Below are 69694 nucleotides of genomic sequence, written 5' to 3'. Positions count from 1 at the left end.
TTGGAGGACACCATCCTTCAAACCCAGCCCCGTCCACTGCCATCACAGCCCAGGGTGGCAGTAGAGTGTCTTGCTACCTCTTCCACTGGTTCTCCAGCCACTGCAGCACAGGACAGAGGTCTGGGTCAGCCTCCTGGTGCCTCCTCCACTCCGTCCTCTCCATTGGCACCAATTGAAGCGTTCTGCCCACGTGGATTCACTTATACTTTACATTACTTACATTACTAAGGCCCTACCTACTTCATGGTCGTGAAAAATGTGACACGGACAGTGAAATTCATTCGTTACCATGAAAACTTTATTTTTGTGTAGTTTTACCGTGCACTTAAATCCAATTAAGTGATATGTATCGGTCCAGGTTAATGATGTGATTATAAGCTTGTTTCAATTTCAAAAAGAGAACTGGACAGGATTCATTGATTGACACTTAATAGCAGCCAATAACCACTCTGGGCTCTCCTCACTGATTGGTAGATATGGGCATCCGGGGCGGGTTTAGTATAGGAGCTCTCAACTAATATTGTTAAGCAAATGAACATTTTGCGAGTGTCCAGACAGAATTAAAAAAATCTACAATAATTACTGCAGTGGATAGTGTGCAATAATTTTACATTCTACATTACAATCTGCAATGTTTCATTGGATCACATACATCGAGCTAGGGTCCAGTGGCATTTAGACTCAAACAGCAATCAAAAACGAAAAAGGTTGAGAATAGTGCATTGCTGCAAAACGAAAAGGTTATAAAAATTAATCTGAAACAGCGGCACATGACAACGTAGTAATGTTAAATATTATTAGTTTTGCTCAAGACAGACAGCTACAGTTGGGACTGATTTCGATTTCATTAAAATATTATTGATTTGTTATCGTGGGTTCCCAATCGATAAATAACTTTGATTATTATCATTATCATTACAAGCATAAGAGCCAGCTGCCGACCTTTCAATATGTTGTAGATATCTTTCTCAAGGGAGCATAATTCTTTCGCTGGATGTCGGGCTACATGATTAACATCAGCACTGATGAGTGTGTTGTCCTTAGGCCGGGTTTGAAATGCATCCTCGAGGCCACACATCGGGTAGAGCAGAAACCATTTCCTTCAGGAGATTGACCATGGCGCACACTTCTTTTATGCGTTGGACAAGTAGATAAGAGACCAGAAGAACATTACTTGTCTTCTGGTAGAGGATGGCTCCCTTCTGACAGCTCTGGAGAGCATGAACTTGAGGGCAGGGTCTTATACTCAGCTTTCTTCTTTCTGGATCCCGTCAATTTTAGAGGGTGGAGGGGTTCTAGAGGAAGGGCTTCCTACAGTCAGCCAGGGTGACAGGGATGAGCTAGAAGACAAGATGATCCTGGCCGAGCTCTCTGAAGCCCTGTAACAAATCAACGGACGTCATGCCAACTAAGGAGTTCTATAAGAATTTTTGGGACTTGCTACAAGGGTAGTTCTCTTAGTCTATACTTACGACGTGCTCCTAATGGCCTCCAATCCAGTTGATCTGCAGAGGATGCAGAGATGCAAGAGTATTTACTCTGCCACCTCTTCTGCCAGAATCAACTGGAACAAGGCTACTAGAATGGCCCTGGCAGATGGACTCTTCTGTTGTGCTCCTGCATTTCCAGTGGAGCACAAGCAGCATTCATTACCTTGGAGTCCACCTGGTCCCAGTGAGTCCTCAGTCGCAAATTGGTTGTTGGAGGATCAAGTTGCTGAAAGGCTAAGGCCCTGGTCAGGTTTGCTAAAAACTGCTTTCCTTCAGGGGCAGGGCTCTGGTGATCAGTTACCTCATCACCTCAATGCTTTGTTTTGGGTGGTTTTGGGGAGCTCATGGAGTAGTAAAGGGGGTCAGGAGGGGGCTATTATTGAGTTGTGCAGACCTGTGTGGCATGTTTGTACATGAAGAATGAAAATATCTCAATTTTTAAAAGCAACATGTTTTAATTTTATTTTAAACAACACAATTGCATGATGTTTTGGGTAATTTTTGGAGGATTATGATACTGTGTGTGTGGGTGTTAAAATTAGGTTTTATTTAAAAAAAAATACAATGTCTCGTCCTCATTGCTTGAAATATTTTTAGTTTTTTACTCAGCTTTGTGTCTTCTGTATAAAAAGAGTTTTCCCTTCCCGCTGGCATTTACTGTTTGTTGCTTGGCAACCAAAAGCAGTGCCGGTTTTACAATGGTGCCACGGCGCCGGGCCCACACTTGGAAGGGGCCCATAAAGACCTAAAAAGAAATGTTAAATGTACACATTGCAATACATTTCCATAGAGAATATGTATATTTAAAAAATGTGATTTTTTTTGAGTATGTATTATATGAAAGGTGTATACTTTTTTTTAAGTGTCTGTGGCAAAGTGGTTGGTAAGGGGAACAGGTGGAGCGGTGATGCAGTGCAGGAGTGATGAACAGACAACGGTATTTCAGTGAACAAGGTGCTTTAATTGGTAATCCAGGTCTGTTGACTGTTAAATAATAAATCTCCGGCTATACACAACAATGTGTAAAGCACAGGGATAACAAAAACTGGGCACAGTCCAGAACAAAAAACACACAACGCGGTCACCAGTCCTGGGTGCGTGCAGACATGCAGGTGCTCCGTGCAGACATAGGTTTATGTGGAGTGTAGTGGCGCTCCGGATCATGCTGACCCTGCCAACAGCTCAGGAGGTGTGCTTAACTGTCTAATAGTGAACACAAAAACAGACAGTTACACGGAAAGACACAACAATACAAAACATGAACACAATTCACTCTGAAAGCTCCTCTCTGCAAGCGTTAATCCAAACGAAGGAAAAGATCAGCGTTACCCTGGCCCCTATATGTAATCCCGCATGACATCTAGGTAAATGGTTGCAGCTGCCTTATTGCTTGCTGCTGCCTCTCGTTTACCTTTCAGGTCAATACGGTCTTACAACAGAGTCTTGTTCTTTCCAGGCTGACCCACTTCCCGGTCCCGGAAACGAACTGTCAGGCCAGCCCTTCCAGATACTTCTCCTCCCATTCTTTAGCGCCCTCACAGGTCGGGAGGAAGATTTAACACCAGAATTCATTGTATTTCTGTCACAGTGTAAGAGAAACATTCTGTTTTCATAACGTACGTTTTTCTTACACACTCTAGGCATTTACAGGCGCATGGTGTCACTGTTGGAGTTGTCAGTGCCTGACTCACGTGCATGCGCGAGGTGAGAGCAAGCGAACAGTCGCTGTCGATAAGCAATTTGCACGAAATCATGAAAAATCATTTAAGTGGTGCAGTTACAAAACAGCAACTTGCCAATTAATAATAATATACCTTCCTGCGATGCTCTAGCATTTACTCTAGCAGTATTATCCACGTTTTACAAATGTTTAGAAGCATATATATATATATATATATATATATATATATATATATATATATATATATATATATGATATATATATAATATATATATGATATATTAATTTTGATAACTGTTTTACAAAATTGAAATAATAAAACACATTGACAAAATAGGCTAAATGTATTAATTGTAGCTGTTTTTATTGGTTAGAAAATATGGTATCTGTACATATTAGTGTTAAACTTTATTGATATGATTGTGTTACAGGGGGGTGTTTTCAGGCGTACCTAGCTATAGTGTTTTGGTCTTGAAAGGGAGTGTTTTGAACATTAATTTAAAGTGCAGAACAGTGTTTTGAACATACCCTCATTAAACTCTAGTTTAGAGTGTTATCAACTTACATTCAAAATGGAGTGTTTTGGGTGCCCTGATAGTTCATATGAGAAATGTGAAGGGGGAGAAAGTGTAAAGTTTCCCTTTTAGTAGGCGCAGCACACAGCTGGTGTTTTGGCCAGCTTTTGGCTTGTGTTAGCTATTTTTACCGAGTGTTTTGTTTTGTATTTTTGTCTTAATAATTTATGGTATGTAAAGTTGTGTGTATGTCCTTCTGTATTAAGACTACCATTGCTGCAACTCAAACTTGTAAATTTAGTAAATAATATCTGCACGCCTGTGTGCATGTCAAAGACAACTTCTGTCTCAATCTTCAGTCTTTTACAGCGCATCCCCCAAACCACCTATTACACGGGGAACAAATGGGGGCCCACAAATCTGTTTAGTGCCAGGCCCGCAAAAAGTTAATCTGGCCCTGACCAAACATCACCGTACATGCAGCCATGACGTAACAACAGCCCACTGACATTCCCCTGTCCCTTCCCGGCCGCGTTCGGTGTGAACAGTGGTCTGCGGCGACTGCAGAGCATCACTAAAGGAGGCGGCACTCTTCACTTTTCACGTTTTTACGAAGGAGGGTACGGGCAACATGCCCCACATGTTGACCTGTTCCTATCCAGTCTAGGAGCTTTTAAAATAAACAAATCCCATGAACCGGATGAGGTCCTCCCAATAGTACTCAAATAAATAAAATAAATTATTTACAAACTGCTTAACCAAGATCATGCAACAGTCTCTTGAGACAGGGGTTGTATCAACAGACTGGAGAATTGCAAACGTAATACCGGTCCACAAAAAGGGAGACAAAACCGAACCAGGTAACTACAGACCAATAAGCCTAACTTCTATTATATGTAAACTATAATAAGATCCAAAATGGAAAATTACCTATATGGTAACAGTTTCCTGGGAGACAGTCAGCATGGGTTTAGGAAAAGGAGATCATGTCTAACTAACCTGCTTGATTTTTTTGAGGATGCAGCATTGATAATGGATAATTGCAAAGCATATGACATGGTTTGTTTAGATTTCCAGCAACATTTTGACAAAGTCCCACATAAAAGATTAATTCTCAAATTGAACGCAGTAGGGATTCAAGGAAATGCATGCACATTGATTTGGGAGCGGTTAACATGTAGAAAACAAAAAGTACTGATTAGAGGAGAAACCTCAAAATGGAGCGAGGTAACCAGTGGAGTACCACAGAGATCAGTATTAGGTCATCTGCTATTCCTAGTCTACATTATTGACTTAGATGCGGTTATAGTAAGCAAACTTATTAAATTTGCAGACGACACAAAAATAGGAGGAGTGGCAAACACTTTTGCAGCATCAAAGGTCATTCAAAATTATCTAGACAGCATTCAGAACTGGGCAGACACATCAAATAACATATAATAGAGAAAAGTGTAAGGTACTGCACGCAGGCAATACAAATGTGCATTATAAATACCATATGGGAGATACTGAAATTGAAGAAGGAATCTATGAAAAAGACTTAGGAGTTTATGTTGATGTCTTCATGTGGGGAAGCTATAAAAAAAGCCAATAAGATACTCAGATATGTAGTGAAAAGTGTTGAATTGAAATCAAGGGAATTAATGTTAAAACTTTACAATGCATTAGTAAGAGCTCATCTAGAATATTGTGTACAGTTCTGGTCACCTCGCTACAAAAAGGACATTGCTGCTCTGGAAAGAGTGCAAAGAAGAGCGACCAGAATTATTCCGGGTTTAAAAGGCATGTCATATGCAGACAGGCTAAAAGAATTGAATCTATTCAGTCTTGAACAAAGAAGACAGCAATCTAATTCAAGCATTCAAAAATTCTAAAAGGCATTGACAATGTCGACATAGGGGACTTTTTCGACCTAAAAAAGAAACAAGAACCAGGGGTCACAAACGGAGATTAGATAAAGGGGCATTCAAAACAGAAAACAGGAGGCCCTTTTTTACACAGAGAATTGAGTCTGACACCCTGGGATCCTTCAAGAAGCTGCTTGATGAGATTATATTAACAACCAAACGAGCAAGATGGGCCGAATGACCTCCTCTCATTTTTAAACTTCATGTTATTATGTTCTTATTATGTTTTGTTGGTGATATTAAGAGTGACATGAGGTGCTACAGGACTGTTGTTTTTTTATAGATTGAAAGCTGGAGTGGGAAATAGCAAGCATATGTGACAGTGACTTGCTCATTTTTGTTTTGTTCACTTGTCTTTTTTTAGATTGCAAAAAAACTCAAAATAAAAAATGATGCAGTCAGTAAGTGTTCAACAGCTTCAAGTGGTCCTTGCATTTCAAGGGAGGTCACAGGTGGGGTAGGGTGTTTAGGGCTATGAGTTAGGACTATATTTGTATTAATGTACACCAGAATAAAAGTACTTTAAAATGTTAAGTGGTTCTCTGGTATTCAACTGCTTAACAAAGAAAACAAAATAAACTATAAAGTCCAAATCAGACAGCTTCCAGACACTGGGCTGAGTTGAGTGGGGGGCAGAGGGGGGCGCAAGAATCACTGTCGAGACCTCTTGAGGTGTCGTGGGCTAGTCGACGAAACACAGAGGATGGAAGGTGCCCACTTGAAGACCCCAGAGATGTATTCTACTTAGCTCAATCCAGACGGTTGTCATGCTGATGTGCTGGGGAGGCCGCGCTCTGGTTGATCCCTGGAGCCAGCATCGCAGCCGTTGTGTGGGCTGATGCGCTGGGGAGGCAAAATAAGCTGATCCCTGGAGCCAGCATTACACTTCAGCCATCAACACCAGGCAGAAGGATATCTACATCATCAGATGGAAAGCAACGCAAATGGATGGAGATGCAGATGGATCACATTAGTTTACTGTAAAGCTACGTCTTAGTTGGTGCTAATCTTGGCGAGAGCCGAGTTCAAATCAGCATGAGGTTTTAACATCTACTCTCATGTAATGGAAATCATATTTTGGTATCAAAGTAGATAGAAGGCTTGACTAATCAACTTTCATGTTTAAAGCTTGAAAGCAGAACAGAGACAGAACAATTACAGTATCCATTTAGCAGCTAGCAAATGCTTCAAGTGTTCGATAAAGAGCTACCCGAAGTTCTCTGTTCATTCAATGTGAAAGTGTATGCTAGTTTGTCCAACCCCTGTATATGTATTTTATATACCCTTAATCAAGCTCCTTTTCCAAAGTACAATTTACATAATTTGTATGAAAATTAAATAATAGTGATAACTGTCAAAAACAAGTAAAGGCAGCTGAGAAAGACTTTTGCCACAGTTATCATCTGAGATCATCTCTTTTACAGCTATATTAATTATATTTGTATCTGTTTGTTATCCAGTGATATGTGTTTCTTAATAATTATTGTTCACTGTTTCTACATTCATAGATCTTTGGCATGTTGCATAAAGTCACCAGAATTATTTAATCTTTGGGATAGCCTCAGAGCAAATCTGAACAAAATGGAGTTTCCGTATTCAGCCCAGTAAAAAACTGGCCACTAAACACAGAGCTTGTTAAAGATCGGCAATACAAAAATGATCTTACTAACTTGTATGTAATTTCACGTGTTACCTAGGTAAGGTAACACGTGATTGGATTGCAGCTAGCTGTTTCAGAGGGAAAGAAATGACCTGCATTCCCCCCTAGTTCTGATTATTATACAGCCTCATTGAAATTCCACCTGCTTCTGGTTAAGGTAAAATAACTTTATTGAAGTATATGTCAAGTATCCATGAGTGTCAAAACAGTGATAAGTCATAATTAAGAACACATTTCAAGGGATAAAAACAGACACATATATGCCAATTCAGAGGGTATAAAAGTCTTTCCACAAAGTACTGTAACACAGTATTTACAAAACAGTGTGATACACTGCTAGTGTGAGAAACTTTCCAAACTCTACTAAAACATTGATAACAATACTATATGCTAAGGTAACCAGATGATTTAAAAAAAACAAACAACAAAAAAAACAAACTACTAAATATTAGAAAAGTATTTTTGAAAATATTTACAAGAGCCAGGTTTTGCCAAAGGCTGTTATACTTTGCTTACAGAGTTGGCGCACACATCATCTTTCTAGGTCTTAAACTTAAAAGCTTAAAACTAGGGATGCAACAATTAACCGCTGCATCAATTATTGATCATCTGTCTTTAAATTTCCTGAGCTTCGACTACATATTGGTGAATCAATGCATCAAATTATAACCCAGTTTGAAGTCTTCTGTTGGCAGTTCGCATTAAAAACTTGTGTGTGTGCTTCTTTTAGTGCAGGGGTCTCCAACTCTGGTCCTGGAGAGCTATTGCAGCTGCTAGTTTTCGTTTCAACCAATCTCTGTTACTTAATTAAACCAATTATTGGTTTAATTAGTCAAGATTAACAGGTGTTCCAGATCTTTAGCCCCTGATGTTGTAAAGACACCTATAAAAACTGCTGGATAGGGGATCTCCAGGATCAGGGTTGGAGACCTTTGTTTTAGTACCTGTATGGTAGATTAGTGCGTTGGCAGGATACAAACTTTAGGCCTCTACATTTGCGTTCGACAAGCTAAATCAGAAGTAGGCCTATTGTATTCATGTTTTCTTGATTTAAAAATTAAAGGCAATACTTTTTTTTTTGTTTGTTTGTTTTAAATCTATTAAACCTACCTATTAAAAGCATGCTGTTTTTGGATTATATGGCAATATTATATAAAAAGGTTAGGATTTATGAGAATAATTTAAATGTTTTGCTTTGCTTTCGGACATAAAAATGTTAACAATAATTAACAACCATAGTTCAGATAGAAATGACTTTTGTTTAAATATAGTATATTTGATTATTATTATTATTATAATGTTAAAAGGATATATGATGCGGAAGGATGCATAATCTTTCCTGTTGTTAAAAACTCAAGCCTTTTGCATTTTTATTTTTATTTTTTATATAATCAGAATTGTTCTAATTTGAATATAAAGTTGTGACTTTTTGTTTAACTTATCCAAAACTGTATTTTTTGTTATTGGATCTTCTGTTAAAAAAAATAAAAATAAAAAAAATAACGTTTGTTATTTTGAAAAATAAAACGCCAATGCAGCGATTATTGTTGATAAATGCCTCCACAATAATCAAATAAGAAATTAGGGTGCCAATTGCACCACTGTTTAAAACAAATGTACATGATAAGTGAGAAGGAGCAGGATGTAAGCAATCGATAGTTTCCCAAGTGTATGAGCTGTTAACAAGAGAAGAGGGTGTTATTTGGGTTGAGGCAGCCAGGCATCATTTTATTTGGCACATGTCACGGTTTCAAGATTTGTAAATCATTTATATTTTATTCATATGGTAACATTTGGTTACCGTCAATTTTAGATTTACATATTTAAAATCATTATTAAATGGATGAAAGGCATGTAAACTCATTAAATAAAATGTAAATAGCTTACAATACATAACTACTGTGATAACTGGACTTAATTTAGAAAAAATAAATACATGAATAAATAAATATGCATTAACAATAACACTAGTAATTGATCTATACTACAGAAAAAGTGGAACAAATCCAAAGTATCACATTGCCAGTACTAACCATTATTGAAACATGGCCAATTACAATTTAGCTGAGGTACTGGCTGTCCAGCTGTTTTTCAACTACATTCTGCTGTAAAGTTGCTCCTGGTTAAACTGGCGATTCAAGTGAAAGCTTGTTTAAATGGGAGAATCTTTAAAGATTACAATGGCTTCAGCTCCCTGCTGCCCCCTGCTGCCTGATTAGGTCACTAATACCCATTATTCCACAATAATCACACTTCCTGTAATTACACTGGTTTCCTATTACATTACATTTAACTTGTTATTTCACATGCCTTGTGGATATTCAGCATGTTTAATAAGGGCATGCGGAAAATCAAAGTCAACTTCACTAGTACTTTAATATATTCCATTCATAAGTAGGGTTAGTGGATGTCTCGGGAAAACTAAGATTGTCCCAGTTTTTAGCCGTCCCAGTTTGGCTGTTTTTTATTCATATTTTTTAGAAGCACAAAACTGTAGCAGTGTACTCAGCAAGTTGACAACACGGTAATGTATTGTAACGTTGAGCAAAAATAAGGAGCAGACGACCGCAGCAAGATCTCGTTCGCTAAACAGCACAATTTATTAAGCAAGGTCAGCACACAACAACACAGCCCACAGAAACATAAAGGACAAACAAACGGGACAGTCAACAAATCCTTTTGCTGTGCAAATGCCTGAGTCTTTACACAGCTCCCCCCTTTATTCATCATCCTTGCGGGACTGACAAAGTCTAGAAAATGACCCCGGAGTTGTGCTGTCATCTGGGCCGCTGTCTCGTTGATGGCCCTGGGGTCCCAGCTACTGCAGGTGGCAGACTGCTGTCAGGGGCAAGTGGGGGGAGGGACTCCCAGGCAAAGGGGATTCAGGAACGGAGCTGAGGAAGGGGGTCGTCGGGCAAAGAAGCATCACGGGGAGGGGAAGGTGGAATTGGGCTGTATGGTACGGAGGGGTCAGGTACCGCTGTAGGGGGGCAAGTCGATCCCTGTGGAGAACCACCCGGCATCCTCGAGATGGTAGCTGGGCCCGGTATACCACCTCTGCGATGCGTTCCAGGACCCAACGTTGTCCAAGCCAGTGGGGGTCGAGCTTCAAGCCATGGCCCAGCTTCCTCTTGGGACTGTAGACCCAGACAAGCTCTCCACTCTCCAAGTGTCACCCCCAGGCTCGGATGTCATAATTGCACTTTTACAGTGAGCCCGCTGTCTTCAACTGGTTCCAGGCAAAGCAATGGGCCTTCTCCATGGAGCCTCCAGGCATATTAAGGGCCATGGTGAACAGTAGGTGTGTCCTGCAGCCACCATCTGAACATCTGAACACCATCTCTGCTGGGGTGTGCAACTCACGTCCCAGCATTAGCAGGGCAGGGGTACAGGAGGTGGATTCCTGTACTGCAGGCCAGCAGAACCAGTGGCAGGAGGGTGTCCCAGTCCTTCTGGAGAATTGCAGTGGTGATGGCTAGTTGAAGGGCCAAGGTGCAGCTGAACCACTCAACCAGCCTATCACTTTGCTGGTGAAGAGGGGTGGTCCTGGTTTTGCAGATCCCCAATTGCCGGCACATCTCCACGAAGATCCTGATGGACCCCGAACCGGCTGAAGAACCCGTCCAGCAGTACTTCATTGATGGTCTCTGCCTCTTGCGACTTGGTAAAGTAGTCCCTCACTAACAAAACAATCCGGTTCCTGTTCTTGGATCACGGAAACGACCCCAAGATGTCAACTTCGACTCACTTCCAGGGGTCCAACAGAAAACTGCTGGAGGGGGGTGGGCGACCGGTCCATGGGTCCTTTACGAGTGGTGCAGTCATCACAGCGCCAGCAGAAGTCCTTCACATCTCACAGGCACTGTCCCCAGTAGAAGCTCTGTCGAAGGCATCACATGGTCTTTGTTACGTCGAAGTGGCCAGTGCCTAGAGTGCCATGGTGCGCCTTCAGCACCTCTGTCCTCAAGGTGTGTGGGACTGCAACCTGCCACCTCACTTCCCTGGTCGCTAGATCTCTCCACTGTCTCTGTAGGGCTACATGCCTCACGTCCAGGCTGGTCTATCATGCCCACAGCCCTCTTGTGGCGGCCGACTCCAGGTCCACCTCTTCTCAAGGGGGGCTGTGCTGTTCTGCTAGCCACTGCATCACCGGTCCCATTTTGCAGTCCTCTTCCTGGCTCTGCCTCTAGCCTGTCACATCCACCAGCATTAGCTCCCTGCACTGCTAAAAAAAATTAGGAGCAGACGACATCAGCAAGATATCTTTTGCCAAACAGGACAATTTATTCAGCAAGGTCAGCACACCACAGCACAGCCCACAGCAGCGTGCAAACTGCCCTTTTATACAGAAAAACCCTGTGAAAACATGTAACATTTAGACATAACCAGACATACAATGTAGACATAACAAGACAAGCTATTGTACCCCACAAATCGAATGAGGGTGAAACACAACATGATTGGACAATACTCATAAGCACACTGGGGTCACGACTCGATGACGCTCCCCCCCACCCCACAGGTGCACTTGCTCACATGCACAGGCATTCAAGACATAGACAAAAAACAGAACAGTGACACAAAACAATACAGTACAGATCGGTATAGTATTATATAAAAAAAAATAAAGCTAAGAAACATATAGTATTTGTTTAATAATTCTGATTATGTGTTCAATAATTTATATTCTGTTTAACTTCCTGGACTATGGCTACTTTATGTTGGAAGTGCCACCAGACACATTAGCTTTTTTCACTTGTGCTTCATTAACAGAGCCATTTTTATAAGTAATATATATATATATATATATATATATATATATATATATATATATATATATATATATATATATATATATATATATATACACACACACACACATACAGTACCAGTCAAAAGTTTGAGTACACCTGCTTGAAACCAGGTTTTTCATGATTATCTATGCTTTTAACTGTATAAACTTGTCTATAAACACTTAATATTTCATTATATGATACGTGTACTTATATAAGCTGATAATCATAAGTGAATTGCATTCAAAAATTAAATTTTTAAATGAAAATTTAAATCTTGTCAATTTCAATTAAATGGTCACCCAAAGCAAGGGGATTTCAGTCTGAAGCCCAAGTCAGTTAAAAGTCTGAAATGTGTAGAACACGATGTTAGAACACTGGCCTAAGTTTAAAAGTGTATTTGTTAGATGTTCTCAGAGTTAACTAGCATGTTACCTAATTAACCTTTTGTCACCAATTATTGTTAACAGGTGAGGGTCCATGATTACTATAAATATAGGTAGCATAGGCACAAGTTTGTCATTCCTGAATGTAAGGGAGCAGAAAATGGCAAAATATGCTCAGTTATGCAAAGAAAAAAAAAGACTGTAATTATTTTAAGAAATGAAGGTCAATCTTTAAGACAAATCACAAGAACTTTGCAAGTGTCTGTAACTGCTGTTGCCAAGACCATCAAATGATTTGAAGAAACTGGCACTCATGAGGACCGAACAAGGTCAGGCAGGCCAAGGGTGACCTCAGAATCAGAGAACAAGTTAATTCGAGTCACAAGTCTGCGAAACCAGCGATTAACTGCCCCTGAAATACAAGCTCAACTAAATGCTGCTAGAAGTACAGATGTTTCAACATCAACTGTTCAGAGGAGATTGCGTGAAGTTGGCCTAACTGAAAGAATTTCTGCAAAGAAATCACTGTTAAGGGTGCAGAATAAGAGGAAGAGACTTGCCTGGGCCAAAAAACACAGAAACTGGACATTTGAGGAGTGGAAGTCAGTCTTATGGACCGATGAGTCAAAATTTGAAATATTTGGGTCCAACCGCCGAGTATTTGTAAGACGCAGAGAGGGTGAGCGCATGAGTTCTGCATGTGTGGTTCCCACTGTCAAGCATGGAGGAGGCAGTGTTATGGTCTGGGGTTGCTTTGCTGGTGACAGAGTTGGTGATCTTTACCAAGTCCATGGCAAGCTCAACCAGTATGGCTATCATAGCATACTTCAGGGGCATGCCATTCCATCAGGATTACGGCTAGTTGGGCAGTCCTTCATTCAGCAAGATAATGACCCGAAACACACCTCAAAGTTGTGCAAGAACTATCTGGCGAAGAAGGAAAGGACAACTCAATCTAATGACCTGGCCTCCCCAGTCTCCAGACCTCAATCCCATAGAACTTGTATGGAATAAACTGGACAGAAGAGTCAAAGCAAAGCTACCCAAAAGTGCCCTACATCTCTGGGAATTGCTGCAGAAGAGCTGGAAAGACATGTAAGGTTATTTCCTGCTGAAACTTGTTAACCAAATCCCTTGTGTTTGTGAGGCTGTTATTAAGGCAAAAGGTGGCTATTTTGAGGAATCCAAGATTTGGAGTTGTTTGTTTTGTATATTGTAACATGTTTTCATTTTCAAGTATTTACAGAAACATATAGGACGTAGAACACTGTCAATTATGAAAAAAACCTAGTTTCCAGCAAGTGTACTCAAACTTTTGACTAGTACTGTGTGATGTATATATATATATATATATAGATATATATATATATATATATATATATATATATATATATATATATATATATATATATACAGCTCTGGGAAAAAATTGAGACCACTGCAAAATTATCAGTTTCTCTGGTTTTACTATTTATAGGTATGTGTTTGGGTAAAATGAACATTTTTGTTTTATTCTATAAACTACTGACAACATTTCTCCCAAATAAAAATATTGTCATTTAGAGCATTTATTTGCAGAAAATGACAACTGGTCAAAATAACAAAAAAGATGCAGCGTTGTCACACCTCGAATAATGCAAGGAAAATAAGTTCCGATTCATTTTTAAACAACACAATACTAATGTTTTAACTTAGGAAGAGTTCAGAAATCAATATTTGGTGGAATAACCCTGATTTTCAAGCACAGCTTTCATGCGTCTTGGCATGCTCTCCACCAGTCTTTCACATTGATGTTGGGTGACTTTATGCCACTCCTGGTGCAAAAATTCAAGCAGCTCGGCTTTGTTTGATGGCTTGTGACCATCCATCTTCCTCTTGATCACATTCCAGAGGTTTTCAATGGGGTTCAGGTCTGAAGATTGGGCTGGCCATGACAGGGTCTTGATCTGGTGGTCCTCCATCCACACCTTGATTGACCTGGCTGTGTGGCATGGAGCATTGTCCTGCTGGAAAAACCAATCCTCAGAGTTGGGGAACATTGTCAGAGCAGAAGGAAGCAAGTTTTCTTCCAGGACAATCTTGTACTTGGCTTGATTCATGTCAAAGCTGCCCGATTCCAGCTTTGCTGAAGCACCCCCAGATCATCACCGATCTTCCACCACATTTCACAGTGGGTGCGAGACACTGTGGCTTGTAGGCCTCTCCAGGTCTCCGTCTAACCATTAGACGACCAGGTGCTGGGCAAAGCTGTAAATTGGACTCATCTGGGGGTGCTTCAGCAAGGCTGGAATCAAGCAGATTTGTCTTTGTGAAGGGTGCATGAATCAAGCCAAGTACAAGGTTGTCCTGGAAGAAAACTTGCTTCCTTCTGCTCTGACAATGTTCCCCAACTCTGAGGATTGTTTTTTTCCAGCAGGACAATGCTCCATGCCGCACAACCAGGTCAATCAAGGTGTGGATGGGGACCACCAGATCAAGACTCTGTCATGGCCAGCCCAATCTTCAGACCTGAACCCCATTGAAAACCTCTGGAATGTGATCAAGAGGAAGATGGATGGTCACAAGCCATCAAACAAAGCCGAGCTGCTTGAATTTTTGCACCAGGAGTGGCATAAAGTCACCCAACATCAATGTGAAAGACTGGTGGAGAGCATGCCAAGACGCATGAAAGCTGTGCTTGAAAATCAGGGTTATTCCACCAAATATTGATTTCTGAACTCTTCCTAAGTTAAAACATTAGTATTGTGTTGTTTAAAAATGAATCGGAACTTATTTTCCTTGCATTAATCGAGGTGTGACAACACTGCATCTTTTTTGTTATTTTGACCAGTTATCATTTTCTGCAAATAAATGCTCTAAATGACAATATTTTTATTTGGGAGAAATGTTGTCAGTAGTTTATAGAATAAAACAAAAATGTTCATTTTACCCAAACACATACCTATAAATAGTAAAACCAGAGAAACTGGTAATTTTGCAGTGGTCTCTTAATTTTTTCCAGAGCTGTGTATGTATGTGTGTGTGTGTGTGTGTGTGTCACACACACAGTATCATACACATATATATATAAATATATATATATATATATATATATATATATATATATATATTATATTTTTAAATCTAATATTACCTCAAACCTACCAGGCCCTAGAGCAAGAGGTTATCAGACAAAAGACTACTGGTCCCCCTGCCTCTCTCCCTTATTTTGTTTTGGAAAACATGGTACATACAACAGCAGAGATGAGGGAGGCAGTGGGTTTTGCAAAGTACCACTAAAGCCATAAGCTTAAGCCACAACTTGACTTTCTATAATATTTTGATTCTGTGTTAGAAGTTATGGAGGAAATACCATGACTACAAGGAAAAAAGTAATATTTTGTTACCATCAATTTCAAATTTAAAAAGGAACTTTTAAACCTATTTCGAATAATCAGAGTAAATAAAAGACTAAACTCATTAAATAAAATTGTCAGAAAGCATTTCTAAACAGTAAATAATGTGTTTTTGTTAAGATTTTTACAGGAAAAAGCTGTTATGTTTTAAATGTGTACTCTGTCCAGCTGATCTTCAGCTCCATTCAGCTACCACATGCATTATGTATATTTCACATGCTTAATAAGGGCAAGTGGAAAACTAAAGTTAACTTCACCAGCACTTGAATATTCTCCATTTATGACAGGCGAGTATCTTCAGTATACTATGTTCTGTCAAGAATAGTTGGTTGACGCTACTGTTGTACTGAAAGTGAAAATTACCAATAAATTGGTATATATTTGATGATATACAAACAAATAGGGATATAACAAAGGTGGTGTATCAGTCAGCATGCCAATGGATTGCAAACACAATTAGCATGCACAAAATTTAATCCACTGAATAATAAATTATGCAAGTCATCACAGCTTCATAATTGTTTGACAATAAAGAATTTTCCATGCAAGGGGAAATTGCCTAACATTTGTAAATGCTCTTTCGGTTCTTATGAATTTACCCCTGCAGCACCTCAGATTTAACAATGGCTATTCTTTAGAAACCTAGGGAAATTAAAATAGGTTGTCTCTTTATGGGAAAGATATTTCCAAATTGGAAAGCCCTTCGTTCTAAACATATCATACTGCTTTTCTTTTTGACAGAAGAAATGTCAAGGTCAGAGGCATGAGTATGTTCCCAGACCTGAAATGTACCTGTAAAAATACTGTATCTGAATTAAACAAACTGACATCCCAATTAAACATACATAGCATTGGGAAGAACCATCTCCCAGAGTTCTGTCCCATTTAAGCAGAAATTCAGGGAATCAGTGGCACCGACTGTATTGCTTAATGATAGCACATCTATTTTCTTTTAAAGTTGGAGCAAATGAATATCTCAGAAAACAGAATTAAAATGGAATTGTAACATTTGTCAGTCTTTTTTTTTTAATTTTCAAATTTCAAAAACTAAAAAGTTTTACAACCTAAATTAAACACCACAGCAGTCTAAAAATGTACAATTTATATTTTTTATTAAATCAGTTACTCAGGTTTATCTTACAGAATGTAAGCAGCCACTTACCAAGAAATGTTACAAATCAAAAAAAGCCTACAACTGCAGTAAGAATGAGCTATGATCACCAAGCACTTTATATTATCCAATAGACAAGTATCTATGATCTGCAGTAAAAGTAAAAAGTCAGAAATAACCTTTTGCTTAGTAGTTAAAACTAAAAAAAAGTTGCTTTATACCAATGAATAGTTTAAACATACATTCCCGTGTCGTGACAAGGACCTTGCTAACGGGTTTCAGTAAAGATTTTTTTAGAAGCAAATATATAAGCTATACATGATACTTTACATATAAAAGAGTGTTCAGGATTTTTACATTTCAGTTAGTCTTTGCCTCTTATGTGGCAGGGATCTGTGGTAGGCCAAACTCATCCACCAGGACACCCTCCTGCAAAATACAAAAATGCAAAGTTAGTTAATGAAATGTAATCTACCATGATTTACATTGACTGAATCACGTAGTTAAAAGATGACAGCAGCACTGTTCAAAGCACCATCCTGGCAAACAGATTACAGGCTTGCATGTACAAGCTGGCACAAACCAAGCTTCCCCACACTGCTCTGGACATCCACTTTACAGGGGCTGGGGGACAGTTTACCTTCTATGACTATCCTAAACTGTATATTACTGTGTAAATGCTAACAAAAACATGACCCTGAAAACCATCTTATATAGACACATGTCTGCTAGAAGCACTCTTAGCAATGGCCAGGAAGCAAAAGCCCTGCCACAACATCGAAATTGTACCCTGTTCGTTTTTGTGTCACTGGGAACCCCCTCAGGAATGGTTGGTGCAGATGATGCATCATCCAAGTATGAAGTGTCCTCATCGAGTAACAACTCATCGCCCAGGGCATCCAGTTCTGAAGAAAAGAAAACTATATATTAATCATGGTCACTCCACTTGACAATTTGTTTAATTTAATTTTATTTATAAATGTATCTGATGTGTGAAGAGATAAAATAAATTGGGGGGGGGGGGGGGGGGGGGGGGGGGGGGGGGGGGGGTACAACAACAAACAACAAAAACTGAACAAAACTGCACTAACTTAACTAATTACCTTGCACCAGGAATCAAAATAAAAAAGGTCTATTTTTGACATCAATTATTTTATTTTTGACATAAAAAAATAATATTGAGAATTGTCAATATATAAAATGCATTTACTGACATCAACAAAACATTATTGCTATCAGTAAAGTAATTGTTTTTCACAGAAATTGAAGATTACATGTTAACATGGATTGCCAAGTTCATCAGCCGACCTACCACCAGGACTCTAATTATTATTTTTTTGAACTCTAAATGCAGGCTGAGCTTGCAGTGCCAACCTGCTTCCAGATCATCCTCATCGATTTCTGGGGTTCCGTAGCTGCGGCTCAGGGCCTCCTGGACTTCATTTGCATCCTCCATCATGTCTTCAAGCTGGTCTTGCAGGTCCTTTGAGAATAAAGCCATTATTAAAAGGGTACCCTGAAATCTACCAATCTGACGATAATCCCAAGAAAATGTGTTTACACAGACCAAGAACTACAAAGCCTAACTCATTTATTTGCATGATGTATTTAGGTTAAAAAAAAGCATAGCATTTAATAATTGTTGCATATTCAAATATCTTTTAATTTTTTTTTTTACCAGTTATATTTTGAATATATCTTTGGTTGCATTAAAATTCAAATTACGGCATGTTTGAAATCAGGATAATAAATAGGGCCTTGGCTACACACTGTGACTGTGTGTGTGTGTGTGTGTGTTTTTGTGTGTGTAAAGACAAACAGATTGAACTCTACTGTACATCTATCCAGTTTCTCCATCAGTGACATGTGGTACGTCGAAGGAATGCAGTTTAACCTAACAGATAAGCTGGGTGAAGTGCCATCATTCACCTTCATCAAGAGTAATACACTGTATTATGACATCGCTGAGAGAAGCAAGACCATAACTCATATTTACTTCCCCAGCAGAAGTCTCATTAGACAACTGCCCATGCCGAGGTCACAAAAGACAAAATGCTAATTATAATTCTAAGAAAACTAAGAGTAGGAAAGGGGATTTGGGATCTCCTGATCCACACAATTTTAGGTCTGAAACCGGTTTTGCTAAACACACCTGATAAAATAAAATAATAATAAAAAAAAAAACAATCCTACTGTCTCTCTATTTACTACCTAAAAAGTATATTATACTAAACAGAAATTAAGGGGAAATAAGATTTTAGGAAGGCGATATTGCTACAAGTTACCTCAATTTGATCAATCTTCACTTGCTTGTAAGCTTTCTTCATTTCCTTGGCACCAATTTTCATAGCATCCACCTAAAAAGAACAATGCATTGGTCAGTTAATGAAGGAGCAATCCCATGCACACTGAATGATACAAAAAAAGCCTTTGTAATTCTTACTGTTGTCTTTGTGTCCTTGAGAGTCTGGATTGTATAGTTGGCCTGTTCCATGTTGAATGACTGCTGCGTTAAGTTGTCTCTCTGTTGCTCGTACCTTATAATAGAAAAATATCAATTCATTTCAAAAATCAATCTGGGTCCTCAATTGTGAGTCACGCGGTGTGCAGGTTGAGCCAGAGTCAAGGGAACGCAGGTTTGCATCCTGACTGTGTGAAGTTGTTGGTCTTCGCTGCAGCTTCAACAGGGAGCATTGCTCTGGCAACCTTTTCTCCTCGTCGCTGCTACAACAGACCCTACTAGCCAGGCACCCGGTGAGCTCCCCTGAAGCTGCTGGTTTTCACAAAGTCCCCTTTTAATAACCTAAGCAGTGGAGGTATGTAATTCTGCCACAGTTTAGATCAATTGAATATACATCACCGAGCAGCTAGAAATAACATACATATTTCTGGGTTATTTTAACCAATAAAGTGTTGTGTATTTCACACACAGAAGACTAGCTGTTTACAATAGAATACACTCAAGTGGGTACAGGATTCCACTGGTTAGACCATCCCCATTAGCAAACAAAAAGTACTTACATTCTTTTTTGCTTCAGGACTCTCAAAGCTTTCTGTTTAACCATGTTCTGTTAAGTAAAAATACATTTCAGTGGTTTATTAAAGAGACAGAGTGCCAGTCCAAAATATTTTGACAGATGCTTTTGTAGAGCATAACATTACTTTGCGGTTTCAAAAAACATGTTTAAAAAGCAATAACATATGTACAGTATAGTATTTCTAATAAAAAATGAATTTATTAATTTTATCTCTCTAGTCCAGCAGTGCATACATATAAGAAATATTGTAGGGGTATGTATATCCCAATCTTACAATAAAGCCGTGTACCGCAAAAATAAGGCAATTCAAACAGCTGGTTTCCCAAACACTGAATAGCACCAATCTTAGATTACTTTACCTAGTGTAACATTGGGTAGTGCAAGATCAATGCTAATCAGTGTGTGTTAAACCAGTCAAAAATATACTGTCTCTACACCAGAAACATGACGTCAATGTCAGTCACATTAAGTCAGAGGTCAATGTTACTGTCACCAAAACATGCAGTGTTTATATGAAGTCTCTAGCTCAAATGATATGAGGCTTTGACAGTGCGGCAGCATTTTTGTGAAATCGCTGTCAAAAGAATGGTTCACTTTCCTTATACAATACTTTTACTAGATAGTAGTTCAAGTCATGGAGACGGGGCATTGACAAGCACATATAAACTGACAGATTATCAAATTCACCTTTTCAAACACTGCAAGTTTAGTTTGATCTTTTACTGATTCAGAACAATAATTGACAATCAGAAATATTCATAAGGGATTCAAGGAAATGCATGAACATGGATTAGGGAGTGGTTAACATGTAGAAAACAGAAAGTACTGATAGAGGAGAAACCTCAAAATGGAGCGAGGTACCTAGTGGTGTACCACAGAGATCAGTATTAGGTCATCTGCTATTCCTAATCTACATTAATGATTTAGATTATGGTATAGTAAGCAAACTTGTTAAATTTGTAGATGACACAAAAATAGGAGGAGTGACAAACACTGATGCAGCAGTTAAAGTCATCCAAAATGATCTAGGCGGTATTCAGAACTGGCAAATGACATTAAAATGTCAATGCAATAAAACTGTGCATTATAAATACCATATGGGAGACACAAATTGAGGAAGGAATCTATGAAAAAGACCTAGGAGTTTATGTTGACTCAGAAATGTCTTCATCTAGACAATGTGGGGAAGCTATAAAAAAAGGTCAACAAGGCACTCGGATATATAATGAAAAGTGTTGAATTTAAATCAAGAATTTAAAGTAATGTTAAAAATTTACAATGCATTAGTATGACCTCATCTAGAATATTGTGTTCAGTTCTGGTCACCTCGTTACAAAAATGATATTGCTGCTCTAGAATAAGTGCAAAAAGCAGCAACCAGAATTATTCCGGGTTTAAAAGGCATGTCATATGCAGACAGGCTAAAAGAATTGAATTCAGAATTCTAAAAGGTGTTGACAATGTCGACCCGAAGGACTTTTTCAACCTGAAAAAACTAACAAGAACCAGGGGTCACAAGTGGAAATTAGATAAAGGGGCATTTAGAAGAGAAAATAGAAGGCACTTTTTTACACAGAGAATTGTGGGAGTCTGGAACCAACTCCCCAGTAATGTTGTTGAAGCCGACACCCTGGGATCCTTTAAGAAGCTCCTTGAGGAGATTCTGGGATCGATAAGCTACTAACAACCAAACAAGCAAGATGGCAGAATGGTGTCCTCTCGTTTGTAAACTTTCTTAAGTTCTTATTGGTGTTTGGTATAAAATCTTAATCAAGAAGTCATTGACTTGAAAAAGAAAAAACAGTGAACGTGGTAACAGTGCTAAATAAAGATTCAACTCTAACTTTAAACACTGGAATAATCTTATTAAACATTATAATGGCAATAAGTAGGAGCCATCATGTAACCTAGCCATATTTTAAAATAAAATACAAAAATTACTCAAATGAAACAGCTCTCTATAGTGGGGACAACTTTTCCAAAAGCACATAAATTCTTACTTTAGATGGCCCCTCCCTCATTTTCTTCATTTGATCCTTATACTTAACAAGCTCTGCATCAAGTCTGGAAATCTTCTTATCAATAGACTCTGCTCTTCCATCCACCTAATAACAAGAGAAAAAAAGACAGATTGTTGAACCGCATATGAAGACATACATCACATATAGGAACACATGAAACTCAATTGTATTCCTCAAAATAAGCATTAAAAGCATAAGACAGAATCTACAATGCTTTATATTCAGGTATGTCTGAGACCCACATAACAGTAAAAAATCTATACACTCTTCATACGGATTTAGGCTGTGGTACAAAAATGTCTTGCAGTTAAGATATATTTTGTAATGAAGCTAGTTTGTGCCCCATCACCAAATTGCCTGTTCGTTTTTACATAAAATAACAAACTAATTAATACATAAATGTAAAACCACTGCTTAAGTAAGATAACACCTCATGTACAATAGCCCAGTGGTTGCCAACAGCAGGTATCTCAAATGACAAACCAGGAAACTCAATATTTCTGTAAATGTGTGTCTAGATATGAATTGTATAATTTTTAAGAACATTTGGGAGGTTTAAAATAATTTAGGTTAAACTATATTCCTAGAAAAACTTGGGGATTTTGAGATATGGAGGTTAAACACAAACAACAGTTTGTTCTCCAATAGTAAACAGAAGCAATATGTCTGTTTACATGAGATCCAGGAAGTGATGTAATAAATCTGGGTGATATTCATGCAGCTTGGGTTGGGCTCTATTAAACTGACCTGGAGTAATAATACAAGTGTTTCAGTGAAGGGTGGAGGAGGGATTATTTAGCATTATGTGTTTGAATGACTGATGTGTTTTTGAATGGGTTTGTCTGACTTAAACTTGGAAGGTGTAACAACAGCCACCAGGGACACAGAGATCTTGACTTTGACCTGCTATAAAACAGGGCTTTTGGATGACTTTATCAATACTATAGGTGCCTTCAAATCTTTGAACACATTTCATGCAAATTTTATTTAGAAATCATCCTTCATATAAAGTTGTGCTGATCAGAATTTTTTTATTTTTTTTTGGCACAGGAGAGTTCATCTTACAGGAGATTAAAATACACCTCTGTGAATGAGACCCAATGTGCCCTAAGCAGGTCAGAGAAGCAGTACTTGCACTCATATACTGAACTATACTTCCTGTCTATCTTCCAGTATGAATGCTTATTCTCAGACCAGAATTACAGGTAAACTGCACCCACATCACAAGTGGGAGGGATACATGTAATCTGATGGCAGACGTCATTAAAATGAAATTCACTCAAATGAGACATGACATTGCGAATCCTAACAAAGCAACTGCACTGTGACATTTTTTTCACTTTTAATATAAAACAACAGATCAATTGACATATAAACTTATTTAAAAACAAAACAAACAAAACACACACACACACACACACACACACCAATAGTGCTACCTGGTCATTGTTACCATAGAGATAAAGATAATCATCTTACTTTAAATAGAGTAAACTTTTCCATTGTTTACTGTACATTTTAATCACCACAAGCAAGATGTGCGTTATTTTATAGTAGGTAAAGTACATCATTAAAATGCAAACAAACAAACATAAATATACTGTATGTTGTAGCATTAATGTCCCGTGTCTGAGTGTTAACTACCGAGATGGATGTGCCTAGTCATAACATCCATACAATACCAAAATGTAATGTGTCTTTTGTTTGTGTCATATTCACGAAAGAAAACATTTAAAAGGAAGAAGCCTGCGTTACAGTTCCACGGAGACAGATGTGTATTTGTTGAACAAATATTTTAAATAATATTCAATCTGTTTGTTTACTTCAATACTATACAACAAGGCACATACACATGGTCAAGTCAAACAAAAACGTTTAAGTGTCATAGTCATAAGACACGGGGCAGGGACAATAAAGTGGCCATATGCTAATGATGCCAACCAGAAACAAAACAGTCCTCTAAGCACAAAGAACGCATTTTATTATACTTACGTTCCCGATACAGTCCGTCAGACTCGGTGGAGGACCTTTGGGTTTCCCTCGTCCAAAAAGCCGGTTCATTTTTTCACAGGGAACTTCTGCTTATGAAAAAAAAATAGAAAAAAATATAAAGAAACAATAACCAGACACTTCCCCTCTAAACAAGGAAATAATTCAACTGGCAAAACAAACCGGAAACTCCAGTCTGACGTCTCAAAAAAAATGAAGCCTCTGTGTATATCCTCCATCACGTGTTGAGGATAAGCATCACATGATTTAAAAAAAAAAAAAAAAAAAATACGTTTTCCTTTGGTAATTTCGCCACAGTGGCATTTCAGACATGTTTAACTAATGCTGACGATTAGCGTTAGAAATGGTTCAAAATATAGATACAGAATTAAAACAGGATATATATAAGTTATATAGCTATTATATAATATATAATATATATATATATATATGATATATATATATAGAGCCAACGTATCCAATGTCAACACTGCTAAAACAATGACCAGCATTGAACTAAGATGGCTGAAAATGCAATAAAATGTATGAATCGTTATAATTTTAGGAATTCAGTATTGAGTATATTGGATGCTATAGCCAGTTAAAACAATTTAAGGTTTCCTATTTCTGAACACTTGCTGGTTGTTCCGCTGAGGCAATAGAAAACGTAAATTTAATGACCTTACTGAAATTAGAAAGTCATTGATGCCTACATTCTTAAATTAATATAACTTCTGTAAACATTTTATAGTCTTATTAAATTAACTAAATATAGTAAGAAACTAGTAAGTGTGCGTTGGATATTAATATTTTTACATTTTCTATACTGTACATGGAATAACAAATAGCAACAGGGAAGAAAGCTTCCCACATTATTTGGAGTTAATTTTAAAAAAATAAAAAAAAATCATCCTCAAGAACTGCAGTATATTCAGATGTTATCGGATATGATCATTTTTATGAGTCAGAAATAATATTTTATAGTTTATTTTCGGTCGAGCAGGCGTGAATTTCTTCATGAGTGTTAGTGCAGTCCTGCTTTTCATTAGCCTGCCAGGAACATTTCTGGTATGTTTACAGCCAGTAAGTGGAGTGGCTGTGTAGTGTCTATGGGATTACATTTCCTGTGGGTCATTATATCATGAAGAGGGAATTGCTGTAACCAGTACAAGAAAACCTGCCAAAGCTGTATGCTGCGCAGCAAGTGATACTACCAGGGTGCTTTTCGGAACTGTTATTTTATTTATAGTTTTTTTTTTTTTTTTTTTTTTCTGGAATGGATGTGAGTTTTCAGTGATATTGTGTGACTTGTTGTATTTTTTTAAAATCACTTACTTGTTTTCACCAAGACATTAAGTTATGTTGCTGATATTTTTCATTATTCAGCCCGTGATTCATTCAGTATTCTGCGAAGTTCCCAGCTGCGAGTACTACTTAAACAGTAAGTAAAATATTAAGGACACATTACTGCCCTTGGCTAATGGATCGTTAAGTAAAATATCTTGCAAACTATATTGTTCCCATATGAAAATAAGTTATACAGTATTGCAAAAAATGTAAAGACAAAATTCAGTTTTATTCCTTGGGTGTTTTAAAGTGTACAATCCCATTGATTTATAACTTTACTACTAGCTGTACATAGATAGGAGGACATTCATTTGTGCAATATATTACTGTAATGTTATTTATTTACTGAGTACTATAAGCTGAAGTATATCTCGAGACAAAACGTTAAACCGGTTACAAAAATATATCATTTTTTTGGAAGGCAGAGCAAAGGATGTGAGATTTGGCCCTTCTGATATGCAAACAATAAGTGTCAGGTTTTTTGTTACACAGACAATTCTATACGCCTTACACATTGTAACAGAAAGTTGTAAATGTTTTAGCAGGACAAAGAATAGGGTTAGAGGGGTGCTCGACCCATTTGTTTCAGTGTGACGTAAATTCATGTATGCAGTATCTAAAAAAAAAAAAAAAAAAAAAAAAAAAAGCTTATCCAGCATTAGTTATTGGGAGATTCAAATGGTGGGGGTGCATGGTGGTGTAAATTTTAATTTACTTTACCATAATACTAACATTTAATTTGCTTACCTAATGACATCCAAATAGCACATCAAATGTTCATTAAAATATTCATTGACATTTCCTGTTCTATACTATTCTGTGCATATAGTTAATATATGTGTAACGGTCATCAGCTTTTCCTTCATACTGATAGCTCTAATTTGAAATGTACAGCCATGGTGGGGGGTGGGGTGTATGTTACTGACATACTTACTAAGTGATAACACTGTACTTGTTATTAGTGAATAAATCACAAATGGCCTGTGGTTTCCTTAAACAATGTCAGTGATGTCTTAGCTTGTTGAATGGCCTGATTGTAACAGGAATCATTATGTTTGGATTCATTTGAAAGTTTTTTGTTGTTTGTTTGTGTTCAGGACGTGTGGCTGGTGTATTTCACTATGATCATCACAGTCGATATAGCCTCACATTCTGGGAAGCCAAGGCTGTTTGTCAAAGGAACTTTGGCGCCACAATGGCTGACAGACAGCAGATTTATACAGCATACAAGGCGGGACTTGAAGAATGCCGGGCAGGCTGGATCTCATCTGGAGAAGTTGCTTATCCCAGAGTTAGGCAACATTGGAGGTGTGGTCAGAACCAAACTGGTGTCATCACATATGGAATCAGGAAAAATCTACTAGAAAAATGGGATGTATTTTGTCATAAAGATGATAATGACTGCTCAGTATACCGTATTTTATTCCCTAATGCACAAACACCGAAAGAGGTAAAAACAGAAGAGAATGGTTTTCTGAAAAATAATCATTTGAACGATAGCTTTACTGCAAGTGATGGCTTGAAGTATGTGTCAATGGCAGCAGCAGATTTACAGAATACTCATATTGTCCAAGACACAGAACAGTTTGATCAAATACATATTGATGCAGCACCTTTAAATGATTTTCTGGAAAAAATTACTCCGACTGAGGGTCCTACTAGGACTACCAGAGGAAAAGATGGGACCTTACATTTTCCAACTGTCTTTGATGAAAATCAGGCACTTAGATCTGACAGCCATACACTAACAGATGCCCCCCTGCTTTCAACAGAAAACTATTCAACAACCACAAAACTAGAAGGAATAACTGAAGAATACAGCATTGAAACCAATAAAAAGCTAACAAAAGACTCAACATCTTTAAGACATTGGAGCCTAGCATCACCTGCAGTGATTATAACCAGCAACCAACAAAGCCTAAACAGTCCTGCAAAAAAAGTAGGTGGCAAGGCTTTGAATATCTTTTTTGCAAATACTATCACTTCCCAGGTAACAGATGTGCTTTCCTCAAGTACCAGAATCTCAGATGCGAGTTACAGAAGTTATGCAGAACCAATACAAATGCAAACAAATTACACTCTAAGCACCTCCACAAGAGAAGATGTCCTGCAAAGGACTGAGACTCCAAACCCAAATAAGTTAAATAGCAAGATAGATACATCAACATTAAACTCTACAGCTGCACCAGAGAGCAAAACTACTTTATTCATAAGCCAGCATACTGAAGCAGCCACAAGAAAAGCTATTTCAGCATCAGAAAGTTTTGACAGTCAGAGTTCACTGAAAATAAAAGGACATGGTGTGCAGAACTCAGCAAATCAGGTGCTTCCATCAACTAACATTAGTAAGTCAGAAGATCACAACTTGCATTTGTTGCAAAAGGGAACAGCTGCATTTAGCACATCTATTTTATCCACCTTACCTACAAAAAAAGAGTTTTCCCTAAATAACTCATCACTACCTTATACATTTAACCCAACTTTTACAAACCAGGATATAGAATCAAGTAACAGTTTGCACCTGAAAGGAAGTCCTGCTCCCCAAACTACGCAAATCAACGCTTTACCTGGTTCTGGATCAGTCACAGCAGTATTTAAATCAATTTTAGCCACCACTGTCAGGTCTGACCATCAGTCTTTAAAACTAAATACAGAAATGGCAGAAAACAAAGAACAGGAATCAGTTGTCCACCTGCCAGTGGATTTTACAGATTCTGCTAGTAATATGTCTATGAAATATAATGAATCTATAAGAAATACACAGTCTTATGTCTCAACAACAGTATCTGATACAAGACAGCTAACACAGTTAAAAACAGCAGAGTTTACAACCTTTGCTGAAAGATTTTTATTCAAACCAGTGGAACCGACAAAGAGTGTTTATTTTTACCTAGCTACTGCTAAACCAAAACACAAAGAAGGAAATGCAAATAGCCACACAGGTTATGCAATCTATATTTCAAAAAACCAAGAAATAGGAAATTCAGAGCAAACAGGAAATACTAAGGATAAGGCAAAGACAAAAATAAATGCTAGTGGTAGGATATCTAAAAACAATGAAATGAAACCCAGGCTCACTACAGTAAACAATGAAGCTGAAGAGCTGGTTACACCAAGCTGGCAACAAGTTCCAACAACAGCCAGTTTTAACAGCCACTACTCTGATGATCAGATACTGTATAAAGATGGTACACAGGCAACTTTCATGAGTAAGCAGAACACTGAAAATACTATTGCAGCCGACAGAAGGGTACATTCAAGCACATCCACTCCTGGTGACAGAAGGCCAACATTAAAAGCAGCCCAGGGAGCTTCACATAATGAAACTTTTTCTAGCGCTCATCGTGGATTGTATGCACACACCCAAGAGCCCCCCATGCCTGTTGCTGATCACTTTCAAGAGGTGTCTGAAGACAGGGAAACCTTGCAAAGCAGTACCACGGTTGCTGGTGACCATTCAAGCAATATGGCCACCAGTGCCAGTTTAAAAGCATTTGATAACAATTTTTTCAAGTTCAATAAAGGTATTGGAATCACTGTGAGCATAACTAAACCATTCACAGCTATTGCACACAATGAAAGTACTATCAGCAGTACAGATAATTCCCCAGGGCCTGTATCAGAGCACAAAGGAACTGGTAGTGTGTCACCTTTGCCAGTGTTTAACAACAGAGGGATCACTTCTAAAGATGCTGAGGCACTGTATAAAATACACAGAGACCGTATGAGTTTGTCAAAAGATAATACAAGTGCAACTGTACGGGATGAAGTTATTGTAAGAACTTTAAATCATTACAAGCAGTCTTCATCAGCAATATTTAGTGACACTCCTACAAAGAATCCTGAACTTGATGATCAATCTGTTATTTCTCGCCCAAGATATATAGAACAAGAGCTCACACTGACACATGGCTCTTTCCCATCCAAACTATCATCACAGGAAATCCTGGATGGGAAAACAGCAGAGAATATTTCCACTATGAGATCGAGAGAAGATTCAAGACCTGATGTGTCTACTCTGAATGTGGTTAAGAAAGGGAACATACCGCTTGAGACCACATTTAAAAGATTGGACACTGTTAACAGCAATACAGAACATATTCAACTGTCAACATACTGGGATATAACCCCAATCACAACTGTACCTGTGACAACAGAAGATAGCCCTCATCTTTCAGAAGAGTCAGCAACTAAACAAAGTCACAAAGGGGACAGTGAATTCCAGGCTGGTAATGATGAAATTAACTATGGAGGAGAATCCACCATGAAGCCTACCTGGACAACTCTTGATCAAAGAGACTTTACAGCTGAATTAAAGGAGAAAACCATCACAGAATCTAACAGTGAGTCACTGCAAGCTACACCATCATATTCTCCCACTGGCGTTTTTCCTGAGCCTCGCCCTTCTCAACCAGAAACTGTGACAGCTTATCCTATGACTTATGGAAGCACAATTACTCATGTTCCCACATCAGTGCCATCTTCAAATGTACAATCAGGTAAGAGGCTATGTACCGGTATTACCATTTACAGTGAAAATAAGAAAACAAAAACAATGTGCATAGTTAATATGTATGCGTGTGTGGTGGGGTAACCCCCGCCCCTGTGTATTATTTTGTATTTGTATTTGTTGTATTATTATTTAAATGTATGGTTTGGTGTTTTAAAAGCACAAATTGTTGTTTTACAGCATGGATGGGTTTCAAATTCCATGTATAAAAACCCACAGCTTTGGCTGAATGGGATTAGTGTGTTCAGAGGTGGAACGAGAGACCAGGTTTTACACCAGCACGATACTTGTTTGTTCTGTATCTGTTTATTTTGGCCACTGTGCCATTTTTTTTTGTGTGTGTTGTGAAAGTGTTTTGTTTACATCATTTATTTATTATGAAACTGGTGCACCAGCGCATTCAACCGCAGCACTATGTCTTTGCACTTCCTGGTCTGACATCACCTACAAGCTAACCATATCCAAGATTTGTTCAATATTTTATAATTTTATTCTTCTTTCGATGTAATTTAAAGAGTATTGGCAAATTAAAGTATCTTTCATTGAACCAAAATATGTTCATGATACTAACTCAGAGATATGTTTTTTAAGTTATGGTCTTGTCTGAGACGGCAGATATCTTGACCCTGTTGTGCTGGCCAGACTACTTTCTGGCTTCTATCCATACACTGGGTCCTGTAATTTGGGCCCCTGTAGTGTGCCTATTGCTTATCACAATACATTACAAACAGCTGTGGGCTTAGTCCTGCTTGCGACTGGAATTGTGCTTTCCTGTAGTGGTTTTCTACAAATATTGCCAATCCAAAAATATCTGGGAGACTTTGATGGACATGTTGGTCAATGTACACATTGGGTTAAGGGGTGAAACGATTGATATCACCCCCTGTAAAGTCACTGTTTCCCATGACTGTTGAAGAATAGGCACACAACTCTCACACTGGTTATATAGGTCTTGTAGTGAATCACACAATACTGTACCTCATGGGACCACATATGCTTATACCTTGCAAGCTAAAATACTTGCATTTCTTTTGACAGTCAATGTAACCAACCATGGGAAACTACCCATGATATCTACAGTATAATAAACTTGATCCACAATTGTACAGTGTCACCCTTTTTAAGTAACCTTTTATTTTACTACACAACAAACCTGCAGGACATACAACAGCACTGAACCCATAATTGTAAAAACACATTCAGGATACAGTCTTTTCAAATGCGTAAACGTGGCTGTTCTATGTTTAACATCTTACTTTCTAGCCAGAAATTCTAATATATCTATTAACAAAGTGTGTCTGGTATAGCTATGAAAATCTGATTTATGCTGCTAGTTAGGTGTTGACTGCATGGAGCATTGCATGTATGAAGAGAAAACAGTCTTTAGATTGGATAGACAAAGTACACTTAAAGCTATTCTATGACTTTTGGTCTTTCCTTTTTTTAAGTTTCTGAATTCTAATAAGAAAGTCAGTTGTGAGGTTGTTCTACTGAGTCTAACTTCAACTGTCGCTGTGCTGTAGGCGCTTTGTATTGTGTTTTTGCAAGAACAGGATCTGGAATCCCAGTGAAAGTGAATATAATTATGTTCAAATCTCAGAAAGAAAATAAAACTGAATTGGGAAGAGGTTGTTTGTGTTTAATACATGATTAAAGTTCACACAGATTAGAAATCAATCCAATAGCAGGTCAACAGTCATGCTGCTTGACGTGTGTAAGCCGCTCCTCTAGAATGTTCTGCATTGAGCTGTGAAGCAGACTGTCAGAGAGAAGTGGGTTAGGCCAGTAACAGTAAAGTCTTCTGACACTGCTGAACTCATTAAGCTTCTGGATGTCTTGGGGATACTGCCTAAGGAAACCATTCAAATGGCATAAAAATAATTATTTGCAGAGAATTGAGAACAGAAAAAAAAAGTTATTGGTTTTGAGATGGAACACCATGCAAGTTCAAGAAGCCTCATGATTCTATAAGTGTTACAGACTGCAGGTGATCTACATCCAGCTGCTTTTTAGTCAATTAAAGTATGGCCAAAGTTTAAAAAAAAAAACTACAACAATGCACTATTTAGTGTACTGGTTTTGTATACTCTGTCAAAACATTTGTTTTAGACAGCTTTCTTGACTTCTTTGTTTGTCTCCTTCTCCTTGTGGTGTTTTCCAAGGTATGTATTACCTCATGAATACACTAAAGAAATGCTATAGACACCCATCTGTTGTTCTGGTGGTAGCCCCAGGAGAAAGGCCAATGCAAGGTTCTATTATCAGTAAGTAGGTGTCATTACAGCAGGTGGTCCTGGAGCACATAGTACTCAGTGCTCTTCTCCCTGTGTAGGGTCTGTTTCACTTGCTGTGACTGCTGGGTATCACAGAGGAACCATTTTAAATGAAGCTGGTTTTTAGATAATTTCAGTAGACCCCACTCATTGTATTATTTGCTCCCACAAATAATAAGCAAGTTTTCCCTCTCTTCATTAGTTTTGTTAATGTTTTGTATAACACCTTTCTGTGGAATCTGAAAAACTAATGGTTTGTCTAAGACTCACTCCTCTTCATTCTCAAATTCCATATTGATTCATATCAGCAACAAACATTGCCTTCACACTGTTAATTAATCATGTTGGGTGCTGATGTTGGCTTATTGGAAAAGCATCTCTATGCATTATGGAATTATTTTGTCAGCTACTACTGCTTCAAGATTCCCAGGGCTGATTTCAGTTTTAAAGACGTATCATCCGCACACAGCATAGAAGCAGAGTTCAACATACGCAATGCCTGGCAGAAAGAATTATCTGACTGCTTTTTTAAGTAATGTAACCGATAATTTCCTTTTCTATCAGCTTTGTGTGGTGGGGTTCTCAGGGGAGTGATGGGAGAGTTCCAGAGCCCCGGGTTTCCTCAGTCTTATCTGAGTGACATGGACTGCACCTGGGTGATTGAAGCACCAGTCGGACACATCGTCCACTTGGACTTTCACTCCCTGGTCCTGGAGGAGCACCGAACCTGCCAGTATGACTATGTGATTGTGTACGATGGCAGAGGAGCTTCAGAGCAGGAGCTGGGCAGGTGACAGTGACTGTGATTCATTTAAACTAGGATGGTTGAGACTGAGATATTGTAAATAGCTTTAAATAGGAAATCTTCAAAAATATGGTCTCTATTATAGTGGTGATTGTTCACTTTTGTGTATCGGTAATCGACTGGAGTTTTTACTACAGGTAGACCAGCTGCCCCCCAAGTTTCACAGTGAAATTAAATTAGATTTAAAGGATTACATGGTGCGGATATAAATGAGGGACAAGTGTGCTAGATAGTATTCACAAAAGTCAAATACATGTTTGAAATGACCACACAATTGTATATTCATCAATAAACTAATTCTACCAGGTTTTGTGGCTCAGAAGTGCCCCCGCAGCTCAGAGCAACATCCAATGCTATGATGGTGGTCATGAAGAGCGACTCCTCTGTGGAACTAGATGGTTTCTCAGCCCAGTTCAGTACTGTTAAATCACAAGCAGGTAAATGTACTGGATGTCAAATTTTCCACACCCTCAACAGAAGAAAATGGTTGTTTTTCAGCAGCGGGTAAAAAATGATAGCAGTTATGTAAGTCTTTGTTTGACAGAGAGACTAATTAAAAGATTTCCAGTCGGAGCATTTGCCAAAGAATTTTACAGAGCTTCTGTTATTTTCTAACTAAACTTCATGCAGTCCTTACAGGTCAAATCAGCCTGAGAGGAGGGAGGAATCGATTTGAAGGGCTGGTTGAATTGGAGTATGGGGGGCACCAGGGAGGAATTTGTGCCAAACGATGGGACAACAAAAATGCAGCCGTGGTTTGTCGGCAGTTGGGATTCTCTGGAATGGCTTGGGCTACCAGGTACTACAGAAATTACAAATCATATTATAAGTACCATACTGGCATTTACTATTTACTGTATTGGAAAGATCAGGAACCTCCACAGCAGTAAAGCACAATAAGCCTCACAGAGTAAAACATTGGCTACATGTTTCTTTTGGTTTGTGGCTTAAATAGTGCTTCTTAGATAATAGAATGTGTTTTATAGTATTGTAAGTAACTAGTATGTCAGCCTATTAGTATTTCACTGGACTAAGCATGTATTTCCTGATGATATATAGCTAATAAAAATGATGATTACCAATTAGCAGGATTAAACTGCAGGAAGGGGATTTACCAGTGAGCGTTGCATATGTGAAGTGCAGTGGAGATGAAACCTCTCTGGATGGCTGTGAGGTCAAGAGGGGAGTAGAATGTGGGACAACTGAGAGAGCTGGAGTCCACTGTCAAGGTGAGGTATTGGGTCTGACAGCTGCTCTGTACCCTAAGCTAAGCAGTTAAAATGAAGGTTACAAAAGAATACCTACTGACAGTACATTTTAATTGATAAATTCATAACGATAGAGGTTCTACTGTTTGTGTCTCCACTAACTAAGGATTCTTCTAAGAGGAGTATGTCAACCCATCACCTCCACATCTACTACTGCTAATGAGTTTCACCCTCATCATATTCGGGCACCCTGTTCGTGGCTCCAGCAAGAAGAGAAACCTCCTCGTGAATCTGCTCCTGACTCTTGCTAAACTAGCAATTTACAAGACCAGGAAGCGTAAGATGAGCGGGGAAGATCTCTTTGACTGCGGGGCCATGTTCAGGGCCCTCGTCCGATCAAGGATTAAGTTGGAGCACGCCCATGCAGAGTTTGCTGGCGACACGGCATCCTTTATCGACCAGTGGACTCTAGGGGGTGTGCTCTGTACCTCCTCCCCATTTTGTCTGAACATTTAATTTACAGTCCTTTTTTCTGGTTTCCGTTTAATTAGTTAAAAGCCCATCCCTTTTAGCATCCAATTATTTTTCTCGGCTGGAGTTGTCCCCCACATTGGACAGTCCAATCATGGGCTTTTAAATAGGACTGCTAATGAGTTTATTAAAGCTGCAAATACTAACTTTCAGTAGAAACTCTGCAGGCAAAATCTAATGGCATCCTTTGCTTTGACCTGTGACCTAAGATGGCAAAGGTGTATTTTGTGATTCTTTAATTCAATCTTGATCATGGATATTGTAAGAAAAATATCGTCGAAGTTGACAGAGGGTACGACGGAGAGTACGCTGTGTGTGTTTTTGCTGCCGCTTCTCTGCCGGATCAGTCTTTATGCTATTTTAAGTTCTTATGGTTTTATCCTAAACCCAATTTTACTTAAATTTTACTAGTCTGAGATTTTTTTGTAAGTGTAAGGCTACTGTTCCTGTAACTAACTGCTGTTATCTGCCGCTTGCTCATCTGCTGCCGCTTGCTAGTCTGCTGCTTCCTGTTGCTGTTGTTTGGACTTGCTGCTGCGTTCTACCTGTGGGATTGGTCTCCCGAGTGGTTGCTGTGTCTCGCTTGTTTTATGCGCTGGCTTGTTGGGTGGGTGTTTGCATATGGCCTGCCTGTGACTGCAGTGGGTAGTGCTCTCGTAGCTATTGCTGCATCTGTGTAGGGTTGCCGTATGTGTTGGTGCTCGCCGGTGCTATGCTGTGAGGAGTCCTTGTTTTTGCTACGGCTGGTTCGGATACTCGCCATCCTGGATATCTCTACAACAACTATAAGATACTCTTCATCACAATTACTGCATTTTTAAACAAAACTTTTTACGCGCTAAATGTGCCTACAATAACCGTCATGAGCTTGGGCTTTTGCGTAGACCCAGATATATATTTACCGTAAAAAACGGTATATCAGTCGCTCCCCCCTATTTTAAGACCCCCTAAAAATACCAAGAAAATAGACTTATACAAAAGTTCTTACAGTACACCGCCGCTCTGGACGCCGTTTCATCTCTACCTTCCTGAATATTGTTTATCGGCCAGTGTTTCAAGGATGACTGTGTCCTTTGGATTGGAATTAATTTTAAGAATTTATGTTGCCTTTTCAAGACTTGACTGAAACCTGGCACAAACAAATGCCTCCTGGATTTGGGTTGTTTGAAAAATGCTGCTTTGCTGGCCGTGGCGGTGGGCTGATTTTAGTGTATAACCTTATATTCAGTTTGTGTCCCTGTTACCACTCCTGAGTATACATCATTTGAATGCCTCATTTTAAAAGTTTCTGCTCCACAGCCTTCTTATTACTGTCTATAGACCTCCTAAACAAAATGCTGAGGTGAATTCTTTGATCTGCCATCGTTGCTGTTTTAAGTTTGACAAGATTTTAATCCTAGGTGACTTTAATATTCACACTGACTCTGATCATTGAAATCTGACAAGGGAATTTCTAGCTGTTTTGGAATGTTTTGGTCTTACACAGATTGTTCATGCTCCAACACATAACAAAGGTCACAGGTTGGGTTTAGTTATCACTAACTGCCCTCTTGCTTCTCATCTGACTAATCTAGATTTGGGCATATCAGACCACATGGCTATTTTATTTGATTTGGAACTTCCTGTCTCTCACTTTATCCCTTCACGCGCAGTAAAATTTTGTAATGGTGTTCAGTTGACCATGCTAGGTTTTCTGATTCTGTTCTTTCTTCACTCTATTTTTCCTGTCTCTGACACATTGGAGGAAAAGGTGCAGCTTTTCAATAGCTGCCTAGTAAGTACCCTTGGCACCCTGGCCCCAGTCAAGTCTAGGTCTGTCTCCTATACTCTCCGTGCTCCATGGTATACCGTCCAACTGCGCTCTGTTTAGGATCGTTGTTGTAAAATTGAGCGTAGGTGGCAGGACTCTGGTTTAACTGTACATCTGCACTCATGGAAGGAGTCATGTAGGGATGCTGTGGATGAATATAGGGATGCTATGGCAACTGCCAGATCTAGCTATTTTTCAAATATTATTGACAATAATCAAGATAATCCTAGATACCTGTTTTCCACCATTGATTGGTTGTTAAAACCTAACTGCTCCACTACATTGCCAGCTTCACGTCAGTTATGCAATAGTTTTATAGAATATTTTAAATCTAAGATTGTTAACATTCATTAGCACATCCTCACCTCCTCTCATGCTGCTCCTGCACAGTCTTTTAGTTTTCGTGGTTTTGTTGGGTCTTCTCTCTGTTGCTTCACACTGCTTCCTTCTGCATCCCTTACAGATCTTGTCCTTCGAATGAAACCCACCTCCTGCTCACTGGATCCTATTCCCTTTGTTCTTTTTCGTTCCCGTTTTGCGATTCTTAGCCCCGTGGTGTTAAACATTATAAATGATTCCCTGAGTTCTGGCGTGTTGCCTGCAGTTTTTAAAACTGCATCAGTCACACCAGTGCCAAAAATAACCAAACATGCCTTTGGATAACTTGAATAAATTTTGGCCCATTTCAAATTTGCCCTATTTTGTTAAAATATTAGAACGTGCTGTCACTTTGCAATTAAATTGCCACCTTACTGCAAATAAACCCTCTGAACCTTTGTAATCCGGTTTTCGACAACTCCACAGCACTGAAACTGCCATTGTTAAAGTTACTAACAATCTCCTTATGGCAGCGGATTCAGGTGCACTATCAATCTTAATTCTTCTGGATCTTAGTGCTGCATTTGACACTGTAAATCATGATATTCTACTTGACAGGTTAGAGAGTTTGTTTAGCATCTCTGGCACTGCTCTTAAATGGTTTAAATCTTATCTTGCTGGGCGTCAACATTTCATCTCACATGGTGGTTTTAGTTCTGAGTTTGGATTGGTAACATCTGGTGTCCCACAAGGCTCAATTCTGGGCCTGAATAATCATTTTTAGGCAGATGATACTCAAATCTAGGTCCACACTAAACCAGATATTGATGTTGCTGCCTTTGCGCTTACTAACTGCATTTCTGATATAAAGAATTGGATGTCACAACATTTTTTTTATCTAAATTCTGGTAAGACCAAGGTTATGCTGTTAGGTACTTCCCATCAGCTACATAAAACCAATGATGTAAACCTGTCAGTTGATGGTACCCTGCTTGAGTTTAGATCCAAAATGAAAAATCTGGGAGTAATTTTTGATCCTGGATTAACTTTGGAACCTTGTGTGCAGAATACTGTTAAGGCATCATTTTTCCACCTTAGAAACATTGTTAGGCTGCGACCTATGCTCTCTGCATCTAAAGCTGAAAAACTGGTTCATGCTTTTTCTTTTTCTCACGGATAGATTATTCTAACACCCTGCTCTCAGGCATTTCTAAAAGCACACTTACCAAATTACAATATGTTCAGAACTCAGCAGCTAGAATTCTGACTAGGTCACCTACAAGTGATCACATCACTCCTGTTTTGGAGTCCTTCCACTGGTTGACTGTCAGGTTTCGAGTTGATTTTAAAATTCTTCTTTAAGACTATGCATGGTACTTATCTGATCTTTTACTGTTAACACTCCCTCATGCAACCTTTGCTTAACTGATTCTGGACTCTTATGTGTTCCTTCTGCTCATCTACGCTCCATGGCCTTTTGTTGCTTTGCCCCAAAACTCTGGAACGCCATTCCTAAAGAAATCAGGGATTTTAAATCTAGTTTAAAGACTTACTTTTTTAGAAAGGTATTTTTGTGAATGTTTTTATCTTCTGTGTTTCTTTGTTGTTGTGATTTGTGTTTTTCTTGTAAAGCGCTTTGAGATGATTGCTTTTAAAAGTGCTATAAATAACGTTTATTATAAAAACTTTTTCTCCTGTTTTCTTTTGTCTTTTCAAAGCTTCCATCGACAGTGTTGAACATTTGTATGTCAAAAACCGTTTGAGGTGACTTCATATTTCCAGCATCATATAAACCCTTCATGCTAAATGAGTTGTTGACCATGAAGTTGACCACTTTAGGCTAATGTCTTAAGACAGCTGTATTCTTTGATTTTCTTACTTAAGTTCCATTACCATGTTGCCCAGTAAAAATTAACCCTTTCACTGCCACATTGATTTAACCTCTGGCGATACTACATGCTATGACATAGGGTCTATATAGTTGGTACACAATTGTTTTCTATGATTCACTCATTAAAGTTGTAGGTGGTGTCCAATTAACAATTATTGTTATATCTCAATATGTCAATGACACAGATTTAAGACACAGATTTGTATTTTATGTGTGTCTGTGCATTTGCTGGAAAGTTACTTGCATGTTACTTGAATATGAACCATGATTAGTTGTTTAGGCCATCCTTTATTACACGTTATCAGAATCGGGTATAAGGGGGAGCCTGTCCATCTACTGTACTCGTTCTTTACCAGTCAGTATAATAAAACTGTTGTCTCTGCCGCTTTCTAGTTCTGGAGTCATGCTCAGCCTTGAGGAATGCAGGAGTCCTGGAGTCTGGGACCTACGTTATTGACCCTGATGGAGAGGAACTGGGGGTCGATCCCTTCACTGTCCAGTGTGACATGGACATTGAACCTGCAACAGGTCAGTTCTTCTTGGACACTTTTGACCAAATTCACAAAGTATTTAATCCAGTGCTGCATTTTCACCAGACAGCTTAAAGGTTAACTGCATGCATCTTATAAAGTTAATGACAGTGCCATTATTCAGAGAGTTGGAAGGTTTATAATATATTCTGCTCACAATCATCTCTGGTTGTTTTACACTGCTTGTGTTTTTTTAACCAGCATCTGGTGAAAAAACACACAAATTGTGCATAATCATAATGAGATACAGGGAATATAGAGAATACAGGGAATAAAAGAACAAGTGGGGTAGAAAATATAAAAAAAGAGTGTCTATATGCTAGTCATCAGGACAGCTATTGTAATGTTGTATCCCTTTTAATAATAATCCCTTTTAATAATAATAATAATAATAATAGGAACTGTAGGCTGTTTTGAAAAAGGTCTGAAGCTGTAGTAGTGGTTTTGTTATGAAGTACTGCTCGGTGGAGTCCTCATGTGAATGAAATGATTCACACACTGTGCCTGTGAAAGTGGTTCTTGACTGCATTGTTTCCCTGAGTTCAGGTGTCACGGTGGTGGGTCATGACTCAGAGGACCGACTGCGTGTTGCTCCCTGTGAGGAGGCTGGCTGCTATTCCAGACATATTATATACAACCAGGCATCGATAGACCAGCTAAGGGCCCTGACGGAGATCTCTGAGTCATGTGAACAGTTTGTTAGAGTAAGTGTCAGCATTGGTTACCATAGAGTAAATCAGTATGTGTTTTTTCAGCTTTACTTTTGTACTTTGTTTCAAAGGTATTAGCTGTGTTTTCTAGTTTGTTTTCTAGTGGAAAACATACATTTAGCAGATAAAACTGCAGTAATGTTCATTACGTTTTCATTTTTCACAAGCCAAAGAACCTTGTGCATGAAATACAATCCATGTATAAAATGGAGGATAGTTTTAGAAAACAGGGATATTCATTTATAGGTTTGCTAGTGTAAAAAATGAGTGAAATTCAAGCCTTACTGTAAGTTTGTGTAAAGCAACTGAACATACACAAATCAGATAACTTCTCAGTGCCTATTCTGGTTAAAACTATGAAGGGAAATCAGCTAATGTGATACTGTTCAATGAGCTCAGTTTAAATATAATAAAAAGTGTAGTTCTATGTGAAGACAAACTCAATAAAGACTATAATAATACTTATAATTAAAAATAAATAGGCAGCTACTGTATTGTACACAGAACTGTCCTGCTGCCCACTGTCAGAATATTTCTTTATGGGAAATATATTTTTAAAACACGATGTAAAAATTATGAAAAGTACAGAAACCACCTGTATAATACAAGACTTGTGCATGAGTGTACAGGATAGTGAGTGTAACTAGTGAATGCCTGCCCACACTTAACATAATTTCCCTATTGTTATTTCAGCTGGAGTGTCGCCATATCCGCTTCCTACAGGAGGGCTGGGGGTGGTGGGTGTCCAGAGATGGGAAGAAAATAAACTCCTGGGGTGGTGCCATCACGGACAGTGGGAAATGTGGCTGTGGAGAAAGAGGTGACCCTAACAAAGGGTTCACATTTGGGCTCAGAGCTAGAAAGATGTCAGGCCTGGTGTCTACTTTTTTCAAGAATTAACCCAGGAGATCCCTTAGTTACGTCATTCTTTGTGATCTTGACAGCTGATCGCTTCTGTCTTCCCTATAAAGGATTCCCATAGTAAAAGCGTAGCAAAGTTTAATGGAGCATAGTGAAAGCATAGTAACTAAGGGATGGCTTACCAAGTTTCCTCACAGTTTGATGAGCAGTTCTCAGGAATTTAACATGTGTAATGCACACAATAGCTCCTCCACTAATCCATGTCCCCAGGGACATTTATTCCTTATATGAAATAATATCATAAAGCCAAGTGAAGCAGTTAGATATTACCTGAAGGGAGAGCAATCAAACTTTATTAAATTTAGTATTGTGCCAGATTTCATTTTTTAAAAATGAAAAAATGTTTTAGGCTTGTATGAATGTGTTAGGAAGGCTTTACTGTAAGTGCAAGGTCCTTTAGCTCCCTTTTGATTGGAGGAGGAAGCAATACATCAATAAGAACTAAGAATGAATTCTTCTGATAACGCCTGATTCCCAGTTTTAATGATGTGTCTTTGTGCCGATAGGAGACTGTGACCGTGGATTATCTACATGCAGCTGTGATGCGAATGATGAAGTGTGGAGGTCTGACGAGGGATTGCTGACAGATGCATCCTCTCTGCCAGTTAAGGAAGTAAGATTTGGCGACACAAGAGATATACCGGTAGAGATGGCGTTTCACAGGATAGGCAAGCTACGCTGTAGAGGACAAAGTAAGATCCCACATGAATTAATTTGTATGCATGCAGGCCAGAATTATTCAGTACTACCTTACAAACCTGCCAAGGAATACTTTCCTGTATAAAATATTTTAATTATTACAGAGAAGTGTTGACTGAGGGTGAAGCTTCAGACCACCTGAATGAATTTCACACTGGCATCAAAACATAATCACAAATGTTGCAAAATAATGGAGTCTCTTTAATTTATCACTTAGTAAAGACACCAGGTAAGTTTATGGCACCGATATGTGCCTACACACCTTCTTTTAGTCCAGATTTGATTGGCTTTGCTGATTAGAACTAATTAAACAAGTTTGTCAGCCACAACTGTAAATTCAAAGTCAAAGCTATCAGTGTGGGGGACATGTGAATGACCATGGCATACTGTATCTCAACAATATTACATAATGTAGAGTAAGAATTAGCAATAAAATGTTCAATCAAAATTTGGTAAGTGATTTTCCAGCTATATGAAAAAAATATGTAAAGCGTGACATACATACTGGGACATACATTACATAATAATTGGAGGTAAAAGGTTTCCATTATGCAGAATAGGCACCATAAGTACTGACATTATATTTATAAATAGCACCATAAATAAGGGTTTGTAAGGTTTAGTATAATTATTGTGAAACACTTCATGAATCCAGACACCTCTTTTCTTTAGTTTCATTAACTGGTGCATAATAGAATATAGCTTTTGGGCTCCACCTATCTTTGATTTGTCTCAGAACACATTTCAATGAAATGTTTGTGAAACTTTAACAGGAATTAAAAAGTTTGGTGTTTTTATTTGAAAATCCATAAGGCCATTGAACTTTAAAATGGTCAGGAACATAATGTGACCATAAGTACTTCCCCATGTCTTCCCCAGAGCAGAGAGAGGCCAGACTGTTTTACAGTGCCAAGTTTCCCAGCTGTTGCCAATTTTTTGACCCTGAACGAAAAGTGGTGCCCAGGGAAAAAGAAGGAAGTATGTGGGCCCTGGTGAGCCGTGCTTTGTGATCAGTCATTAAATACCCTTCCTGCGGTCTGCTTTTGAAGCTAAGCGATTACATTGCTGTGTGCAGATGTCTTGATTACAAGTCTGGAGAAAACCCAAAAATCATCATTAAAATTCCTTCCTCTGCTCCTGCAGAAGAAGATTTTGCAGAAACATGTTGCATTGTACTGAATTATACTTTCACCTCTGCAGGCCGACACACAAGTTGAAATAAACATTAAACATTTTGGCTTGGACAAAAAGTTTGAAACACTTGCTATAACGGTCAATAGAATACAAGGCCACCATGGTAATTGGTCAGGATTGCACTGATTCGAACTGGTAGGGTAACTAATTGGGTCAAAGTTCACTGGTGCAGTTTGGGATGCAATGGAATGTGCTTCTACAATGTATCAGGAAGTAACTACTAAAAAGCTATCTGTAAGAATTTGCTTTCGGACAGACAAAGTTCTTTTGGATAAATAGGCATTATTAGGTTGTTGTGGAAGTGGTAAATGAGAAAAAAAAATGTAAAAATATCCTAATATTTTCCTACGGTCCCTGGCCGTGACGTCTCTTTTCAGCCCCATTCGGAACCCCATCCCCACAACACCACACAAGATACATTTTAAAACAAATCTTCTCACACTGGGAAACTAAATTAATTTAATATATTTCTACCCCATTAGCAGATATTTTCCTTAAAATGTCACATGCTTATCATAAAATTTCTTATTATATATTTTACCTGGCTACATTACTCACCTGGAAAAAATTACCAGCAGTATATGAAATAAATCAATTACTGATTTAAAAAAAAATAAAAAAAATTCTTGGTGCAGCACCTGCACATGATCTGTCCAGACTGTCCAGATCTCTGTTGTTGGCTAAAAGACAAAAATTACATGTCCCACGACATTAACAACAAACAAACACAACTCATATCACTTGATATCTTATGGAGACTCTTAAAAAAGATGCATGAGGCAGGGTTTTATTCAATACTTATGACGAGACCCGTGATATAGCCAACAAAGAACAGCCTGTCGCATTATTTTGCTGGGTAGACGAAGAGTACATTATTCATGAGGATTTTATTGGTTTAATTGGCCAGCCTCAGACTCACTCGGCTACTATCTACAGTGTGCTTAAAGACATTCTGATACGCTGCAACATGCCACTCCGACTGTGCAGGGGACAAGCATATGATGGTGCTGTAAATATGTCTGGTCACATCTGTGATGTTGCGGTACAATTCAAGCATCAAAACCCTGCAGCCATTCACATTCCCTGCCTGGCACATTGTATAAACCTGAGCCTACAAGATGCAAGTAAAAAGTGTAAAGCTGTTCAAGTGCTTTGGTCCTAGTGTTAGAGGTGACTCACCTTATCAAGTTATCCTTGTTTGAAAGATTCAAGATAGACATGTCTCCAGAGATTCAAAATTTGCAAACTCTGTCCTGCACGATGGACTGTCCACACAGGAGCCTTGACAGCAATCCTTGACGAAAGGTGCTTTTCATCTGTTCGTCCCATAAAAAAATACGATAAAAAAGAGTTAATGTGTGGGTACTGCCACAAGGAAACCCTCGCCCTGACAAATATGACCTCAAGTGCATCAGAATTTGCACAGAGAAATACAAACAGACAGTTTCTTTGGAAAGTTTGGCCTTCAACCTGCTATCTGGATGTGTTTTCGCTTCCATTCTTTTGTATTCCAAATAACCACGTGTTGTAGTGAATAACCTCTCTAAGATATTATTTATATTTCCCATTTAAACTATTTGCTGTTATATTTTATAAACATTTCATTTGGTAAGTTATTTATTGCTGCCCTGACGTAACTTTCATTAGACTGGCTTCAAAACGGTAAAATTAAACATTGGTAATTAAATAAATAAGTAAATGACATATTTATGGTTAAATACAATGTGATAAATTCAGCATAAAGTAACACAACATACTATTTCAAAGCAGGAATTCTTAAAATAAACTTAACCCAGAATTTGCCATCTAATAATGTAATCCAGCTGTACCACCTTAAATATGGCGAGTGCTAGTGGCTACTACATGGAAAAAAAACCTATGGCCCCCTAATTTCAAGTGGAACTCTGCAGCCTTTGCCCTGTCGCACTTACTCAGGCCCTTTCTGACTAATGAGATATGTGATACTGCTAATAATGCAAACATAATTTTAAATGACCAATTAGTAGTAAAAGTAGTTGAAGTAGATTTTAATTTTGAATGGCTGTTGTTTTTTTGTTTTTTTTCTACAGAGAACAGAGTACCAGTGCTTGAATCTTGTGCAGCACTCAAAGAGGAAGGCTTTGCTGAATCAGGTCGCTACGTCATTGATCCTGACGGAGTAGGACAAGGAGTCTTCCAGTTTGAGGTTTATTGTGACATGACCTCAAACCCTACGACTGGTAAAAAGCTTCAGCAAATGGGTTTGGGAAAAATGGCTAAGGAGAGAAAGCCTAGCAGAAAGATAATTTAACCATGTTTAGGTTTTTGCAAAAGACTCACAATTTGTATAGCCCCATTGTACTATATTTCCAGCATTCCTTGGTTTTGTTAAACAGTATGTATTTGAGCCTCATTTGTCTGTTTCCTCTGATGCAGGTATCACAGTGGTGAGCCATGACAGTGAAAGCCGCATGCGTGTGGCCCCTTGTGAAGAACAGGGCTGTTATGGCAGAGAGCTGAAATATGAAGCAGATCTGATTCAAATAAATGCTCTTACTAGAGTTTCTAAATCCTGCCAACAGTATGTCAAGGTGAGATCTTTAAATTCATTGAACTCTATCATACTTTCATGAGGTAGTGTGAATGGCCCCCTGGGATGTGTTTGATGGCACTTGGTGGGGGGCAGGGTGGGAAGGGGTAGTTGTGCTGAGCTGCCCACTTCTCCCACGTTCTCAATGCAAATTACTGTGTGTGTATTGCATGCCTGGGTAAAGTTACATTCTTGCCCCACCTGGTGGCCAAACTCTCCTTCCAGCCAAGTTATACATCTGCCAAGTTGAATTTGTATTGTGGTTTGTAAGTTGGCACCAATCTGTTCAGAACGATCTATTCCATAAAGCCTGCTCTAGTCCATCACTGTATTTCACCTTACTGTTCCTATAACCCAGGTCCTACAGTTTAGACCCCAAAGTGCACGAATATCAGATCAGTTGCACATAATTGTGGTTCTTTCAGTCCACTCCAGTCCAGGACCAGGGTCATCATTATTTAATTGCACACCTATGTTCTATCAACACCTAGGTTCTATTGACTGTTCAATCCAACACTTATGGACTTGGTTCCTGGACTGGTACGTATTAAGTAAAGAACCACTGGGTCAGATAATTAAGAGGCTATACAGTAAAAGCATTTTTAAATGGATGCAGTGGTAACCCATTTTAACCTAGTGTGACCATATGGTCACATGTAGCACTCTCTCATATGAGGTCCATTATATTGCGAACAATTGTCCAATTTGTATTCAGCACTTAGCATTGACATTGCTATTTGAGATTCCGTCGTTTGAGTCCGGAGGTCCGACCACAAAGGTCATACACAGCAGCAAACGTTCTTAGTTGCTGCTTGGTCGCCAACGGCAGTATGATTTTGTTAAGTCTGAAAAACTGTTGTCATTATATGGAGAATTTATTCGTGTAACATTTTTATTTGCTTTATAACTTGTTTATAACTTGAAATGATCTTTTTCCAAATATTCCAGTTGCTGTCTTTTCTTGATCGCATAAACCTGCATGTTATCATGTGGTCACAGTGACACTAGGGTTAGGAGGGTTCCGAACAGTAGAAGTGCTTTTTTTTATTGTCTAAGATCTCGCTTATGGCTCTCTGGGATTATATGGTTGTTGTGGGAACTGTTAACCTGCTAACCTGCACACAGATGAGCATAAAACAAGACACTTTGTAACTCACAGTAAAACAGCAGTCAAACTAGCAATACCAGTAGTAAAGCAGTAGTCTATGAGGTTGACAGTGCAAGTGACCCTTAATATGCTTGAGGCTGAAGGGGAGGATGCACAAGAGCTCTATATAGAACCACCTGACCTGTTTAGGAAGAGATTTATTTCTCACTTCAAGCATGTGCAACAACTTGAGTTTGAAAAGTCATTGTTAGTTGGGCGGATTTGACAGACAGGACCACCTTGTCATTCCCACTGAAGAGTGCAACGAGTGCTGAGTTGGACTGTGCCTTGACAGGTTCTTTCCATTCCATACTCAGTAGAGCGCTATGGAAAATGATCTTTCATATATTAAGAACTTTGGTTTTTTTTTCTTCAAACTCTTGTTTAGATAAGTGTTTTGGATTGTTTCAAAGTACAACATAAAGGATTTTTTTTTTGTTTTGTTTTAAATGCAGTCGAGTTAATTACGGTATCGATCTCTCGTCAGATTAATTGAAATGTAGGCAAACAGAAACAGTAACTCAAGAGATGTTTTTTTTTTTTAATTTCCTCTCTCACAGCTTGACTGTCGACACATTCGTTTCATTCAGTCCGGTTGGGGGTGGTGGGTCTCCTGGAATGGACAAAAGATGTTTCACTGGGGAGGGGCTCAGATCAACAGCAGTAGCTGTGCCTGTGGAATGACAGGTATTTGTGTATTTGGTGTAGAATTCACAATTTGGAATTTGCTTATATAAAAAAGCATAACAATTAGGGACATCACTGTGTGTGTGTGTGTATATATATATATATATATATATATATATATATATATATATATATATATATATAATACAATCACAGTATACATTGACCTCCCTTGGAGCCTTCTTTACAAGTGGTACAAGTGGTAATTTTTATTTATTTTCCTGTTCAGGCACATGCTCTGGTCCAGCGAGGCTCTGTAACTGTGACAGTAATGATCACATTTGGAGAACAGATGAAGGCTATCTGCGGGGTAAATCATTGTTACCAGTGAAGTCTGTGCACTTTGGTGACACACAGGATGCTCCTTTAGAAATGGCCTTTCACACCATTGGAAAATTGACCTGCAAAGGAAAAGGTAAGATTGTGAGACGAGCTTGGAGTTACGAGCCTACTGTGAGTCAAATTCCCTATGCTTTGTAACTCGAAACCACTTTGAAACATCCTTCAGCATCGTTTAGATGGATTCTCCTGTGAATATGCCTTTTAATATATGCAGAGGCTTATCTCTTCAATCTAAAATCCTTTCTCTGACTAAGTTTATTGGAAGACTTCTGAATTCAACACATTGTCCCAAGCAAAAAAAACTGAATAATATTGCTAATAATATTATCGATTGGATTTAGGTCAGGGTTCTAACTGGGCATTTACCTTTTTGTTCCTTAACCACTGCAGTGTAGCTTTGGCTGTGTGCTTTGGGTCGTTGTCATGCTGAAAGATGAACTTCTGTCCCAGTTCCAGCTTTCTTGCAAAGGGAAACAGGTTTTCCTCAAGGACTTCTCAGTACTTTGCTCCATTAATTTTCCCCTCTATCCTGACAAGTGCCCCCAGTCCCTGCCGATGAGAAACATCCCCATAACATGATGCTGCCACCACCGTGCTTCACAGTAGGGATGGTGTTCTCTGGGTGATGCGCTGTGTTGGGTTTGCGCCAAACATAACGCTTTTCATTTAGGCCAAAAAATGTTTTTGTCAGACACAATTTTTTTTTTGCCACATGGCTACAGAATATCTTGAGTGTTTTTTTTTTCATATTTCAAACTGGATTCAAGGTGGGCTTTCTTGAGTAATGGCTTCCTTCTTGCCACCCTAGCATACAGGCCAGATTTGTGCAGTGCTTGGGATATTGTTGTCACGTGCACACTTTGACCAGTCTTGACCATAAAAGCCTGTAGCTCTTGCAAAGTTGCCATTGGCCTGTTGGTAAGTTGAAATTCCATGTTGAAATTGATTGTAAAAATTTAAATTGTAGAAACTTCTCCTAGTACGGTACTCGGATAGCATCTGACATAACTTGATTGAAGTAGCTTAATGTAACCGAAAGCATTACTTAAATGCCATACCATGTTAATCCAGGAATGTATTACGTGGTTTAAACAAACCGGGTCTGGCTTCAGAGAGATCCTTTTGTAGTTTGTGTAGGTTCAGTGTCAGTGTCTAGCCTTTTCTGAAGCCTCCATACTGTTAGTGACTGTGAAAAGGTTTCTCATTTAGGCTTTTTTATTTATTAATGGAAAATAAATAATACATTAACTGAAACTACAAAAAATCATACTACTGTATACATGTGTCAGAAAGAAAAAAATTCCAACGTAATGAGAAACTTGACCAGTTACGCCAGTGGGTTAAGTTTTTACCTGAACAGAAATACATTTATGATACACAAAATACATCATAGGTAAGTAATGAGGATACATATGCAAATAAGGTGAATGTTTTACGTTTTAATTGTTTTTTATTTTTTAAAGATTCCTAACAGTTCTGTTTATTAACAGAATAGTGTTACAATAGACACATTCCTCGTCTTTTAAAATTTTTTTTTTTTTTTTTTTTTTAACGATTAAAAACAGTAACAAATACACAGAGAACATCCTGGACAGCGATTGAGTAGTTTTGTCAGGAATACATGGACCCGTATATTGAAACACCACCTGGTCTTATCAGCCAGTCAATCCAGATGTTTTTGTTATCACCAGTTGGTTAGAAAGACTTGGTGACCAGTTAATGTAGGTGCCACTGTCCTAACATTTTTCCTTTCATAATTATACAGCTTCTTGCAAAAGGCTTTGAAGAATGCATTCGACAGCACAGTGGATCCTGTGCATAAAGGACGAGCCATAGACGTCTCCTATCAAGAAACAGCTCACAATATAACCCTTCATTGTTTAAACGAAGTTCAGAAACTTCAGAATTCAATTATTTTAAAAACTGTGTTTCAAAGTCCACCAAAATGAACTGCAAACACCATGAATGTAGCTTCTTTTCACAGAACACTTCTTTGACTGATCAGTGGAAAGTTGTATCTTGGTACCTGTACTAATCATACTTTTACAAAATATGTACTATGTACTTTGACTGTAGATTGTTGAGATCACTTTATGAGTCAGCAGTGACACCTGGTTAGTCGAACTATAAAATGTCTGTATCTTACAAAACTTCAAGAAACAAAAATATTGTAAAACACATCTTCACATTTTTATATTCCTAATTGTTACTTTCATCTGGTGTTTTTGACTTGTGGCTTGCTCCCAGTTTAACTATAGATTGGTGTGTGGGTAGGTAATTGTGCAACAGAGATTCTTATGTAAAACTTTTTTTTGTGTACCTAGTCATCTATCCAGCAGGCTTGTGGTGGCATCCCAGACTCTTGTCTTAGACATTGAAGAGATACCTGTAACCCCTGAAATAAAAATTGAAATTTAGGCTATTCAGACTGATTGTGTGTGGTGGGAGTGGGGGCAACACTTTAGAACAGTTGATACATTTACCTTTAAGAAGTAAGAGTCTAAAATAGCCAAGTAAAAATCTTTTCTCCAATACAAATATATTCAGCTGTGTTTTAGCATTGCAGTACAGTTAATCTCAGAAAATATTTAAAAACAAAATGTGCCAATGATATGTACTAGTATTTGTTTTACCTCACGACCTTCCTAATAAAAGGAGGTATACATTAATTAAATGCCACTGCTATTCAGTTTATTGTGGGTGCTATACAGTACATGTTTTTGATTAAATAACTAAACATGGCAGTCGCTAGTACTGTATGACTATTTATTTTACTAAACTATGAAATATTATTACGATTACCCAGCTCAATGCAAATTCAAACATTTACAATTACACTTGACTGAATAAGCCACAACAAACCAATGGTACACAGTTTATTTTTTTTAAACATAACATTGCAGCCCAGTTTATTTCATTAAGACACATTTCTATTGGTAATGCAAACAATAGAAAAATATATTAATGAATCCATGATCCAGTAAAACATTATTCTTGAACTGAAATTCTGCCAGATAACATGGGATAATCTTTTGTATCCACCTTTTCAGTCATTAACAGTATAAAGGCTTCAGAAAAGGATAGACTCTGACACTAAACCTAACACAAAGTAGAAAAACCCTTCTCATTGAAAAGGTGACATTTTTTATATTACATTTCAAGCTTTTTTTTTTTTTTTAACATTGCTTTTAAAACATAGATTAAAGTCAATGGTGCATGTATAAACGCAGAACGTTAACAGGAATCAAGCAAGACAATGATGTTAAATACAGAGCTATTTTATTTGAAAACTAATGCAGCACATCAATTTTATTTTGTTTGCATAAAATGAGTGAAATCCTAAATCTTGCATAACTGAGTAGATAAATCCAGTGGAATATTTTAACAGCACCTACGCTGGGCTATTTATTAGTTTGAAAAATATGTATTCTTGGGCGATGGTTACTAATTGGTGTTAGATTTGGACTAACCAAATATTACTTCTGACTGATGACTAGACACCCAAGCAGAACCCCTTCAGTTGTCCTCAACCAAATAGCTTTAATTGATAATGAGGATGGCCCAATGTCAATACCACAAATTTGATATCTTCTGATCTCCAAGAAGTACAACAAAGCATGATTTGTATCAACTACACAACTTATTTATTTTATCTGTCTTTTCAGGACCACTTCAACTAAAACATGTTTAAGACCATTCTCTCTCAAAATACAGATTCCATAGCCAAATGTTTACATCTCGATTAGAATGCTGTTACTAGTAGGGGCCTATTTTATTTATTTATTTTTTGTCTACATAGATTGAAATAGGATATTTTAAATAGAATTGTTGCCTATGACTGCATCAAAGTCTTGATAGAAACATATTTTCTTCAAATGTAATTTTGTGCATGGTTGCAAAACTGACAAATATTTTTTGGGTCTATGTGCATTTTCATTAACTTTCAAGGGATTTGTTAACTGGAATTAGACACGCATTGACAAGACGACAGAGAATACGAACATTGTGACTTGTCAGTGCAAAGATTCAACATTTCCAGATATGCAAATCGGCATAACCAAAATAATGTGATCTTAAAAAATGCTGCAACTAGAGTAACCCAATCAACTGCTGAAAGACACACAATCATATGCGCCAGTTGTATCCAGCAACACTGTCAGAGATACAAAAAGAATAGAATCAAGTATTCTGACCAATATCTGTGTTACAGTACAAAATTGTGTTTAGATTTCAAAACAAGATATTTAGCACTGCTGAATGCCATGACTGGATTTTCCCTTGCAAAATTTAGCAATGTTACTGCTTCCCCCCCCCCCAATTTATACTGTGATTGTGTATGGGTTATACAGACTGCTTTTAGTCAATTACATTTTTACTTGTGCCGATATTCCCATCCCACAACACTATTTGGTGAATGTTTTAGACAACTATTAGAGCGTAAATTACTGTTCAAGATAAACTCCATTAGAAACAATGAATTTTACAATTTTGTTAGTATTATTTAAAGCTAACCTGTACTTAGAAAATGGTTGCTTTTTTTTTGTTCTTTCCCCTGGATATACCCGTGATATTTTATTAAAATCAGCAAGAAGTCACACGTGAGTTTCTGATGTACTTTATGCAGTATTTGTACTCTTAATTTATGCAACTTAATTTGTACGCATCAACTGTAAATACATATTTATGTAATCTTAATTACAATCACAATTCCTGGTAAAATGGCTAATTTAGTGCCACATACCTTACAAACCATATCTGGCTGCGTTCCACAGGCTTTCAAGATCGCAGTGCAGTAGTCAATGGGGTTTATTTTGGTTTATTTCAGAAACAGAAGTGTTTATTGGATGTTGAATGAATTTACTGTGCCGTGCATTGTTCAATTCCCCTCTGACAAGTTTTACATATCAGTTTTTGCACAGCCTACTTAAACCAAAAGTTTATTCAGTAATGTTTCAAAACCAGACATTAAAATAAATTTCTGCAGGAAAAAAAGGCCCCCAGCTACAAGAGAGCATCTCACTCAACACTGGAATGAACAACTGCAACCATATAGGGCCTAATCATTAACTATTTGGGCGTGGATTTCTGAGTAAAAGAACAAGATTTTTAAATGTGCAACTATGATCTTCTGTATATTTGTTTTTTTTATTTAACAAGCATAAGTGACTTAGCCTTCCGACAGTGGTGTGCTTCATTTATATATTTGTTTTTCTTTAGCGCAACAACTTAAGTTTTCAATCCTGGACATCAAAGTAGTCAATCACAGGCTCCTCTTTAACAGCCTTTTGCATGACGCTGCAATTGCCAGAACTAAAAAACACAGAAAAAAAATATATATATAAATAAAAACTGGGAACACAGAAATGCTCTTCTGGATTAGTCTAGCACTAATGCTTAACTTCCATATAAATGCCCAAAAGCAACCAGGTTTTAAACATTAGGATCTGTAACCACAATGAATGTGTATAAAAATGTGGAAATGGAAATCTGTATCAAAATAGTTACCCATTTCAACAAGGCATATTTGGAAAGCAAATCTGCTAGTTTTAGAAATGAATAAAAAAGGGAAGCTTTTCATTATTACCTGTTGTTTGGATACAGAGGTTGGGTTATAGTATCAATTCAATTTACTCTGCACCTACTCACTGACTTCTCATATGCTACCTGACCTGTTTAATTTGTAAAGATGTCTGGTGGGATGACTGAATCTGCAAAACTCAGCTTCTTTGAGAACTATTCATATTTTTACATCTGATTTAAACCTTTTATTAGAATAAGCTTTTGTTTTCAATGTTTTGTAAAATAAACTTAAGAGTTTCGTGTAATGGTTTTAAATCCGACCTGAGGTATGCTTACCTTGCAGTGTGCTGCCTGTGGTGGGCGATGGGTGGTGGAGGTCTTGTGGCAGTTTCACGTTCTATCAGTGTTGTCAGAGTAGTATTAGGGCACAGCGTTTTCCCTCTGCAAAACAAAATGTACTGCTGTAGAGGTTTACATTATATTTTGATGCAGTCTCCTGACCAGTCAGACTCTTCAGGAAAGTGCACTTCTAATTGATTGTTAATAAATGTAAATTATTCTCATAAAGAAAGTAGAAACATTTGATTCATTGGTAACCACCCTGTGCCAACATAGACAATCCCATTATAGTCTACCCTTTTGCTTTTATTATTGCTTGTGTACACACACTAATTGCACACATCTGGCACCTTTTACCAAACTTAACCTTGTCAATAGCCCCCCCCCCCCCCCCAAAAAAAAAAGCTGTTACCTTACTGCTGTAATGATAACATTGCGCTTTGGTTCACTGTCGTAGCTCTCGCTCTCAATCCCATAGACCTCAGCTAACTCATGGATGATCTTGCGGTGATCTCTGTTCATTGGAGGGAAGCAATGACTCCGCTTTGACTGTTTTCCCTGGAAAGACATTGAAAAGGATATGATTAGTGCTGGACATGATTGGTCTATTCTAAATAGCATTCTAAGTACAAGCTGGATACAGCAGTCGCCTTACCACCCATCATTCAGCATTATCTTCATGCAGTCATTATTATTATAGTGCTCACTTGTTATTTCACTATCTGACTAACACATTCAAGAAAGAAGTAAGTATTAGGGGCAGTGAATTAACGAAGGATCGTTATACAGTGTTGTACATTCATAATTTTGTCATGATAGCCTAACAGTTAACCACATTTGCATTATGATGGAATTGTGAAAAAGCAAGGCAACTGAAGACTTGTTTTCCAACCTTAAAAAGGCTCTTCTCCAGGGTGCTCATTGTCTTTTACACATGTGCACCTCTAACTTTTGCTAAAGTTGTACTCAAATGTAATATTAAATAACATAGTGTGTATATATATATATATATATATATATATATATATATAATATATATATATATATCCAACGTTAAGGGTATTAAACAATGGTTAATTTCTGTACTTGCCTTATTTGCCAACTCCACCAGATTTTTCATCACTTCTTCCACTTCACTTACAAACTTTAATTCCTTCCTGCGTTCAAATGACAATTACAAGATCATAAATGTTGAAAAAAGGCATGGCTGTTCGGTCTGTTTTAATTTATATCTCGTACATTTTCAACATGTTCACTGCACAACTGCAATTCACTTATGATTATCGGCTTATATAAATACACGTATCATATAATGAAATATTACGTTTATAGACAAGTTTATACAGTTAAAAGCACAGAATCATGAAAAACCTGGTTTCAAGCAAGTGTACTCAAACTTTTGACTGGTACTGTATAACACTACATAAATATAACTAAATAAAATCACACTACAATGCAACAAGTAAATGGAGAAGCTTCTCACCTTGCGTCTTCCTTCAGACTGTCGGTGAATTTAGAGGTCGAGCCGCGGGTGTTGAAAGGATCAGAACTAAGGTCTATATTTAGAGCCTCGGCCAACCGTCTGAAATAAAAAAAGAAAAAGCCTGATCATTAAACACAAAGTAAAATAGAAATGTGAAAAAGACTGCATTGATATATCCAGAGGATAGAAACAACATGTAATACAACTGTGTACAAACTGTATATGCCACAGTTTAAAGCAATGCAACAGGGAAAGGGTTCAATTTTTCTGGACAACACTGGTAATGGAACTTTTGGTAAGAAAACCACAGAGTCTAGCTATGTGAATACAATAACAAAGTATACGGCCTCTATGCAGAGCTTTAACATCAAGTCACCTCAATACCGCAGTCATATTAGGCCAGAAGTCAGCTACACATTTAGCATGAAGGGTTTTTATATAAATGTCTCCATACACCGGACGAAATGCGACAAGCGAATGAGTCATACGACAAAAAAAAAAAAATGTTGATATAAGACGTTCCTACAAGCTCCACTTACAGGGATGTTTAAAATACTGCAGTTAGATACCGAGACTCAGTTCAACCTACTTGTTTCTTTCTAGTGCAGCACACTCTTCATCACACTGCAACCTACAATGTAAAATGAGAGCAACACAATTAAATGTGACACTACAGAAAGGTTCTGTATAATTTTCAAAATCAAAACAGCTCATTTGAGCTACCTGGCTTGCTTCATTTCCTTCTTTGTAATTAGTTGACCGATTTCCATAGAGTCTCCCAGCTGCATATCAGAAAGTCGGCTGGCTATGGCTATAGCAGCTATTCTAGATATAGAAGACAGCAGCAGAGGTTTATCAGGAAATAAATCAATTACAAGTAGCACCCATTAATATCAACCGTAGATGTTTATTTCTAGAATGACAATAGATTATTACAGAATTTAAAAACAAGTTATATTTAACATCACACAAGACATAAAAAAATATATTTTGGTTAACAATCCTATATGTATCATGCTTGTTTAAAATCTATAGTGCTCCTCTTTTATAAGCACCAAAAGATAAGAGGCTGTGCAATTTTTGTTCCTCCATGTAACAAGACACAAGTGCTAGTGTAATAGCATTATGGGATAAATGGAAGCCAAGACCACACCATCTTACAACCAGGAGCACTGTACTAGACTTTGCTTACCTTTGATAATTGGTTGAAGCCTCAGAGCAAACCATGCTCTCCTTCTTGTGCCCACAGTCACACTGTAACACTACCTGAAAAGAAAACAGTTAGCCAGGCATGAATGTTTGTGGTAAAAATAAAAGGTCACAGAAATGGCAGTGGTAGAGAGATCAAATTCACTGCTAGTTTTTACCCAAGGTATTTACTTAATGCAATATATTCCACTGCCTGGATCTGGCATAGCCCAGAAATAGATACAAATTAGACTGATCATGTGGTATGACATGAGATCACTAAAGCTCACATCTTCTGTTTTACCATGTACAGGATCTTTGAATCCTGTTTTTCTTTTTTTAAACTGTCTGTTCCCTCTGCTTAATAGTGGAAAAGTCACAATAACAATAATTTAATCAAGAACCATGAATTAAACACATGACGAAACAAAAAGCCTGGCAACCAGTCATTCAAAATCACTTTAAATGGTTTGTGTATGCTGACTGACCAACTGAACTGTTTTATTTTTTCTGTAGTGCACAATTTACCACACCTTGAGCGAAAAAAAAAAAAAAAAAGTCCATGACTCTTTACCATTAAAACAATAAAATAAAAAAAAAAAAAAAAAAAAAAAAAAAAAACACACACACACACACACCTTTGCTGTACATGGAGCCCTGGGACAGGGGGACCCCTGGTGGCATGGTGCTGAACAGGCATGACCACATTCCTGTTTCACAGCACAGCAAGGTTGTTTACACTGCTCCTCTGTCATACAATCCCCTCTGTGGCAGATCCTTCTGCACTTGTGCATGCCACACAGCAGCTGTTTATTACAAGTCAGGCCACAGGATATATCTGCCAAGTGACAGGGAATATTGTTTCTTTGCTGTAAAAAGTTAAATAAAATGAGGTTTTACTATATCTTGGCGCATGGAAAGCCAATTTAACATTTATACATTTTTATTCTAGACATTGTGGCACAGTCTTTCACTTACTTCATGTTTTCCCATACACCACTTCTGAGTGAGGTAGGTACAAGGTGGGCACTTCTCCTCGCTGTGGCAGTTGTGAAACACTATTAAAAAAACAATGATACATTAAACAAGCCTGACCAAATTTCAGTAAAAAGTAACTTGAACAATATTTTGCATTCAAATATAGCAAAACAGTAAAAAAAAAAAAAAAAAAATTATATGTTTTTTCAACATGCATCTAATAATGGCTGTGTAGATTTGACAATTTAATAAATATTTAAAATCAACTACCATGTTGTATTTGCAAAAATCGCTGCATTCTCCATGTATTTTCCATATGCACTGAATCCTATGTAGGTCAATTTTGCTCATTCTTCCATTTCTTAATGTGAGTGCCCTCTTAACCTTTAAATTAACACAAGTGCATATGTGTGCCTACAGATGGATAGAAGAAAGTAGCAATAGGAGGTGGTGTGGTCCCAGTGGTTAAAGAAATGGGCTTGTAACCAGGTCTATGGTTCAAACCCCAGCTCAGCCACTTACTCACTGTGTGACACTGAGCAAGTCACTTGACCTCCTTGTGCTCTGTCTTTTGGGCGAGACATTGTTGTAAGTGACTCTGCAGCTGATGCATAGTTCACACACCCTAGTCTATGTAAGTCGCCTTGAATAAAGGAGTCTGCTAAATAACTGAACGATGTTTGGGGTGTTTTAGCTGTGTTTATCGGTTAAAACAGAAAATCAGAACCTCTAAATATATCTTCCAATGCTTTAAAGATGCATGTATTTGACAGAGCAAATGACTATGTTTGTATATTACATTTGACATTTTCAGATTTTGTTTTATACCACTATATCAGAAAATAACCCAAAAAGGAACTTAACACTACAACAAAAATCATATTGAAAACACATGAAGTGGAATTATTAATAACTATAAATGCAAGCTTTCTGAACAAAGAGAGCATCACCTCAGAGGAATATCATACTCAATCGAAAGGTGAAATGGAAGGGTGAAAAATCTGTCCAGAGTCTAAACAAGGTTAATGTTCACTGGATACCACCTGTAACTATTGAGAGAAACATTAAAATATGTGTAAGGTCAACTCCAAGTATGTTTCCACAAACATAATACATCAAAACACAGTCCTGACCTGGATGATCACACTCGTGCTTCCTGGTACATGGCTTTTTACATTCAGGTGGTCTTGTACCGCAGGGAACGGGTGGATAGATCACTGTTTCACCACAGTGACATGGCAGTTCATCAAAACCTACAATGAAATTATACATAAATAAGAAATTATATAAAAGCTGGCTATATCTATTTATCTATCTAATATATATATATATATATATATATATATATATATATATATATATATATATATATATATATATATATATATATATATATACACACACACACACAGAGTACTGTGCAAAAGTTTTAGGCAGGTGTGAAAAAATGCTGTAAAGTAAGAATGCTTTCAAAAATAGACATGTTAATTGTTTATATTTATCAACTAACAAAATGCAAAGTGAGTGAACAGAAGAAAAGTCTACATCAAATCAATATTTGGTGTGACCACCCTTTGCCTTCAAAACGGCATCAATTCTTCTAGGTACACTTGTACACAGTTTTTGAAGGAACTTGGCAGGTAGGTTGGCCCAAACATCTTGGAGAACTAACCACAGTTCTTCTGTGGATTTAGGTAGCCTCAGTTGCTTCTCTCTCCATGTAATCCCAGACAGACTCGATGATGTTGAGATCAGGGCTCTGTGGGGGCCATACCATCACTTCCAGGACTGCTTCTTGATGAAGATAGTTCTTAATGACTTTCACTGTATGTTTGGGGTCGTTGTCATGCTGCAGAATAAATTTGGGGCCAATCAGATGCCTCCCTGATGGTATTGCATGATGGATAAGTATCTGCCTGTACTTCTCAGCATTGAGGAGACCATTAATTCTGACCAAATCCCCAACTCCATTTGCAGAAATGCAGCCCCAAACTTGAAAAGAACCTCCATCATGCTTCACTGTTGCCTGCAGACATTCATTCTTGTACCACTCTCCAGCCCTTCGGCAAACAAACTGCCTTCTGCTACAGCCAAATATTTCAAATTTTGACTCATCAGTCCAGAGCACTTGCTGCCATTTTTCTGCACCCCAGTTCCTGCGTTTTCTTGCATAGTTGAGTCGCTTGGTCTTGTTTCCACGATGGAGGTATGGCTTTTTGGCCGCAAGTCTTCCATGAAGGCCACTTCTGACCAGACTTCTCTGGACAGTAGATGGGTGTACCAGGGTGCCATTGTTTTCTGCCAATACTGAGCTGAGGGCATTGCTAGACATCTTCCGATTGCGAAGGGAATCAAGCATGATTGAGTTTAGACAAAGGGGCATTCAGAACAGAAAATAGGAGGCACTCTTTTACACAGAGAATTGTGAGAGTCTGGAATCAACTCCCCAGTAATGTTGTTGAAGCTGACACCCTGGGATCCTTCAAGAAGCTGCTTGATGAGATTTTGGGATCAATAAGCTACTAACAACCAAACGAGCAAGATGGGCCGAATAGCCTCCTCTCATTTGTAAACTTTCTTATGTTCTTATGATGTATCTTTCATTTGCTGCAGTAAGTTTCCTTGGCCGACCACTGCGTCTACGGTCCTCAACGTTGCCCGTTTCTTTGTGCTTCTTTAAAAGAGCTTGGACAGCACATCTGGAAACCCCCGTCTGCCTTAAAATTTCTGCCTGGGGGAGACCTTGCTGATGCAGTATAACTACCTTGTGTCTTGTTGCTGTGCTCAGTTTTGCCATGGTGTATGACTTTTGACAGTAAACTGTCTTCAGCAACCTCACCTTGTTAGCTGAGTTTGGCTGTTCCTCACCCAGTTTTATTCCTCCTACACAGCTGTTGCTGTTTCAGTTAATGATTGTGTTTCAACCTACATATTGAATTGATGATCATTAGTACCTGTTTGGTATAGTTGTTTAATCATACACCTGACTATATGCCTACAAAATCCCTGACTTTGTGCAAGTGTACCTAGAAGAATTCATGCTGTTTTGAAGGCAAAGGATGGTCACACCAAATATGAATTTGATGTAGATTTTTCTTCTGTTCACTCACTTTGCATTTTGTTAAATGATAAATATAATCTATTAACATGTCTATTTTTGAAAGCAATCTTACTTTACAGCATTTTTTCACACCTGCCTAAAACTTTTGCACAGTACGATAGATAGATAGAGATAGACAGACAGATAGATTTTTTTTTGATACAGTGTGAAAACTACAGTTGCAATCTATTTAAACCTCATCAAAATACAGTTTCTAGTCTCTCCACTACTGTCTGAGTGACTAATTATCCCTGGAAACATGGTAATGCTCGCGATGAGGAAGAGGATAGTAGATTCTTACTGGTTTGCCAACACGGGTGACAGTTCCCACGATGACAAAGCTCTTGACACCTATGCTGTCCACAGTTCAGCTTGTACCCACAGATCATGGAACATTTGTGCTCTTTGTCCTTTGAGAAGAAGATTTTCTTGTTACATAATGCAAAACATGATAAAAAAAACCTCTCCAAAAGCATTATTTCCTCAAATGATCATTAACAATATATATGAAAAAAATAAATTAATACAATTGATGAATGCTTGCAGAGTTTTTTTATAGCTATTATCCTAAAAGGAGAGAAGGATAAGCAACAGTAGAATCAATCATATCAGCTCCTGCAAGATACGATACGCTGTATTAACCGATGGACCTCTGGCACGTGTCATTTACACAAGCTGCTACCAACTGAACAGTACAGATGGAAACTGATCAATGCACTTTTTGTATGGGTCTAAAACAGTAAATTCAGATCTTAGCAGAACAGAGTAGACTCAGTTGCAGATAAAAAAAAAATAAAGCATTTGGAAAGTCAGTTTCACTTTTTACATTTTGCCACTTCACATAACAGAAACTGCCCTGCTTAACCAAGTTCAATAAAAGAAAACAAGCCATTAAAGCCAGAGACTACCCAGCGGTGGCATGCTTGTCTTTTTCACGGTGCGGTACCGCTAGTCTGCACCCAGACACATAGGAGCAGTATGCACTACGCGGTACAGCAGTTGTCAGCACCACACCATAGGCTATGTACTCAAATATAAATGAACATATACAGTATGGCTAGTACAATATTAGGATGCAGACAATGAAAAAAAAAAACCTACATGAAAATCATGTTAATATTTTATTTAACATTGTGCAATCAAGAAACTACAAAACAGGATCTCAAAAGTCTACCGGAAACTACAATATTAGTACAGTATTTCATGTGCTCAAATGCCTCATGTGCTGCGCACTGCCAGCCTGCCTGCCTGTCCCGGGATTAATACAATTACTGTACAATGAAAAAAAAAAAAAAAAAAAAAGTTTGTGCATGTTTTTTTTTTTGTTGTTTTCTTGAACAACATGTGCGTCTCAGGTTAACACACATTTACAGTGCAAAAAAAAAATTGTATAGTGTATGCGCAGTACTGTACTTCATTATTTTAAACACAGTAGTGAACCTATTGTTTAACCACTCACATTTTCAATGTACCCCTGGAAGCAAGTCAATTGTCAAAGCTCTTTAACTGGAACATCTTTTGTTATAGGTTTGTAATAACAAATTAAGCCAGCCTGTGAAAGTGATTTTTCGGCACACCAAGTTAAAACAGGAAATTTAACACTTATGTTCTCCACACACCAGACATGATATGATTTGTCCTACAATAAAATGGTACTTTTCGCTGCGACACTGTCTTTCACACCAGTGGCGACAGGCAACTCACTTCTGATTGTATCACCAGCTGGAAAAAAAAAAGTCACACATATGATACTCCTGTTATACAGCTAATAAAAAAGTAGAACACATAATAGCTTTTCAGAATACTTATTTCACTAAAGGTAAACTAATCATTCACACCAGCTATATCCAGTTCCCTGGAAATAGACTGCCAGATGTTCTCCCTCACTGCCGTGACTTTATAATTTGTGTCCTTTATTGTACAGCTCAGGGTATTTTGATACTGCAAGAATTATCTTTGCTTCTGCCATTGCTTACTGAAGACGCACAAGGGAAGCTGTTCTTCATTGGTCTGTTCCCTAGCTGCCGTGCGACTAAATTGCAAAGACAGACACGACTCTCATCTTTTTCATATCGCTTCAGTGATGCCCATCTCATTTTTGTCATGGTGTGGTGTGTCATACAACACATTTGCTTGTCGCATTGTGTCCGGTGACATTTTAACACATTACATATTTATAACCAAAAAAAAAGATGTTATGCTACTTACCACACAGCAAAGTTCATTGCACTTGTGGCGGCCACAAGAACGTTTTTTATTGCAACGCTTGTCACACATGAACATAAGGTCAGCTAGCAAGGGGAAATAAATGCAATCAGTTAGTATGTTGAGCAAATTACAAAAATGTAAAATCCCCTTACGATTAAGGAGTATTACAGTGTCCTCCATTTAAATGCAAAATAAATTATTAAATGCATTCTACAAAACAATGAGGTCTAGAAGGTGTAGTAAACACAGTATATACATTTTTATTTGTTTATTTAGCAGACGCTTTTATCCAAGGCAACTTACTGAGACTAGTGGATCTAGTTTATCTGCAATACTCATTCAGGATCTAGCCCACTAGTTCACTGTGGTAACTCAAAAAAACACCTGGCAGTTTATCTTCCCAGAACAGTACAAAAAATAATAAAAACATACCTTCATTTTGGATAACGGCACATGGAACTGCCTAAAAAATAAAATAAGCAATGCATATTACGGATATAATATAATTTATATATATGCGTGTGTGTGTTTGCTCAACTTGCCAAATAACTGTTAGATTTTGTTCACTTACTTTACTTTTGAAGCCACATCTGCATTTGACAGTAGAAGTAAGTGAGCACGGACCACATTCCTTTTCATGGCAAAGGTTTTCACACAAATGAATTGAATCTAAAATAGATTTAATAAAACAATGGTGAAAGATGAACATGCATATTTAACAAGGCACTTAGTTATCAATACCTACCATTTAACAATGTTGCATGTAACAATATTAGTTCAACTGTGTTCAATTAACTGATGATAAGGAGGTTCTACCGAGAGTCCATGAACCCTGCATACAAACGTATTTCCAAACTAGAAATGGAACAAATGTAAACAAAAGCAAAGCATCCGCTGTAACATTACCTATGAGGCAAGTCAAGATCTTCAGAAGTTAAAAACAATGTGGTAGTGTAATTAGACCCTCACAGGGACGTTTAAAAATTTTTTTATTATACATATCAACAATGTTAATCCGATAGCACTCACCATTTGACCCACAAGGTAACGGCTTGGCACAGGTTTTTCCACATGATGGAATGGTATCTGTGCAGCTCTTGCGCTCAGGGTAACCAAGCTCCAAAAGTTTGGAGAGGGGAGTCTGCCCACAAGGGCAGCTGCTTACCACTTTTGGAAGACGAGGACAAGACTGACATGGCTGTGGATGGCACACTTGCAAACAAGTGTGCTTGCCACAGTCAAGCATTCTGGAAGAGAAGCAAAAAAGAAATAGACAGGGTATTTTACACATAGTTTCCATGCTAAAGATATAAGTAACACATCAAAGTTCCTGGTATATTAATTATATAAATAAATACAAAGTATAAATGTAGATAGGTCACCCATGACCTACATCCAAAGAAACTTTTAGCTCTATTTTTATCTTTACATTTTCCAAAAGCGAAAGCTTTGGTTACAAAAGCAGGGCACGACAGGCATGTTTTTTTTTTTTTTTTGGTGGGGGGGGGGGACGACGACGACAAATTGAGGCTTTTCCCCAGTTTGTGCCACCCTGGAGTTTCTTGTAAACACTGATATACTAACTAACTGTAGGTGCAGCATGCAACTTCAAATTTCAATTTGGGTATAATTTCTTCGTAAAAAAAATAAATGGCTAAACATTTTTATAGTGAAGGTGTCTCAGTTCTGTAGTTTGGAGATGGACATTATAGAGACCTAGAGCCACGTGAAACAGCTTGATTACATTACTTATGTTAGCACTGGCTGTACCAGATGCTATTGAAACTTACTTTCCACAGAGTTTTTGACAGGAAAAATGTCCAGACTCATCAAAATGTTCTTTATCTGTCCCACAAGGCACTTCCCGAGAACTAATTCCACAATAGCAAACTGTAGAGAAAAATAAGCAATGATTAGCTAGGACAAAGCTCCAATTAGTGCTAACGAATCACCCCTTCCCATTTAGAATAACTTAATTCCTTTTAACATCACATACAAATGCAGTCACAAATATTATAACAGGCACTGCTATGAATAATAAAAGCCCTGCAACCACACCTTTAGATGAGCCTGACACTTTTGTATAGTGGGTAAGATGCTCACTTCCAGTGTACATGGTCATAGGTTTGTGCCCAGCCTCTGTCTGTTACCGTAACTCAGATCTCATAGAAACAGCCGATCGCAGAGGTAAAAGGGGAAAATAGTGCAACAGGAAGCGTTGTTTTACAAGGAATAAAGATAACAAAAGCTGTAGTACTCCTTGTTTATGCAAATTAACTATGCACTTTTAGAATACAGATATTATAGAAGAAATCAGATTTAAATTTAGTTATTAGTTGACATCTATTTATTCCACTTTTAAAACTGTCTACATTTCAATAAGCTTATATTGTCTTTTTTTTTTTACAATGTCCTTTTTATAATAAATATGTTATGCTTACCTTGGCTGACTTGGAGCTGACATGGTTGGCATTTTCCACTGTGGCACACCTGCATACAGGTATGCTTGTCACAGTTTAGCAAGCTGCTGCACACATCAGTACAACGAATCATAGTTGCCTGTCCACAACGTACAGATTGACTTTGGGAAGGGGAGATGGGGATAAAACAACATTTACTAAATCTATGCAAGACACTCCTTATGGTTAAAGTAGTATGTTTTGCACAATTAAAAACTTTTAAAGAAATGAATACTCTTAATATTTTCTTCCTAAAGTAACTTTTTTTAGAATTATGAACATAATTTTGCTACATCATTTTTTTACCTTATTTTTCCACAAACACAGGCTTTGGTTACAAATGCAGGGCAAGATGGGCATGGTCCAGGATGGCACAAGCTGGGGAAAAGAACTACAGTTAAGAGTGTGAAAATGCCACGCATTATACTATAGTCACCGTCGCTACACATTGCCTCTTTGCGCCACACAGACAACAGGGTTCAGAAGCTTGGCAACTTCCCCTGCTTAGGTCATAAGCAACGTGACATATCAGTGCATAGATGCGGACACAAGTTCTGCAGTTTTCTATCATGTGTTTCCATCAAACCTAAATGAATCACACATTGTTTATTCTAAGGTTGTGAGGACTACTTACATATTACAGGGATGGTTGCAGTCCAGACCAGAACGCTTTTTGCAACACAGCTCTCCACAGCTGTGTGGAATCTCATTTCTGTTCCATTCAGGATTATTAACTTTTCCTACAAGTAAAAAATAATAAATACAAGGGGAGTGTCACTAGATAATAAACTAACCATATTTGTAAATCATTTAAACTGTGTTCTACCTTTATTTCTTTACAAGAAAATACAATTCGATCATGCATACTGTACATTAGGGCTTCTGGTTTTTCATTTTGATAAATTTCGATGCTTATTTTTAGCTATTTTTAAGTTACGGAAATTGTTTTTTTCAGGGCTTTCACTTTTTCTATAGCGTATGAAATTATTGTTTTCGGTTACTTTCAAAGATTCACAGCTGTTTTTTGTTTTCTGTCACAATTTTAACTTGACAGTACTTGCACATTTCGATTGTACCTTTTTTACTTTGCTGTCTTCCACAATGAAATCGTTACGATCACGTTTCTGTGTTTTTAGGTATTGGCACTTGCACTTGCATACAGTTTTACATTTCACGACAATTTGCAATTCTGTTTTAAATTCCACGAGCGTGTAAACATTATCAAACTATAATATAGCTTTAAACCTTGCACACAAGAACAATCCACTGCTTCAGGTAATTGTAATTTAATTTTAAATCTCAAGCATGTTACAACCTCCAAAAGAAATGTAGAAATGTGCTGTCACTCAGTAGTTGGGGCGGGTTTAAAGAAAGGAGGAACATTGCCCAACTGCACTGGGGAAGATTTTTTTTTTGTAGGTTATTGTATTTTTTTTTTTTTTTCCCCCACAGGGAAAGGGATCAAATCAACGAATTGAGTAACCATTTCCAGTGTTTTATCCTGTATTTATTGGCTATGCACCGATTTCATTTTTATGTATCAGAGGTTTAATCGGTTTAAACCGAAAATTAAAAGCTCTAATTATAAGTCACCTCTCCGTTAGAACGTATTAACAGCATCTACAATTAAAATCTTGTAGATCCCTGACAAAACATTCTACACATGTAAACAAACGAATTCTAAAACAAACAGATTAAATATGCTAACACCAGCCTGGTCTGTTTTATAATATGTTTAGAAGTGTCTGATGGCTACCTCTAATCATGCTGAGAGTGTTTTCTCTTGCACTCTTTGCATGAGAGACCCGACTCACTTTGCTGGTAAGCCTGACACAACAAACTGGGCTCAAGAAATACACAGATTACAGGTAGCTACTGAACATTTACAAAAACACACTATCAATTTCTACATTCTACAGAAAACGTATGCTAAAATGCAATGGTCTCATAACGAACAACCTAAATGACGACTTCTGCAATAAAATGTATTGCATGCATCACTTACCACAGAAGCAGGTGTAAGAGTTTGGTGCACGAACAGATACATTCTGGCAGGCAGGACACCTCCACCCCTCATTCCCATCTAGAAATGCAAAGACATCATCTTTGCTGTATACACAACATTGCTCAATAATATATATAATACATGGGTAACTGTTTTTCTCAGCTGTAATAGGAATTCAAGCACTGTATTGGTGCATTACTTGAGTGAATTATAACTTTAAACTGAATTGCATCCCAGCAATAAAATCAATTATATTTTTTAAACAACTCGTGCCAATATGTCCATGTATGACCCTGGCAACACATTTCTTGACGTGAAGGGAGAAATCCAATAGCTTTAACATTGAACGAAAACTTTAAAAAGACACCAACTACAAATTTTGCCCCATACTTACCCTCCGCCTGTGATGCTGGTGATCTGGCCCACTTTTTAATACAGTTTAGATGAAAGACGTGGTAGCAGCTCTGACAGCTCCAGACTGGTGCCATCACACGAATTACCTCACAACAGACCATACATTCATACTTCTCTTCAGTGAGCTGTTCAATTAGACACCCTGCAGGAGGAAAGAAGGGTAAACAAGGTAACATCTGTTCAAAACTAACAGGTTTACATACAGGCACCAACCATATAAAAATGCAATAGCCACAAAAGGGGCCAAGTCATATGTATAAAAAAAAAAGGTCAGCCCTGTGAAGATGACATTTTTTCCCCCTCAGTAGGAACTAGTAGCAACATGAATAAAACAAACCAGGGTTTGTCCTGATTGCGTATTGATTAACTTTTACATTAACAACCTTTGCGTAACTGCCTTGCCCGTTTGAAACTTGGACCCTATTGCACGACTGCAGTTCAAACACACTCTTCCACAGTGTTAATCTACAATACATGAGACTCAACAGTGGTGCTGCACTGTTGAGCCTTCTTTCTATTCTGAAAATATCCAAATTATTATACCTGTATGTGTTTCTTTACTCTTGGGAACATCCAGCTGCTTTTTACAGAAATGTGTTCTGCCTGAATTCAAATGTTTCTTTGGTCCATGATCTTGTAATGGCATCCTTCTTCCTTGCCCTCTCTCCACATCACTTCTCCATGAAGATCTACTATCAGGCTTGTGAATCTTCCCAGAGCTAGCCATCTCATTTATCTTGCGGTCAGCCTGGGATGAGGCACTTTGAGGTTTTGTACTCCTACTCCGTTCCTGCCTTGTTGGATGTTCATCTCTATTCTGCTGCCCGTGTCTTTGGGAATCCTGGGCTGCTCTCTTATTGCCATAATGGGAGAGCTTCAATGCACTCTCGTTTGATCTTGCTTTAGCAGCTTCCACAGAACCCATTTCCAATGAGTTTTCCCTGTCTCCTTCAATCAAATCTTCTATCTCGTCCCTGTATAAAGCTGGCTTTCCTCTCTCACCAGGACCCCTTCTCGGCTCATAAGTGAACTTCCTTGGATTTTTAGGTCTGGCATCTCTAGTGTCTTCAGGGTCAAAACCGTTTTTAAAGTCGTTAAGCCTCTTGTCCTCTGTCCGCCAGCTGAGCCCATCATCTTTGTCAGGTTTCTCTGTGAAAGATTCTGAATGGCTGCCACCAAACTGTCTTGAATGGTCTGTTGGAAAGGTTCTAATGTTTCTGGATCTGTTTTGCCGCTGGTTTTGAAAGCTGTGGTTTCCTCTAGCACTAGGGCCATCTCGACTATCTAAGGGCGCCTCAGAGGTCCTGTAGGTTTGACGATTATAGTAGCTCCTTTCATGTAAGGGCTCATCGTTGCAATAAGATATGTTAGAACGCTGCTGGTGAGGGGCTGTGTATCGACCCCCTCTGTTCCTGTTGAAATCTGGTCTTGGCCAACTTCTTCTAGACTGAAACTGGCTCTTTTCTTCTCCCAGAACAAAATCTGCAGCATCTGGATTGAGCTCCAGTTCACCTGTCAAAAATTAGATATAAATAATTATTTAACACAGAAACAGTGTAAAAAGGGCTAAACAGAAGTAATCATTTTTTTTTTTTAATCCACATAATATCCTAAACGAAATACATTATATTTCAGATTGAAATATTCTACTGCAGCCCATGTTCTTATTTCTTTGATCACTGTCAACAATAATGGGATTTTTTTATTCCACATATAATAATAACTTGCAAAGGTCACGACTGAAACTGTATTTCATCTCCTATGAAACACAAAAGGAAAATGCAGAACTACATTTTGCATTATTTAAGCACTCGGCACTGAAAATGGCTAGTCAGCTGCATATTCGATATATATATCGAATATATATACACTAAAATATAAACTAAACTTTGTTTCAGAAGTGCTGATATAACGTACAACTCTACATCCAGGGATTGAATATACCGACCTGAGGTTTGAGCTTCAGCCATTCAGTCTGGCACTTGCTGTCGTCCTCTGCGACTCCTCCAGTCTGTGTAACCAGAATCACTTTGTCTTTACAATAACAATCTAGATTTTGTAAATGTGTTTACACACACACACACACACACACACACACACACACACACACACACATATATATATATATATATATATATATATATATATATATATATATAATATATATATATATATATATATATATATATATTACAAAATTATGGTTTATGTGAACTTCACTACACTTCCTTTACCTTCCTCGCCACCATTCAGTGACTGCGGAAAACTTCACGCATGCCCAGTGGTAGCTACAACAACCAAAACTTTATTGAAACTTGCTAATGCTGATAGGAAGCGAGGGAGGGTGTGTTTTTCAAACAATTTAAAAACTGTGAATTTAAAAGAAAGATCATTTTAAGCGAGGTAGAAGTGTACATTGTTAAACCTACTTGAGTGCATATATTTCAAGAAATGTTATGTTGATGAAACGCGACATCATAAACTACATAATAAAGTTTACACAAACAAACTTTTTGCATCAA

At 37.9% G+C, this 69694-nt stretch overlaps 3 protein-coding genes across 8 annotated transcripts; 1 reads left to right on the top strand and 2 right to left on the bottom strand.

The window, feature by feature from the left end:
• Positions 1–16922: 16922 nt before the first annotated feature.
• Positions 16923–24172, bottom strand: LOC121312769 (charged multivesicular body protein 5). Its single transcript, XM_041244514.1, has 8 exons — positions 23990–24172; positions 21977–22081; positions 19960–20006; positions 19382–19475; positions 19224–19295; positions 18313–18421; positions 17728–17843; positions 16923–17367 (listed from the first exon to the last, which is right to left on the bottom strand). The coding sequence occupies exons 1-8, from the start codon at positions 24056–24058 to the stop codon at positions 17317–17319; spliced, it is 663 nt and encodes a 220-aa protein (XP_041100448.1). The 5' UTR covers positions 24059–24172; the 3' UTR covers positions 16923–17316.
• Positions 24173–24757: 585 nt separating this feature from the next.
• Positions 24758–51649, top strand: LOC121312766. 5 transcript variants are annotated; one of them, XM_041244508.1, is made up of 15 exons: positions 24759–25427; positions 26431–29832; positions 32681–32906; positions 33228–33358; positions 33552–33720; positions 34011–34150; positions 39073–39207; positions 39756–39913; positions 40613–40739; positions 41347–41532; positions 44803–44952; positions 45149–45303; positions 47010–47136; positions 47366–47551; positions 49244–51649. In XM_041244508.1, the coding sequence occupies exons 1-15, from the start codon at positions 25346–25348 to the stop codon at positions 49261–49263; spliced, it is 5394 nt and encodes a 1797-aa protein (XP_041100442.1). In that variant the 5' UTR covers positions 24759–25345; the 3' UTR covers positions 49264–51649. The 5 variants fall into 5 exon arrangements, 4 of the variants coding, with proteins under 4 accessions (XP_041100442.1, XP_041100443.1, XP_041100441.1 ...); XM_041244509.1 differs by having other exon boundaries at positions 24760–25427; positions 33561–33720; positions 34008–34150; XM_041244507.1 differs by having other exon boundaries at positions 24760–25427; positions 34008–34150.
• On the bottom strand, positions 49694–69266 carry LOC121312768 (transcriptional repressor NF-X1-like). Of its 2 annotated transcripts, XM_041244511.1 has the most exons (24): positions 69121–69266; positions 67716–68684; positions 67153–67314; positions 66759–66836; positions 65388–65493; positions 65060–65131; positions 64736–64875; positions 64085–64184; positions 63324–63541; positions 62866–62963; positions 62727–62757; positions 62295–62377; positions 60388–60496; positions 58120–58239; positions 56987–57066; positions 56647–56877; positions 56013–56086; positions 55544–55645; positions 55410–55451; positions 54821–54919; positions 54428–54494; positions 53750–53895; positions 53335–53439; positions 49694–52788 (listed from the first exon to the last, which is right to left on the bottom strand). In XM_041244511.1, exons 1-24 carry the CDS (start codon positions 69140–69142, stop codon positions 52713–52715), a joined length of 3330 nt encoding a protein of 1109 aa, XP_041100445.1. In that variant the 5' UTR covers positions 69143–69266; the 3' UTR covers positions 49694–52712. The 2 variants fall into 2 exon arrangements, with proteins under 2 accessions (XP_041100445.1, XP_041100447.1); XM_041244513.1 differs by lacking the exon at positions 49694–52788 and having other exon boundaries at positions 53331–53439.
• Positions 69267–69694: the final 428 nt, after the last annotated feature.

Source organism: Polyodon spathula, chromosome 3 (assembly GCF_017654505.1).
Source record: "Polyodon spathula isolate WHYD16114869_AA chromosome 3, ASM1765450v1, whole genome shotgun sequence".
NCBI lineage: Eukaryota > Metazoa > Chordata > Actinopteri > Acipenseriformes > Polyodontidae > Polyodon > Polyodon spathula.
The sequence above is the reverse complement of the archived record's forward strand: the minus strand, read 5'-3'. Positions and strand labels throughout refer to the sequence as shown.

Bases quoted from the DNA above. Each gene is read 5' to 3' on its own strand.
- LOC121312769 (XM_041244514.1), bottom strand. From the start codon at position 24,058: ATGAACCGGCTTTTTGGACGAGGGAAACCCAAAGGTCCTCCACCGAGT. The intron at 19,476-19,959 runs GTAAGTACTTTT...TTCTATTATAAG, and splicing joins GTCCTGAAGCAAAAAAGAAT to GTACGAGCAACAGAGAGACA. The intron at 17,368-17,727 runs GTACAATTTCGA...TGTATTTTGCAG, and splicing joins GTGACACAAAAACGAACAGG to GAGGGTGTCCTGGTGGATGA.
- LOC121312766 (XM_041244507.1), top strand. From the start codon at position 25,346: ATGTTGCTGATATTTTTCATTATTCAGCCCGTGATTCATTCAGTATTC. The intron at 25,428-26,430 runs GTAAGTAAAATA...GTTTGTGTTCAG, and splicing joins CTGCGAGTACTACTTAAACA to GACGTGTGGCTGGTGTATTT. The intron at 32,907-33,227 runs GTGACAGTGACT...TAATTCTACCAG, and splicing joins TCAGAGCAGGAGCTGGGCAG to GTTTTGTGGCTCAGAAGTGC.
- LOC121312768 (XM_041244511.1), bottom strand. From the start codon at position 69,142: ATGGCTGAAGCTCAAACCTCAG. The intron at 55,646-56,012 runs GTAAGCAAAGTC...TTCTATATCTAG, and splicing joins GCTTCAACCAATTATCAAAG to AATAGCTGCTATAGCCATAG. The intron at 53,440-53,749 runs GTAACAGCTTTT...TTTGTTTTGCAG, and splicing joins GTTATCATTACAGCAGTAAG to AGGGAAAACGCTGTGCCCTA.